This window comes from Gallinula chloropus, assembly GCF_964237585.1.
Source record: "Gallinula chloropus genome assembly, chromosome: 1".
NCBI lineage: Eukaryota > Metazoa > Chordata > Aves > Gruiformes > Rallidae > Gallinula > Gallinula chloropus.
In genome coordinates this window covers 5580482-5652570 of record NC_140085.1, presented here as the reverse complement: position 1 = coordinate 5652570, position 72089 = coordinate 5580482, and positions in this window count along the sequence as shown.

Below are 72089 nucleotides of genomic sequence, written 5' to 3'. Positions count from 1 at the left end.
GCAGTCAAAGCCTCTTCCATTTACATTTGCATCCTACATAACCTGTCCTTGTTATGACCTTGTCCTGAAAGGGGAAAGAGAAAATATGGGGCTGTGGCAAGAGTGACCCAGAGCAAGCCCTATACATTCAGTTGGAAGGGAAAGGGTCCATGGAAAGAGGTAATGTCTGCAATCTTTTTGCCATGAGCAACAAACCTCTGTGTAGGCTGCTAGAAGAAAGAATTGTACCATGCCTTCTCTTGGACGATAGCACAGTGACTCATAACAGCCTTGGTGTTGCTCAGCTTGAGATCGAGGAGTGGGAAGGGAAGAGCCCTCACAAATACTGAGTTTACAAATAGCAGTGAATTACTGATTCTGATACTTGCTGTTGCGAACTCAGAGAATGTCACTTTTTCTCTGTGTACAGTCCAATTTCTTCCCCTGGAAACCCCTTATAGGGCAATGCAAGCTCTCTGGATGATGGCAACCTCTTAAATAATGTGCTCTTAATCTATCCAGCTGTAGCCCACTTCTTTCCTAACTACCTAACTTTGATTAAGTGCCTGAATTTAGACCCTATGGACAATCTGTCTCCTGTTTCCCTAAGTTATGCAGGAGAAAGTTGCGGTCAAATTACAAGGGTTAGTTATTTTCAAAGAATATAAAAACACAGTTCTAAGTGATGCTGCTTTAGCAGAGGGCTGGACTAGATGATCTGCAGAGGCCTCTCCCAACCCTTATCATTCTGTGACTCTGATTCTGTGCATTTCAGAAAAAAACATTACTTCTGTTTTACAAGTGAGTCAACAGAAACCTAGAAAGATTTAATGAACTGGGCTTGGCAACAGGGATAGATAGGAAGGGAACCTAATTTTTCTGATGTGAGCCTGCTGTCTCTCTCTGTCACGCCACTGTCGCTAGCAAAGCTATCAGAGAACCACTCTTCCTTCCTCTCTCATGCTCTGCACGTCTTTTGAAATGGCAAAACATCTTCTTGATATAGACATCAGTGAAATAACTCTGTCTAAACATTTCTGTAGGCATCTTTTTTAAATAAGGTGGACCATTTAGCTTGATATGTTTGGGTTTTGACACCTTATGCACACACTTAAATATTCTAGGCCTTGGAGGGACCAATTAAAAAGGAATTTCCCAATGTGGGTTTTAACACAAAATTGGATGAGCAGCAGCCAAGCTTCAGATTTCCTTTCATTGGCTCTCTGTCTGCTACATCTGCATGCAAACTTATTTTATGAGCTGAAAGGAATGAACTGAAGACCAGACAAAGATCATAGCCAGGAGCTAATCTGCATGTGTTAAAAACATTTGATAATTAAACTTTGTTACAGCAGCAAGGATGATTCTGACCTGAATTTAGGCAGGGTATCCTGCACCTTACTCCTCCTGTCCGGTAGAGGAAGCACCAGCACCGTTTTGCTCTGCAGGGGATGCATGATGGACTGGCAGAGCCTACACCAATCTCGTGGGGTGTCCAGGGAGACCTGGGGTCTCCCAGGCCTGGAAAATACTCACACATAGGACAAAAGATCATCTTCTCTCTTGAAGAACTTAGCAAAATAGGAGTTCTCAGGGAATGTGTCTCTTTGCAAGCAATGGGCAAGGTAAAATATTACAAATATTACCACCTTGTATGACCAAACTCCTGCAGCTTCAGGAGTGGAAGCATTTGTACAGCACCTGCAAGGCTTGAAAGATGGGCTTGGATTAATCAGTCTTCTGTCTCAGTTTCCTTTCCTGTACAGCAGAATAAAAATGCTGATCTGTTTACTGATATAACTTTGTTTGGAAAAGAAACACTATATACAATTTTATGAACATGAAGACTCGTTTCAGGATGCAGTTGACTGATGCAGCTACAGGGCATCGAGTGGAAGGTCCTGGACTTCACCAAGCTGCTGAGCACTCCTCTGGTTGTATCACATCTGGACTAAGGATTGGATCCTCTGGGCTACTGCAGGGCAGCAGTGTTCAGTGTTCACTTGTGTGAGATATTGCCATGTTTTCTAGTTCTCCTCTCCCTCCTGATATGAACACTGCAGAGAGATAAAGAGCAAAAGAAAGCAAGATGAACTGATGGGCTTCCTCCTCCTCTGTCACAAAAAACCTAAGGTTAATTTACCAGGAGAAACTGCTGAAGCTTTCATGAGATACATAAAGCATTAAGCCCATGTAATCACCATTGCCAAACTAGTCTGCTCAATGGGATAAAATGCCTTCCCTGTGCCCACTGGGTGGGAAATCTGTCAATTAGAGGCATTTGTGGAACCAAAACCCTTTTTTTGCTTGCTGTCTCCATATGACCTTTTGTAAATCCCACCAAATCCTAGCTCACTTCCCACCAAGTTGCTAATAGTTTGATCTGTGGCCTGCTAATGAGGTACATATTGCTTCACCTCCAGTAATGGTATTAGGGTGTCTACTCTGTTCTGCAGCACCACGGAGATTATAGTTGTTTGTGCCAGGAGGAAAAAGGAATTTCCAGGGTATAAGTCATCATTTAGAGTTATTAACTAAGGGATTTATTATGTTGCTCTGTTTCAAACAGTGGTATACATGATGCCTAAAGCATGCCAGAGTACAACTACCTACCACATAATGTCCTAATGAATCACCCCGCGCTGGAGGAGCTGCAGAACCTCAACATTCAATTGCACATTTCTCCCCCACACACCAAATTGACAAATAAGGCCATAATGGCTTTGCACTTTTATCAGGTAAAACTGATCTCAGGAAGATGAGTACACTGAAACCGCGTCGAAAACGATGTGGGGTGGGGGGGAAATCCACCTTTTGTAAGAAAAAAAAACCCAAAAACAACAAAAAAACAACACCCCCAAAAAAGTATTGGTGCAGCAAAACAGCTCTAATGCAAAGTTTAGTGTTAGCCATAACCCCACAGGCGTGGGGTAGGGGGTGGGGTCTGTGCCCAGGAAGTCAATGAGATCTTTAACCATGACTTCAGGGCTTGCAGAGTCAAGTCCTACTGTAAAAAGAACCTTGCTTTCCAGAGTTGTGAAGATGAGTCTGACTAAAGGCTATTGAATCCTGCTTGTCCATGCTTGCCCTCCCTGTAATTCATAGTAATTGAAGGCCAAAGGCTCTCTCCTCTACAACAAGCAGTTTAGAAATAATTCTCCTTTTACTAAACCAGGGTCCGGTGAGGTTTAATTAAACAATGTTTAGAGTACATTTCGAGTTCTCCAGGTGGCAGGAGAGACAAATTATTATTTATTTGCTTTTGCTTATTTTATTTGCATTCTCAGGCTTAAAGGCGAAAATGACTATGTTTTGTTCTGATTTTGCTTTCGGAAAAGGTGTCATAAATTTTCTTCTTTCTTCCATATAGAGGCAGACTCAATTAATATTTATTTGTCCTTGGTTAATAGCTAAAATAATCTCTGAAACACCACAGCCCTCTCCAGTTGTGTTCTGGGAGAAGTGAAAAAAAAATCCTAATATATAATTCAGCCCTATTCGATAACTGAAGAAATTTGGGCATTTTTCAACACTTTGTTTTAATTTCAAATTCTCACTAATGATTTTTTAGGGACAGTTTTCCTTTGGCAAAACCTTCTTTCACCCTCATGAAAGAGTTGATTTATCTTGGAGGAGAACCAGCCTCTAAATGTACTGAGAAACGTGTTCATCTCCCTCCCTGTAGTCCTCTGTCCTCTTCTTCCCTCTGTCCTCTTTCCCATAACCATGCTCTTTGTTAAGAAGTGGGGTTGAAGTGAGTCTTATAGTCAATCCCTTTGGCAGACAGCACTATTTCTCCTGCCTCCATTTGTTTATCCTTCTAGCTGATGAGCCTTAGGCATGTGGATTTTACCTTTTTGGTAAATTATTGATTCCTTTTGATAGCTTATGGGGAAGGAGGCTGATGGCATCACAAGCAATGATTTTTCAGACCATTTAGCATCTCAAAGGAAAGAGTTACTAAGAGGGGAGAGCAGTGACAGAGGTAACGGTCGATTTTTAAAGCAAAGCATTGGTCGAATTCTGCTTCCACTGAACTCTGTGGCACAGCTTCCAAAGCCTGTGCTAAGAGGAAGCTTGGGCTCAGGGGATGACGAAGCCAGTGATTATACAGCACATTATGTTAAAGAAAAATTAAATCAAATGCAGCTGCTTTTATATAATTCAAAGACAGAACTCAATGTTTTCTTAAATTATTTTTGGTTCCTATTCCCCTCTCTTTACACTGATTCCTTGCCTACAAAGAAAAGCTTCAAAGAACATAAGCAAATACAACCCTTTTATTTAAGTTTTACTTTTTCACCCTCTTTTTTCCTTTAAAAATTTTTTTTAAAAAAATCTTTTACTTGACTCTGTTGCAAAGAAACCCTGCTTTTCAGCTGCTTCTGTGATGCGGTTGTGGTGTTAGGGACTCAAAAATGCCTTAATGGGGTTCAAGGTGATCTCTCAAACTGAGCTTTGGAAAAACACCGCTGTCCATTTCAATCAAATGAGGCTTGCACTAAGTCACGTTCATTGAGAAAGACGGGTTTTCAGACAAGAATCTACATGCTATTGGTTACGGGAGCCTAACCTGGCTTGGTAGATCAGAAACCCGCAGCTAGTTTGATAAAGGCTACAAGAAGTGAGATCAAAATTCATGTTACAAAGTGGGAAAAAGTCATCAAATATGGAAAAGAGCTTTACTGAAAACAATTGCACTGCAAAGTGCATAATATATCTCATCCTAGATGATGTCATTAGCTGAAAATATTTGACTTTTTATCAAGCCAATAATGTGATTCCATAGTTAAGGGCATTTTCTTCTTAGTGCGCAGGTGCTGATTTAGCACACTTATTAAGCCGCATGAAACCTGAGTGTGGTCAATGGTTCAGTGTCCAAATTGAGACCAGTGGTGAGTGGTGTTCCTCAGGGGTCAGTACTGGGGCCACCACTGTTAAACACCTTTGTCGGTGACCTGCAGAGAGGGATTGGATGTGGACCTGTTGGAACAAATCCAGAAACGTCCCATAAAGATAATCCGAGGGCTAGAGCATCTCTGCTATGGAGACAAGTTGAGAGAGTTGGGGTTGTTCAGCCTGGAGAAGGCTCCTGGGAGACCTTATTGCAGCCTTCCAGTACCTAATGGGACCTGCAAGAAAGATGTAGAGGGACTCTTTAGCAGGGCATGTAGTGCTAGGATATGGGGTAATGGATTGAAACTGAAGCAGGGTAGATTTATATTAGATATTAGGAAGAAATTCTTTACTGTGAGGGTGGCGAGGCACTGGCACAGGATGCTCAGAGAAGCTGTGCATGCCCCTGGATTCATGTCAGGGTTCAAAGCCAGGCTGGATGGGGCTTTGGGCACCCTCGGCCAGTGGAGACTGTCCCTGCCCATGACAGGGGGTTGGAACTAGATGGGGTTTGAGGGCCCTTCGAACCCAGACCAGTCTGTGATTCTATGTTTGTGGTGCCACTGAGCATAACTGGGGCAAAACCACATGAATAAAGTGCGGTATGTGAGTGCCTTTCTGAATCAGGGCCCTGTGCCAACAACAGATCTCCCAATTGTAAAACGTACTATCAGGCAAACTTCTACAAGAAGATTGTTTTCTGTCTTGTTCTACAAAGTCAGTTTTTCTGCAACTGAACACAGGCAGACATTATTTTTTGTAGATTCTTGGCAGCTAGTGTAAAATTGGTGATAATATTATGATAAATGTTAATCTTTGTACACCTATTTGCCTTGTTTTACATCTCTCAAGAAAAAGCAGTGACGATCACATAAGTAAATTCCTCGCACAGATCTTGCAGTACAATGTCACTGATGCAACTGTGCTATTTTTAATTGCATGTGAGTTGCCTAGAGCAGTGCTGAGAGCATCTGGACTTGTGACTAAGTGGATAATTTACCCATCCCATATTAAGATCAAAAATTTAGCACAAATATTGTTTTATTTTTTTCAGGGAGAGGAGGTGAGAGAAAACTGCCAAGGGGAAAAAAAGCAAAAAGCAAAAAAAAAAGCGGAAAAAATAAGAAACAACTTTTTCTGTGGAATTGTTAGGGAAATCACACTATCAGGTTCTGTACATTTACTTTCCACACATAAACTTCTTTGTCCTAGAAGACATGTTCATAAAAGCCTCTCAATTCAGTCATTTGACAGATGAGATCTGTTCTTGATGTCAGTCACTGAGTTACAGGCTTTTTCCTCTATTCTGCTACTGTGATTCCTATTCTGTTTATCTTTGTGCCCACACAGTATATCAGTATAAATTTATACGTGTGTATGCATATTCTATACCTATAGCCTATCTTTATTATGCAGATGATAGCAGTGTTAAGCTTGCTGCAGAGGGCATCTCTTTCATATTTCAGAGGGATGCTATGCAAGGAGATCTATTCTTGAAGCCCACAATATTAAAATAAGAATGAAACAATTTTCATAGCAATGTGGTGGGGGGAACCAGTAAAACTCTGAGAATAATAAATGCGGGGCCTTTTTGTATGAGATGTGGCAAAACAAACCCCAGCATTGAAAACATTTAGATCAACCTCAGCTCTCAGGAATGGAGTTACTAGGGTTGATTCACCGCTGTGCTGTGCTCTGCACAAGCAGAGCAAAGTGGGTGGAAATTGCTATCATCCTCCATCCCAGCACAGGCTTGTTCTACTCCCACCTCACTTGGTGCAAATGAGTACAAAAACAACGCAGTGGAAACATATAGCCCTGGTTCCGTGCAAAACAACAGATTATCCTTTTTTTAAATAGAAAAACCCTAAAAAATAAATCCTCATACTGTTCTTTTTTTTTGTTTTAAAATTTATGTTAGTGCTGCTGTCATTATTGAATTAAATCCTTTAGGTTTAGGTTTCTGTTTTCTACTGCACACATAAATGCCAAATGTATTAAGCAAATTCTGTCACCTGTGAAACTAATGAATTCTGTTTCTGAATACTTTCAGTGTAGGAGTCCCACAGGTTTTGGACATTCAATAACATCTATGTCTTCCATGATCTCCCTGGCACCAAGTGATAACGAGGAGTTATCTCTGAGTAATAAGGAGTTATCACTGGACGAAGCAGTGCTTTCTTATTACTCAGCTGCTTATTTTTAGAGAATTCCTTAGGATTCAATACCTTGTCAACCTACTCTTTTGACTTATCCCTAGTTGCCTAGTAGTTAGATATCTATTTGGAAGCTGTTGTGCAGGACGAATGGACACACATAAAAAGATGGTAGTAAGTACTGCCTAGTCCTGAAATAGATACCACAAGCAAATAACATGACTTGACACTCTGGGGTAATTCTGTTCCTCTCCATTTCCTACCAAGGAAACTCTTAAGTCTGGTTTACAGTAAGTATCTAACTCTTCGATGAGAATGGTTAGGTGGGGTTTATCTGATTCCTGGAGAATACCATAGGAAACCACCATGAGTCATAGCAAGGATATTCTGTATCTCCTTCAATACAGATCTGATGGCTCTTCTGAGCTTCTTTTTCAAGGGTTCAGTGGTACCTTGCTCTTACTTCATCTAACATGAACAGTGGCACTCAATGATCCCCAAAACCAAATTCACTAGCACCTTTGAGATCCCTGTTGCCTTTGCTAAATTGAGTGAGGGCTTCTTAGGTTCTGTATGACTTCATCTTAAACTCTAAAGTCACAGTACAGCTCCCAATTACAGCACAAAATGAAGTGCCCCAAATCAAATCGTCAACTACCAGCTGCTGCATTTGCTCATTCAGTCTACAACTATGCACAAGCAAATGTTTCTGCATTTGACCTCTGAAATAGATAATACTTTCCCTAGAGTCTAGCTTTTGTGATCTCAGTACTTGTGACATTGGAAAAGATTATGATAAAATCTTGAGAATAGATGAAATAGAAACCACAATAGAACTCCTTAGACCTAGATTTTGAGGAGATTCAAACAAGTGCTACTCGCATGCAGTTCATAAATCCAGTGGGATAGTAACTGAAACTAAGCTGGGGTTACCTATTTTGACTTTGTTGTTTTTTTTTTTCTTCTGAAGCGACACAAAAAATGTGTCTGTAAGAAGTCACTTTCATGAGAGGTATCCCACAATACCTAGTGCTTTTTGAAGACTGGGTTCTAATTCGAGCATAAAGAGTGTCTACCCACACTTGCTGAGGCATAGATAGCCTTGGAGTGTACTCACCAATGTCCACAGAAATACTGCAGAAAATTTTCCTTTTCTTGCAAACTATGAGCTCAAACCTCAAATATTAATAACAAGAATTAATAATGATTAAAAATTAAAATATTGCAAACTGTGGTGCTTAACAGAACAGCCTTTGATTTTGATTGCACCTGAAAATGCAAAAAGGGAGTTGGAAAACTAGCCTTCTTAGTTTTTGTGGTGTTTTTGTTAAAAAAATATCTGTAATAAATTAAAAATGCAAGAATTCCAATTTGTGAATGATAATGTACAGAAAAAAGCTGTTGAGAAAGGATTTTAAAAGCTGAGCTACTGTAAATCATTTCAGTGTACTTCTACACAGACAATATATCCCCAAATGCCTTTGAAATTCTGCAATAAGTGAGAGGAATATAAAATGAAGGGTATGAGATACTGTAAGCAAACTGCTTCTTAACGTCTCTATCAAGGCAATACATTTTAACTTGGAGCGTTAAAAATGCAAACAAAACCTTTAACTCCTAAGATCAATTGCAAGCATAGACAGACTCGGGGTTTAGGAAGAGCATTCTGTCTTGTCAAGCCCACCTTATCATCATGGAAGAATAAACAGTGTAATTATTCTCACCTTTTTGTTTGTTTTCTAATTGGATCATTTATTACTTTCAGGAAATTCAAATCAACATCAGATTTATAGTGCAAGGCGTCTGAAATATTGATTTGGTTATAGAAATGTCAAAGCTGGCAGGTAAGCTGTCTTGTTGCCTCAGGAGCCTTTTGCATTAGCAGAAATTATGGAAAAGGCCTTTAGAATTGAGTAAGTTTAACAATTTGTTTCTGTGTTATGCATGGTTAAAAACTCTGTTCTTTTACCGATATTTTAGCTCCATCTATCAGCCTACAGTTTACAGCATTGGTGTGCTTGAATCAAATACACAAAGGATGGGATTGTAACTCTTCTGTTTTGCAGAATGCATTCTACTTCTAGGTTGGCCACAACAGGTTTTTGGATGACGCTTAACACAATTTTTCTGGTTAGTTACCAAATATCTAATAACATAAACCATGGATGATCCCGAAAAGGATAAATTTCTCCTCAGAAAGAGTGGTTGGGCATTGGAACAGGTTGCCCAGGGAGGTGGTGGAGTCACTGTCCCCCAGGGTGTTCAAGAAAAGGATAGGTGAGGTATTTAGGGACATGATGATCCTTACAGGTCCCTTCCAATACAGGAGATTCTATGATTCTGTGATTTAGTAATATAGGTGGTAGGGGGATGGTTGGACTTGTTGATCATGGACGCCTTTTCCAACCTCAATGATTCTGTGATTCTGTGAAATGGCTTCTCTACATTCCTTGTTAGTTCTCAAGTGCTCATCCTCTATCTTATTTACCCCTTAACGAAGGTTGTGGTCCCTGTTGCTCTGCAGTGCATGTTTCTGCTGTTCCTTTCATCAAAAATTCAAAGCAAGACCTAAAACATAATTATCTCAGATGTACATTAGGAAATTCAGTTTAACTCTCTATTTTATGATGATGAGGAAGATTACTCACGGATTCATAACCTCATTTTGTGAGTCAAATTAATCCCACTAGCTAGCATATAGTATCTCTTCCAGTCCTGCATATACTGCCACTTATACATTGTGTGTGTGTATTAAAGGGACTGATTCTATATCTTCAGCAAAAAAACTTGGACAATAAGGAGTTTGATCTAAATCTCACTGTAGTCACTGGAAAAAAAAGAAAGCAGAGTTAAATCAGCACCACACTAATAACCTATCATGACATAAAGAAAAATCTTGCCACAAATTAATGACGGTCCTACTCATGAGAAACTCCCATCGGCACGAAGTGTGGTGGCGCATGGAAGCGGCTTTCCGTTTGATAAGCTTTATCTCTACCCTAGACAGGAAGAAGCTGTTGGGTGGGGGAGGGAGGGGGGTGAACAACAACTGTGTGTGCACATGTACACTGAGCTAAGTCACCCTGGATGCCCTTTACAATCAGCAAAGGGAAATGGTTGCTTTGAGAACTTGCTGTAGCTGACTTCATTTAAAAGTTCACGTTTAAAAACCAAGGTTGACTATGCTGTAGAGGAGCTTATCTTCATAATCTATACTGAAGGAATCATTGAGAACTAGGTAGCCATTGAGAGGATGGTCAGAAGATACTCCCAAGAGCTCCGAAGTATCCCCTAAATCAAAGCAGTATTACATAGTGGGGGCAAAGAAGAATTTCAGAAAGAAGAGGGAAAAAGTAAAATTAAAAAAAATATTATTCTACTCTTTTTTTTTTTTAAGAGTGATGCTTTAGAACTAGTGATAAATCAGGAAGATCAGAACTTTTTCTTTCTCTTCCTTTCTTCATACATACATATGCAATTCTTAAAAGACTCTGAAGTTTTACAAGATAACAAGCAGAGGAACCAAAAGAGAAAGTAATGGTTCATGTATATACTTCTCCTTAGAGCCTCTATTACAATTATATATTTTAAAATAGCGAAATGAAAATGCAATCCAGCCCTTACATATAAATATTAATAAATTTTGCAATTAGTTCTTTCTCCAAAAAAATGTTCAAACTTAGCATTTCCAATGGGAAGAGGAAAACATATAAAACGTTTTACACTTTATTGAATTTAGAAAAAAAACATTTGGTTGTCCTAGTGACTTTTCACTTAGGAAAATTTTCAGAAATTAGTTATTATTCATTAATACGTGAAAATATTTTCGGGGGGCTAATGTGAAAATATATCTCAGGGAAAATATCACATTAGTCAAAGCTATATGGGACCATTTTTAATTAGGACATTAAATGTTATTAGGCATTATGAATGGGAATGTTATCAGCAAGTTTCACTTTAAAAAAACAACTACACCAAAGCAAAAATAATAAACACCCCCATCCCCCGAATTAACAAACAATTACACACAAATAACTATAAGAAAAGGAGCCATAGAGAATACGGTAATAACAAGTAAAGAAATTACAGATTACCCATGAGGGGTTTTTTTGGGGAAATTTAAAAAAAACAGTAATAATTGAGAGTTTGTCATATATTTACACAGATAGTAAGGAAAGACGAGCTGTTCAGAAAAATCATAGATGAAACCATGGGATAACATCCCAAAAAGCCATTGCTTTCATGTGGTAAGAGAAAATGCTGCAATACTCTCTACAAGTATATACATAATTTTTAAACAAAGGATGACAACAGAACCACCCCTGTGTGTCTGGACAGTATTACAAGAAACGGACAAATTTTTTGCTGATGTCCTAAACCTCTGTTGCTACAAACACAAATACATACAACAGTAAGTGTATATAAACAAATTACCATCTCTTTAAATACCAAGATGTGTATGTTTATATATTTGTTCTATTACTTTGACAGATCAAGGCCAGAGTTTTCAGTCCTGGTCAGGAAACAGCATCTAGAATATATCCCAGTACTGAGGAGATTCATTAGGCTTTTATGTCACATTTAGATTCCAGATAAGAAATCCCCCTAAATGTAACAAGAATGAGGACTGATTCTTTGCTTCAGCTTTTATTCAACTACTTGTCTAAATGACAACCAGGAACTCTGAGCAGAGGTGGGACCTGCTGCAGTTTAGTTATTAAAGCCAAAGATTAGTAGTCATATCCCCTTGATATTAATCCTCATTTTTTTTATGATTCACAGTAACCTTAGGCAAAATGTACTCTCTTTCCTTTATTCACCTGCAAAACAAGTTGTAAAAATTCTGAGCTGCCTCCAGGTTGCTGCCTTGTAATTTTTTTCAATTTTTTTTTAAAGTGTAATAAATACTTTAAAAATGCTTTCAGATGATAACTGGAAAGCACAATAGTACAGAGTGCTATCACCATAACGACCTGCAGAGCTTTGTCTACCAACTGAACAAGCCTTTAATCACAAAGAAAGCTTGTATAGTTAATATAATCTCTGACTGGGTATAAATTGATGCTGCTCACCGATACCTACTCTCGGAAGGCAGTTTATCCCAAGTAAGGATGTAGCCCAAATCCTTTTACCCTCAGAAATTTGAGCCTGTGGTGAATCTTTAATAGCCCCAGTGTCTGTCCTGCTTGTTTAACAGCTGCAATACAACTATGAAACTCAGCATCACTGAGCTGCGCCAGAATCGCTCCCCTTTCCAGCACAACCCAGAGGGTTGACACCTCATGAAGGTGCCAGGGCACATCAGGGTGTGGACACGGACTTTTCAGAACCCACACATTGATCAATTCATGCTCTGAAACGCCAAAATAGCTATGTACAGCACAAAAAGAGCGACCGATTTGTGGCCTGCATCTGGCAATCACGTTCTTTCCCTATGCAAATCAAACCACGTACAGGGCAAAGGCTGTTCTGGTCCACTTTGTTACAGGAAGGAAAAACCCACTTTTTACCAGCATTGGTTGGAAAAAAATGAAATATTCAAAAAAGAAAAAAAAAAAAAAGAAGAAATAATCGACACAGTTTTTCACAGAATTTCTTTTCACCTTTTTCCTTTAAATAGATCTTTCCTTTTCTGCACACTTTCCTGTATAATGCTTCTTTCATTCACTATCTTTTTCCATACACGTCTTTTGTTCTAAGCAAAGAGAAAGCATTTATTAAACAAAGCAGACTTGCTATTAATTCCCTTAAAGTCTTGCTCCTTCTTCTCATTACAAGCTAAGTTAAACAACATTATTAAAGCATTTTCTTAATGTTTTTGAACTTACCTTAATTTTTCTTTTTCCCTCCACTAAAAGGTAATGCTGTAACTCATTCACAGGCCATCTGCCTAATAGAAACTAGCTTCTGACAATTAAAGAGCTAGCATGTAAATTCTTGTATGACATGCCCCTATCTGAAGATTAATTTGTGCAATTCACGACTGATGAGATGCATTATTATCTGCAAACTTATCACCTCTGTTACCCAAGTTCCATCTCAATCTGATCTTAAGACTTAATGAGAACAAATGCAGTTCTTAAGAACAATGGAAAAAAGGTGCAAAATGCAATACATTTTGTCTAAATCATTTTTAGAGATACTGTCTGTGGGTGTTAGTATAGTTATGAATCGTTTTGTAACCAAACTTGAAACAAAACAAAACAAATCAAAAGACCAGAAAGACCACTTGTTCTTAGAAAACTAACAGTCTGTCAAAATGTTTCCCACCTTAGCACCAAAGAGGGGAAAAAATGGAGCTGCAAATGATTCGAAACTGTAAAATTATAATTAGGGAACATCAAGTCAAGCAAACAATCACTGACATTTGGAGAGGGGTTCTTTTCAATTTAAAGAAAATTCAGTCAATCTCATTTGGGGATTGTAATGAAAGCCTTTCACAGAAAACACCTTATCTTCAACAGTTTCTTGTAAGAAAGCAAGAAAGGATGCTTTATTAGCAAAACTGATACCTTACTGGATGTTGGTGTTTGAATGACTTGCTAAGGCTGCTTGGTTCTGGGGGCGCAGATGCTCATACAGAGCTGACAAGAAGGCTGGTCCTCTGCTACTGTTGCAACACAACAGGTTTGACCATGGTCAGGCAGAGCAACAGAGTCAAGATCAACAGTCTGGCTTTGGTTGTCATGTTCTATGGTCAGCCTTACAGTCCAAGCAACACACAGAACACCAGTCAGTATTTGGTGCTTTCTGTTGCATCCCTTGGAGCTGGGGAGTGTTGTGTGAATACAGTGGCAGCTAAGAGATCTGAATGACGCTTCCATATCAATGAACTTCCCTTACAGGGTTATTATTTCATCTCTTTCTGTTACTATTTTCCCTCCCATCCATCATCTGCCTTGTCAATTTAGGCTGCAACCTCTATGTTTTTTCACTGCGAGGCGCTGGTTTGTTAGAGACCTTCTCTGTATTATCACAATAGAACCAAATCACTGGGTCTAAGAGACACCAGGGGCTGAAATCGGGTCTCACACACCCTGGTAAACGCCAGCATTATCATCTGTATTGCAGGGACATATCAAACAAGACTTGAGCTTCTCTTATCAAGCACTGTAGTAGGGTGATACTTTCGTCTGTCAAAGAACTGTTCTGGTTTGGGATAGAGCAAAACTTGCAGTTTCTGTGGTACAGACATAGTCTCAGGACACGTGATATCTATAGCTCTTTAACCCAACTGTCTTGACCACAGAAGTGAAGAAGAATGGCTAGAATGAGCAAAACCTTAAAGCAAACAGAAGAAGGAATCTGAAGACTGCTCAGTGGGGGGGGGGGGGGGGTTGATGACAGATCAAGAACTTGCTGGGAAAAAACCCCAACAAAACAAAACAACAAAAAACCTGGAGGCTTTATATAGGTTTCAGGGAGCTTTGGATGAAGCCCTCAAACAACACTGCTTCTTAGTTCTGCTTTAATTTTTGCCTCAATGTGGAGAATTCCTCTGTAACTTGTGAACAGTATTGCCAAGGGCAACAGTTCATGTTTAATATCACAGGGGAGTGAAAGGGCTTGGAGGGGAAGAGAAGCCTAAAACTTCTCAAAGACTCTTGCAATATTTTTCTTTTCTGCATTCTGCATTGATCTCATTTGCTTAGATTAAAACCTCCAGCTTCTGAAAGACACCCACAACTGACACCTATCCCACTAAACTGAAAACCATTTGAAAATGATGCTGCACTGTGGTTTTTTACAGTCATGCAGTGATCAGAGTGGAATAGATTTAAGACAAGGTTATTTACATTAAAAAAAAAATTTGATTGCTTGTCTAACAGCAAAACATTGTTATATGCCATTAAATGATAAGGACTGAATATGGCACAAGGATATCTGTTCATTTCATAACACCGAACACATTTCTTATCCTTCTGACATTACAGTAATTTAACTTTGCAAAGTTATGCTCTGATCCTGCTACTTTTAAATGCTTCTGTACATGCTTATACAATTCATACTATGATGCTCATTCTCAAAATATCTGTCAAGCCCTCCTGCTTTAAAGAAGACATAGTATATTTCCCTGAAATGCTGCATACTGCAGCACTAGACCAAGGAGACTGTAAAGACTTGAAAAAAATGATGATGTGGACTATTACTGCCTTGCATAGGAGAATGATCATTTATCAAAATCTCATTCTCAAACTGCATTTCAAAAGAGACCCTGCACAGCACAGGATTGAGGCTTTAACCAGTTTGGGAAGCGGTGAGTTTTGAAGTATTTTCTTTTTCTTTTTTTCCATATTTCACATCTGGGGCATCAGTAATGTCCCTGGATATCAGAGAAACGAACACTGCATTCAGCCCTGCTTCAGTCGGGTTCAGTGAGAAAATACAGTGCTGAATCCTAAAAAGCAGCATTGTATTCAGAATCTACTTGGTAACCCTCAGGCTGCGATTCGGCTCCATTGGGTTTCAGCAGTCACTGAGTCACCTTGACGGGGATCCTGGTTGCAGATGGCTCCCCCTGTAGTCAATGGGGACAGATAAGCTCTGACGGAGACTGACTCGCATGTAGGAGGCCTGAATCATCAGGGGTGACATCAGTTCTGTGGAAGAACCCATGCCCAAGAGCCATGCCGCTGTGAACCCCCCACCTAGTACCTAAAATTCAGGGAGTGAAATTAATTTTGATAGAGAAATCTTTCCTTCTCCCTCCTTGGGCTTTTTATGAGGAAATATGTTTGTCTTTGAAGGGCAAAACAGAGAAATCGTTGTTGTGCAGCAAGCAAAGACTGGGGAAATGAAGCGGATGCACTTCAGAGAGCTCTTTCATGGCAGGAAAGGGAAATGGGTTTAAGATCTTTCAGCAGTACAGTAGGTTTGCTCACCTTTCACTTCAAAGGTTCACTCATCTAATCTTCTGTTCCTTTTTGGGTAGTAGGATGGATTTATGGGTTATGCCATTTGCTTGACTATATTTAAAATAGCTTTCTTTGCTGACTCTGCTGGCTAACATAAGCCATGGTCTGTAAACCACTTTTGGTAGTATTCTGTGCCAAATTTTCTTGAGATGGTATGAACGTAACCCACGGTACAAAGCATAGGAAACTTCTATGACAGCCTGAGCTGTCAAAAATAAAATAAGCACATTAATACCAAACGTTTTGCTCTCACTGGAAAATGCCATTGCAAAAGTGGTATAGGTCAATGAAGATCTGGATATAGCCTTCAAATACCGCCTCTATTAATTGCCGTGATTGCCTGAAACTTTTGGTGATTATGGAAAACAGACCATGTGCCAAATCCTGTCAGCCATTTAATATTTTTTTTCCTAGTCCTTTTTTGTTGCACACTGACTCAAATATTTATTTGAATTGCTATATTCTGGCATGAATTAGAATTTGATTCATTCATGTTTGGAGCCTGGAAATATTAATTTTTTAATTATTTTCAGCAGGAAGAATGTATCATACTTTTGAGGTCAACTAGCCTTGCCTTCATATCTCTTAAACATGCCAGTGTTGCTCATGTCTAGCTGAAATCCACCTGGAAAACTGAAAAATTTAAAAAAAAGGGGACACCACTGTTTATCCTGGTTTTGTGAAGAACAGCTGAGGAGTCTGAGGAACAATAGCAAATGCTACAGAGTGGTGGGTGATCCCAGTAATAGATCATCAGTTGGTCACATCCTCCAATGAGCCAACAACCATCTGCAAACTGGATCTGTCCTGAATGTTTACATGAGATCGTAGCTTAGTACAGCAATAGGCTCATGAAAGGTGAAAGTTGGGGTGTAGGCATCACTGCAAATCTCTCCTCAGCATGAGGACACTCCATAAACCTTTGGGTTAATTTTAACAAAACTGATCTAAGAAGATCTGTGATATTTTGTTTATTCAATAAACGTGGGCCAAATTTGGGCAGGCACTGTGTATGGACAGCCCTTTTCAGCTAAAGAGAAAAATAATGGGAAATACCAATATTATTGAGGAGAAGTCCTGCATTTCTGTGTAGGCCTTAAAAGTTTGTTTTTCCTGGACATATGCAGAACATAAACCATAATTAATGACAGACCAGAGATACTTCAGGGAGAGATTTTTTCTGGATTCTGCCAGGGATGGGACATGTACACATGCTTGGTTAACATATATACAAAGGACGCATTTTAAAAGTTCTTGTACTTTGAAAGGCTCTAAGATACTTTTCCCATTGTTTAAGAATCTTGATCTGTACTGGATCCATGAACTTCACTGACTAATTTAAAGAGCCAGGAAGAACCCCAAAGAGTCAGGTGGGGGGAAGAAAATAGGACAATTCTGTTTTCAGTGTATGTAGAGATTCTGAAAAATAGAGAAGACTTTGCAAACAACGGTTTTATATGGTTGACTGAAATTGGTTGACTGAAATCTAGGGTACCATCAAGTTTGCTACCCTCTATTTTTCCTGTCTAATGACTGCAATACATTCAGGGGAAAAAGGAAAAGAGATAAACAGATAAAATAGGTCTTTTCCATCTCTCTAAATTCTCTGTTCTTTCAAGTCATGCACACAGCCACGTGGTAATGTCATTTCAATAATGCTAGCTTTTCTGTCAAAATCACTACCTTCATCACTGTTGACCACAAGTGCAGCAGTATGTGGTAGCCTTGTGTTAAATACTGATAATCTACTGGGTTGCCTTCTCATTCCAGGGTGCATCCTCTGTTAGGCAAACAAGACAACATCAAAATGGTTAATAGGAAAACATTTTGCAGAGACCTTAATAAGCAGGGGGTTTGCATGTTGGTTAGAAATGTTCATGGCAGAATTGAGCTGAGCACGAGTCACTAGGCATGGTTGAGGAGTAACACACTGAGCTCTGCCAGCAAGCTGTGCCAGGGTACTGGAGTGTGCACAGTGAATTGTCAAACACATTCTGGGAAATGTAAAAGAAAAAGACTGGATTCTGCCCCATGAAACACCAGGCCAATTAATCAGGGAATGCTTGACAAGTCATGAAAAACAGATTCTGTGACATGGAGGGGAAAAAAATAAAATAATCACAATGTGTCATTGTGCCAAATCAATCAGAATTTGTAGGCTGGATCCTGAAACTCACTTGGCTATATGTTAAAAAAAAAGGGGGGACAAAACTTTGGACTCTGCCAGTATGCTAATGCAGTGGTAGAAACTGATAAAAACCGGGTAAATCATATGAATATAAGTTGTGGCATTCAAATATGGGACTTAAGATTGAAATCTGATACTCTGTAAATCATAAACATTGACATGCTTTAAGGTACACAAGGATTTCTTTCATATTTATCAAACACCAAAAGAATGCATTGTAATGAGCTGCTGTTATCAGACCTATGGCTTCTGAAAATTGCTGATGTTAAGAATTTTGATCAGCGTATCTGCCTCCAGTGCAAAACAGATATATTCCTCTCCTTCTGGTTCTGCACAAAATCATAGAAGGCAGCAATTTCATACCTATTTACTAGACATTAAAAAAAAAAGCTTATTTGTAATTCTGTATCTATCCTGTGGGAAAAAAAAGTTCAAATATAAAGCACAGAGAAGCTAGAAATTCTAGCATTTCAGGTTGAATTTTCAGAATTAACACCATCTCAAGATTCAGTTTCTCTTTTTACCACTTTTTATTATTTGTCAGTTAATACAGTAACAAGAATAACACCTTTTACAAATTCCTGTCAGGGTAACTATTCAAATTGTTGTCATCTTAAACCATCTCAGACTATGTGCAACTATCAGAATGTTTAGGACGCAGTTGTTTAGTTTCTCCTAAACTGGATGGAAATGCTGGGTTCAGGCTTATATGACTTTAGACCTAGTTGTCTGGTTTCCTTCAAACTTGATTTCTTTTGTAAATCTCATTGAGACTGGAGGAAAATTGCTTCAGCAGTTCCAATCTTCCAGCTGCTTAAATTTGCCAAGATAAAGATTAAACTGAGATTAAGTTAATAAAAGAATCACTGTTTTTTTAAAAAAAGGAAATAAAAATTCCTTACATACATTTTAATAAACCTGTCTAGGAAAAATATCTATGCTTTTGATAGTCCTTAAGCATTTTCCTACACATTTTGCTTAATAATTAGTTTACTACATCAAAAAGTAAATAATAGTCTCCATTTTTTAAACAGCTGAGAACATACACAACTTTCTGCATACAGCTGCAGCCACTCGAAGCCTTCAAAAGAAATAGGACTGCTCCCTAATATAAATGCACCTAAGCATGCTCACAGGACTGTGTTTCAAGTTTTGCTTGTTAATCATTTTTTGTCTTAATTACATTTTTAATTGAAACATACAAAAAATGTGTTAGGTTCACTCTTGACTAATTCACACTCAGTCATCATAACTTAAAAAAATATTGAAAACCCCAAGCATTTACCTTTCAGTTGAATCCAAGCATGGATAGTTTCAGCCCCTCAAATGTATTTTGAGAAAGTTATGAGTGTCTGAAAAGAAAGGGGAGGGAATAGGCTGGAACTGACTTATGAATGCCACATTATGTAGCTAAATCCTGTTTCCCTCTGTTATTACAGAATGTTGCTTCTTCCCTGCAGATTAACAAATAAAGAAAAATATATACTAGAAAGATTCCAGTCTTTCCAAACTATGTATTATACACACTGCTTATGATTGCTTTGATCTTTTCAATTTCAAAATTGTAAGTCTATTAAAGGTTTAGTAGACTAAGAATCAGGAGCTAATCTTACATTAAAGTGATTTGACTCACAATAGTGTAAAATGTTGATACAACCATATGTGCAATTTATTTAGATGCCATGCAAAGACCTCTGAAATGGTGGTCTCACTTTAAAATAACTATGTATGTTCCCTAACAGGAACATACCTGAGTCTGATAGCTGCCTTCTGTAAAGAAACCAGACATGGGAAACCTTGGAAAATGGAACTTCAGTGAAATGTCTATGTCTATCACTTTCACCGCAGTTAGCTTGACCTCTTATGTAGGCACTTCTACACAGAAACATAAAAATAATATAATCAACAACCCCTCCTCCCACAATATTAGCATAAGTTTCAAGTTGCTAGTGTCATGTTCTTGGTAAAATGAACCCTGTGTCTGTGTAGAGATATGCTGTCACTTGAATAATGATGAGTCTTCAATGCTGTTTCCACAGTTCCTTGCAAAGGGCTAAGCAACTTTCTTGTGATCCACAAGATGGTATAAAATACCTCAGCTCAGAGACTGACTGAGTGGATGTGCCTGAGATGTATTAACAGGAGTGCAGAAATCACAAAGCTGTGTAATTCACTGAGGGGTAATTCTGCTGCTCAATCAGTCATGTTAACTCGGCAGTGAAATAATTCCTTGAAGAGTACCTGGTTTGGTTTTCCCCAATGAATGGGCAACCTACGTGTTGCATGGCTTCTAGTCCCGAGATTTAGGATTTGATCCCACAAGATGTGGAGCAGTCTAGTTCTTATCCTGTATTGACTTAAAACATACATATAAGTGCTTTTCTGGGTCATTGCCAGATTGTCAGCGCCTTCCAGAACCAAATCTTAAGTGTTATCTGAATAAAAACTTTATCCTTTGCTCTTGCATGCCTCGGGTTCTAAACATGACTGCTAAAATGCAAGCAGTTAATTACATCAGCTCAACTTCCCCTTCTTTCCTCTGGTGAGTTGTATTTATTGGTGTGATAAAAACCAAACATAGGTTTCAGGCTTCCTAAACTCTACCTTCTTGTGCAATTGCAAACATCTGTATAGATGCAGAAACCAAAGCCATTGCAGTGGGCAACTGTTTTTTTTCTCCCTATGAAGCGGTAGCAGTGAGAGAATCCCCAGATGAATTAGTACACCTCTAAGCTCTTAATTCCTTCAGCTTGATTTCACTGAGTAGCACAGAGGAAAGGACTCTTGACAAATACTTGAAAATTTCATAGTGGAGCTGTAAATGTCCTGGCATTGTGTCTTACATTCTCGCATATTTGATAAAGATACCATTTTCTAGGACTGCTTCATTTTAATTCATGATATTAAATATACAGATAAATTTCCTTTTTTACTTTTTTTTAGTTTTAAATGTATCAGACATGCTTTAGTCCTTAGTAAGCCCCTTTACGATAGCCTGCTATGCGATAAACATAGGGTATGTACATCATCACGTCATGAAGAAAGAAGTATTCCTCATTACAAATTTCATGTGTCTATAAAACCAATAATCCATAAGCATAATATAGGGTCTAGATATTTCTGAAATTCAGTGAATTATCATTTTTCATAAATTATAGAATCACTACTAAATAACTTGACAATGGCCTCTGCTTTAAAAATGTCAGTTTCAAATTGTGCAGGAAAAACAACTCCTTTGCATTTTGCCTGTGTAAATAAAACTCACACTCTACCTGGCTTTGTCAGTACTCCTTCAGTCTGAGAAATTCATAAATAACAACTTCATGCCACTCTGAAGGGGTACAAAATGGCATGTTAGATGTTGTTTCTCAGCTCTCAGGATTATAATGGTAGAAGTGTTGCTTTGAACCCAAACCTGAACTCCTAAGTCAAAACAAATATTGATCATAGTGATGATGTTGTGTTAGAACAACTTACTAATTTATTTCATGTCAAGAGCTGCATGACTTCTATGTTTCTCAAATGAAAAATGCAAAGTTAATTTCTCCAGTATGTATTACTACTAAAATATCAGTGTCTGAGAATCAAATACAGAGAAAAAGCTTAAGACAAATCCCCCAGAGGCAGAGCTGTGTAATAAACATTAGTATCAAACTGGGAACATATATGTATATATTTTAACCTGATCCTTTTCAAACAACTAAAAGAGGCAATGACACTGTATTCAGATGGTCTGGATGTGTGTTCTTACACAGAACATGAGGGTACTAGATTCATGCAGAAGGTTCTGAAGGAGGAAACAGTAGTAGAGGAACTAGAATCATAGAAAAACATAGAATGGTTTGGGTTGGAAGGGCTCATCAAGACCATCCAGTTCCAACCCCCTGCCATGGGCAGGGACACCCTCCACTAGCCCAGGGTGCCCAAAGTCCCATCCAGCCTGGTCTTGAACCCTGCCAGGGACCCAGAGGCAGCCACAGCTTCTTTGGGTAGCCTGTGCCTGGGCCTCACTGCCCTCACAGGGAAGAATTTCCTTCAAATATCTAATCTCAACACCCTCCTTCAGTTTAAAGGTCTTTCCCCTTTGTCCTACACTTTCTGATAAACAGTCCCTCTCCAGCCTTCTTGTAGGCCCCTTCAGGTACTGGAAGGCTGCTTAAAGGTCTCCCCAGAGCCGCCTCTTCTCCAGACTGAACAATCCCAATTCTCTTAGCCTGTCCTCATTTTACTTCAGGATCATTAAGAAATAGCAGAAGCATTTATGTAACAGCAAAATCTCCTTCCTCCAGCTGCCACATATGCAAATTGCAGATCCTTCCAAGGTCTCACTGCAACAAAGGCATGACACCATGACGTTGTTCTTTCCATGACCTAATGTAATTTTATAGAAAATTATTGGAAAATAAAGATGGATTTGAGAACAGAAATACTTTATTCTTACGTGTTTCCAATCCATAAATTTTTTTAAAGATTAGTTTTCCCCTTTCTGTTTTTTTTTTTTTTACAGTAGGTGATATTTTAATGGGTTTTTTTAAATTATTTAATGAAAACCTTGAGCCAAACCATTTTAGATCCCTTCCTTATTACCAAAAATATATTTTATGTTTAATGCAACACAAGTTGAAAAATTCATTCCAGTTTGAAAATAACTAAGAAAAGAATCCTAAGTTAAAATTTGATTAACTTTGTCAGAGAGCAAAAAAAAGAAGGAAGTGTTGATGTGGACTATCAAGATAAAATCTTGTGAATAATCTGTTCTTGGCTGTTGGGCTGTTGCAGAGGTGAGAGGGTCTTAGACCACATGTGAGATGCCAGTACTTGATTGTATTTAGGTGATGTACAGGAGCCTTTGGTGTTGTGTCTGTGAATAGAAAGTTTTTTCTTCATCTTGTTTTTCTCCAGGGGGAATAAAGGCCAAAGTCCAACCCATTGGTGAGGCCACACATCAAATAATGTTTTCCATTCTGGGCCCATCACTACAAAAAGGACATTGAAGTGCTGGAGCATGTCCAAAAAAGGGCAATGAAGCTGGTGAAGGGTGGAGAGCACAAGTTGTGTGAGGAGTGGCTGAGGAAACTGGAGGCTGAGGGTGAGACTTTACCATTCTTTACAAGTACCAGATAGGAGATTGTTACCAGGTGGGTGTTGGCCTCCTCCCAAGTACAAGTGATAGGACAAGACGAAATGGCCTAAAGTTGCACAGGTTTAGACTGGATATTGGGAAAAATTTCTTCACTGAAGCAGTTATCATTGGCCCAAGCTGCCCAGGGAAGTTGTCAAGTCACCATCCCTAAAGGTATATAAAATACATGTAGATGTGGTGCTTAGGGACATGGCTTAGTAGTGGATTTTTCAGTGCTAGGTTTACAGTTGGACTCAGTGACCTTCAGTATTTTCCAACTTGAATGATTCTATGTTTAAACATTCCTATTCCACTGTCCTGTCAAACAGTGGTCTCACAATCACGTAGTTTTGTGCCTTGCTTGCCTGTTGACATCATCAGCCACTGGGGTAGTAATTGATTAAACAGACTTTCAAATCTCAGCTATTTTAAAACTTTCCCATGAGATTATCCTTTTCTGCAAAACACATAAGGAAGAAGTGACTCTTAACTTTCCTGAGACCTTTGAAACCTGTTGAAATGGCTAAAGAGAAAATACAGAGCAAGTAAAATTTTGTGAGAAACGTGTTTCTATGAGAGTGTCAACAAGCAGAAATAGATATTTTGTCACTTTCTGACTTCTGATTTGGAAAGTGGATTAATCTAAACAGTGACTGAAAAGGTGTTTGACTGTTTGTTTCAGAACCACTCTGCCTTATTGAGGACCCCTAGAGAATTAGAAGTATCTGAGATGCTTTGAATTAGGGCTTAAGATAGAAAACTCCAATTCTTCATAGCCAGAAAACACAGAAATATCTTTTAGAGCTGGTATTTAACTAAAGAGTTTGGTTTGGTCTTCTTAATTCTAATAAAAATGAGAATTCTGAAGAAAAGAAAGCTAGAGACAGAAGTGGAACATAGCTTTGGTTCTGTAAAATGAGCCTCTCCTCAATAGACAGTATCTTACAGATACCCACTTTTTCTTCCTGAGCTTTTCTCAGAACTGGAGTGGGGAAAACACTCTGAGCCATGTCAGATCTCTAAACAGTTCTGCCTTATCTGCCCCTATGCCCAAGACAGCACGTTTCAGAGAGAAATAAAGCTAATTTTTTCTCTAGAATGCACCTTACTAGTCTACTATATTGATTCTGGACCCCAAAGCCCCTCTCCTGGTTTTACCAGTTTGGATTATCACCAGTTTGGGGACTTTTAAATTTTTCCTCATTTAAGGCAAAGAAGCAACAACATTATGACCTCTCTTCAGAGGGTAGGAGATAAACATGCAGTGCTTTCGTGAGTTAAGTTGTAGGCAATCACTGAAATCTATCAAAATGCAGCATTCACAATGTCCTGAAGAGGATGGAAACAGGATATTAAGAAGAACATAATTTTGCAGACCTGGCTCAGGTCTGAAAGCCATCTAAGTTCACTTTCCTACTCCTGACAGAAGATAGATCGGGTATGTCAGAAAGAGGAGATCCCTCACCTTGGGGCTAATGAATTCCCACATAAAAATTGATTAAAGCCTCAGCTCCTGAGGATTACTTCTGAATTCTTACAGTAGGACTCCCAGCTACAAAAATATGTATGCACATTCAAGCTAAGATTGTAAATAAGTTAACAAGATATATTTTAAATAATAATTTCTGCAAGTGCAATACAGATTCAAAATATTCTCTACTCAGTACGTGTGATGAGTGATTTGAATTTTCCTTTTGGAGACAAATGTAGTTGGCATTGAAGGTGGGTTTCTGCAGTCAGGCTCGGCATGTGTCTGCAGTTCTTTGCAAAAAGACTGGTCCTTAGGATTCTGTTGAGTCAGTCATCAAGTCCAATGAACTCTATACAGTACCAGGAGTACACAATTCCTCTTCCAAGTTTAAGCTATCTACGCATTCAAATACAAAACTTGCTGATATGATTGCTAAAAACAACAGGTTATGACCTAAATATTCCACTTCTTATAGAATGAAAAAGAAAACAACCCAGAAACAGCTGTTGTTAACAAGTTTCAGATGCCCAGCTTGCAACTCCTCAAGGGAATGGATCTGATTTAGGCTAATGGCAGCAGGTTTTCTTATAAAACAACTACATCAACAAAACTTTTCTCAGAGCCCCAGTGGGTTTGCACAGTCCAGTGCCCTTGATCCAACGATATATTATCTTGCTGGTTCTTTGGTTTTGTTTTTTTTTTTTCTTTTCTCAAAGCTTAACTACAGTTAAATTTCATCAAAGAACAGATGTAATTCCAAAGAAGCTGTCCTGGTTTATATATGAAATTCAGTAACTACTGAATAATGGGAGTGTCATAAAGCTCAACACAAGAGGCTGAAGGTTATGGATGAGTGAAATGATCAGGAAAAAACAGAGATGTCTGTTTGAGGTCAAAAATTTCTGACCAGATTTATTTGCCAGGCAGAACTGTGGTCTAATCCTAAGTGAAGTAGTCTTTGTCATGTTACTGCTTTCTCCCTATCAGCAGAAACCAATCCCATGAGAAGACCTAAATTTGTCCAGAGGTGAATCTGCTCCCATGTCTTCTTTAAATGAATAGTGTGATGAAGCTTTCAAATTCTAAAGGTAGGTTTTGTTACCACTCAAAGTAGAACCAAGTAAGAAAATCCAGTTCTGCTGTGCAACAAAGATAAAATAGTTTAGGAACAAACCTTTCAACTTCTCATTTCTTTCCATGCCAAAAACCTTTCTCCTTGCTGCCCAGCTGCAGACTCTTTATTGTGGTACCTTCACCATAGGCATTACTGCCCAGGGAAACCATGAAAAAAGTAACCAAATATCCTATGCTATTATAAACAGGTTTGAATTCTCTCAGTGATGAAACTTTATGTGTCTGGATGTATATAGTATATTTTTAACACAGTAATGGCTGTACAAAAGAGCTTCACACAGGACCTCAACAAAGACTTTGTTCTCCAGTCTGTGGCATCTCGTTACTTGCAGTGTGAAGTATCTGAGTTCACATTCTGGTGATTCAGGACAAGAATGTGGACCACAAATTTTCAGCGAGCCTGGGAAGGTAGAGGTGACTGTCTTTATGAGCTTATGATAAATCTGTTGCATTTTATATATCCTCTTTAAGTATAACTAAACCAGAGAAAGCACAGAAAAAAAGGTGCCAAATTGACCTCAAAAATGCAGGTTTTAGTCAGAGGACAGGCTTTACAGGAGAGGAACTGTGAGAACAGGGTACATAGTATGATTGTTACGGCATCTGCTTAAAATGTGGAAGCTTTTAGGTTAAATCTTTTCCTTAAAACCAGAGTAAAACAATTTGCTTCTCAACATCATGTTTCAGATGGAAGTACATCACAGTTTATAAATCAGATACCATCTCCTTATTTCTGTTGTTGTGGATGTTGCTTTTGAATGTTGTCTGGAAAAAAAAAAGGAATTCATTATGGGAAAGACAAAACAAACCATAGTGGTGAGGAACAAAAATAATCCTTGGTTTATCTGGTTAGAAGAATTCCTTATGGTTGACCTGGATTTGCAAGTACTTCCAAATCAACTTACTCTCGTTCGAAAGAAAACTGTTGTAGGTATTTTTTTCTTCCATTTCTACATACTTTTTCTGAACTAACTGATTGCATTATTATTAAAATGTTTAAGACTACTTAATATTTGGATGTGGAATATGTAGTCTGCACTGGTGAAGCCACACCTGGAGTACTGTTTTCAGTTTTTATTCCCTCACCAGTAGCAAGACACTGAAGTGCTACAGCATGTCCAAAAAGCAGCAGTGAAGCTGATGAAGCATCTAGAGGATGAATCTTAAAAGAAGAATCTGAGGGAACTGGTGTTGTTTAACCTGGAGATGAGCAATACATTCATCATTTTTTTAACAATTTTTTAAATAACAAACCTATGTGTTTTAAATAACAAACCTATGTGTTCTCACAGTTATTAAATCACACACAACACGTTTTCTCACACATAAAAGTGTGTATCTATCCAAAAGTAAATTATAATTTTCTGGTAGGTATTACAAATAGTCTTCCTAATTCTTCCCTAGGACAAATACTGATGAGTTTCATCCAGGCAACATCGAATTCTTTAGACATTAATACAGAATTCTTATATTTAACTAGGGTACTCCACTGATTATGAATTGGATCGTGATAAAGCACTCATGGTTTTATTTATATCTCGTTGATTTTAGATACACAGAAATATTAGGGACTAAGGTGTAAATTGTAGAATAATATAATTCAGTGAAAGTCAGTCACTAGAATTTTTTACTTTTCTACCCAGTCTTAAGCTACATAGTGGAGTTCTTCATACCCACTGTTTGGTGAATGAAGACATTTCTGAAGGACTGAGTCACTTCCATGCTGTGTAATGTCTGGGGGTGGCTCACAGGCCACCACTTCGCATGTATTGCTCAGTTCAGATCAGCACCACTGAACTTGTCCCAGATAGTTTCAAAATCATTCAGAATCCCAAATCTTCAAAGCTTGAACAGTGAATGAAAGTTGAACTCATTCAAGCACAGCCATGAAAGGGAAAGTTTCATGACAATTTAGCATTTATTATTTTTCCAAGGAAAGGATGAAGCTTTCTTCTCTCCACCCCACCTGAGATCAACATGCTAAATATATAAATTCACTCTCTGTGCATGTGTGCTAAACCAAACTCCCTGTTTGGACCTTCTCCCTTTCTTTTGAGCAGTTGTTTGTGCCAAAACATGAAATAGGCTCTCCATGTTTTAACATTACTTATTCTTATTTAAACAATTTCTAGTATCTAACACACTTATTCATGGCAACATAATACCAGCCCTGTTAATGAGCCACTGGGATTTACTTTAATCGCTGTGACCTCACCCTAAGTTACCCATCCATGATCCCTAGAGGCACAAGATAGGTATCTCCAGAGTACAATTCCTCCCAATCAGAAAAATTGTCAAAAATGGGTAGGTTGACATGTCTCTGGAAAAGTCTGTGCTTGTGCAACAGCAATCAAATATCTTTCCTGGGGTTAAACCATTTTAACTCAGAAATCATTACTCTGCTTCGCTTCACAAGACTGTCACAGATTGTTCACAAACTCCTTTGAAAGCGGAAGGTGTTGAGTTATGACTCAGAAAGTGTGATTGTGGCCTCCCTCTAATGACAATGGATACCAGTTTTGGTTGATGTGCTAAATTGGAAATAAATATGTAAACAAAAAACACAATGTGTTTGTTAGGCTGTGAAAACTGAAGTGAAAGCATCCTCCATGATTCAAATGGAGAAGTGTTTCTTTACCTCTGTGTCAAACTGCAAATATTTGTACCTGAAAATGATGAACCATTTTAGCAGTGAACTCAAATGAGATAGCTGCAATGACTGATTTATATAAGCTTTAGATTTTAAGAATAAAATTTACTTACATCTTTATCAAAAATTAATTTATAATCTTGGTCTTTAAACTGTAAGAAAACACTTTCCTATTGAGAATTAAACTGTCTATTGAATTGTTTCCCCTTTTCAACTGTTAAAGAATATTTTTAGCTCAAATTTAGAATTATCTCAATAAAAGAACAGTTCTTTGGGGAAATAGTTGCTTTCAAACCAGATGTAATGAAATTGGATGTTTTAATAACTGTATCCAGTGCTGGAAACAAAGTACAAAGGATATATATATATATATATATCATCCTATACAGAACCAGAAGGAAAAAATGGACTATGAAAGAAATAAAGAGAAAGAAAAAGAATAAGGAAGAAGTACATTGCTACCTCATTAAAAACAACAACCACCAAAAAAAAATCCAACCCAAAGGTCTATATTTTGTTCAGTATTTTTTGTTCTTCAATTTATAATTTTTTTCTCTTGATGAAAGAGGGAGAGTTTGGGGGAGGGTTGGGGGAGGGTGGGGAGGGTGGGAAATGAACCAAAGAAATCCGAAATCATATAACCATAGAATCATGGATTGGTTTGGTTTGGAAGGGACCTCAAAGCTCATCTACCACCATGAGCAGGGACACCCTTCACTAGCCCGGTATGCCCAAAGCCCCATCATACAACCTGGCCTTGAACCCTGCCGGGGATTCAGGGGCAGACACAGCTTCTCTGGGCACCTTGTGCCAGGGCCTCACCACCCTCATAGTGAAGAATTTCTTCTTTATGTCTAATCTAAATCTCCCTGACTTCATCTTAAGATCATTCTCCCTTGTCCTGTCACAACAGGCCTTGGTAAAAAATCTCTCTGTGTCATTCTTATAAGCCCCTTGAACATACTGAACGCCTGCAATAAGGTCTCCCTGGAGCCTTCTTTTCTGAACAATTGATAACAATCACAACTAAATTTGGTTTTGATCAAATATAATGAAAACCTGAAGAGCAAAGGAAATTGAATTCAGTATTTTTGAGAGTTTCTTTGGGGAAATTTATATCTGTCACACACTCACATAAACACTCCTCCTCATTTTTAGTTTTTGCTTAAAGACAGGCTAAGGTGACATTATTTGCCTGTCTTTATTTCTGTATAAATGATTCATAATAATGTGTATACATAGCAAATTCAGAATATGTAGGAATGAAAATGCATGCACTTACATAAAAGGGTGAGAAAATCAATTGTGTTTGGCATTAGCATTTGTAGAGAGGAGTACAGTAAGAAACAGGTGGGCGGCTTTGTGGTAATACTAGGGGGAAAAATAAATTCTAAGAAATAAGAGGGGGTTAGTAGCTATCTGGAAAAAGGTGGGTTATTTTTAGACCTAAGGAACATGCTGTGCTAATATAAGTGTTTAAGACTTAAACACTGTCCTGGTGCAAAAGATCAAGTTCTCAAATCCCATTTTTTGGACTGGCATCTTATGTGCATAAAAAGGGGTAGTAATATTAAAAAGACAATATTGATAGTTTAATTTGGTACATAGGATTAAATTACATTTTATTTATTATAGTAACGCCATTAATTTCACATTAATGAGAAGTATTGGATTTTAAGGTCTGTGATAAATAAAAGACAGGGCCTACAACAAACCTATTCTTCACTCTCCATTCTTGATAGGGATGATTTTCAGGTGTCCCTAATGTTAATATATCATTGCACATTATCCACCCCTTTTTTCCTGTCCAGCAGATTGGGGTGTGCCAACCATTAATGACATGGAGTGACTCTCATTTGGACAATCAGCTGCTACAATGGAACCTCAAATACAGTGCTCAAAACATTTAGAAATACCAGCAGAGCGAAGGGGCAGGGTGGGGATAAAGAAGAAAAAGAAGAAGAAAAACCTCAGTAGGCCCAGTTATAAACTGTCTACTCTTTCAGGCCAGATGTCTGATTTCCGAAAGTGTGTCTGTATCAGATGGACAGTCATTGGTTCAGTTGAACCATAAAGAGCTCTCCAACAATCTGAAGGACAGTCACTGCGTCATCTTTTCATGGTCACAGTGTAACAGGCACTCTGGGAAAACATACCAGGGAACTGAGAACCCTCAGTGGTGGGAAAAAAAAATATGAAAAACCATCCCCACAAACAGGTACAGTTTGGGTAATAATCTCACTGCATAAGTATCCCAGTTGTAAGAGTACCTACATTCAGTGCCACAATCACAAGTAGGGGGCTTGTATTCTTGAGAGGATAAAAACACTAAGATGCCCAGTTGGTTGTTTTTTGCTGACCCCAAGTTCTTCATGAAATACCACACAGACTGTATGAACCTAATTGTAGGACCCATGTTGTGTTGGCATGTCTACTGAGATGGAGGCACCTAGTGTACTGCATAACATGGGAAAGTAAAAATCACTGACTACAGATCATTGAGTCGTAGGTAATATCAGTATGAACTAGATGACACTGTTTTTCTCACCTCCTTTAATTCTTACCACAGTACTACAATGTTTCTGTTTCGTGTTCTGGGGACACATGAACAATTCTTTTCCTATGAAATGGCATGAAGAGAGGCGTGGGTGATCTAGTTGACCAAGGAGAGCTGAGGTCTTCTATTCTAACTTCAGTCATATTTGCTGTTAAGGTTAAGTGAGAGTCCTAGAGATATTTTATCTCATCCAAACCCAGCAAAATTGAACATATTGTTAAAATGCCATTTCCTGTCCTTTAGATTGTCTATACCATTAACTTACTTTCACTAGATGCCTAATTTTTGAACATCCAAAAAAAATTAAATGTTTCCCAACTAGAATGAAAATGAGCCAATAAAGTGATTTGGCCATGACAAAAAACAATTATCAGTTTAAGAGTAAAGCATCAGTTGTTCCTCACAGAGATGAGGAAGACAGTGTCATTTACAAGCACACCTCAGCCTTTGTCTGGAGTAATATGGACAAGGCTGAGTGTGCATTTACAAGAAAATTAGTTTAAAATAGGAGAGAAAATCTGGAAGGGGGCATAAGTCCAGGAATAAGTACGGAGGTCTACAAATACATTTGAGAGTTGAATGCAAAAGAGAAAAATCTAAACCACGTTTTGATGAATGAAGATGATATAAATTGTCCATTAGTACATTTGTGCTGGAAATAGGGATATGATCATATGTTTTAGCAAGAGGCTGACCTATATAAAGCAGGATTCACCATCCAATTCCATGTGCCTATGATACAGGCTGTGCAATCTCCTTAGCTATTCACATCTCATTATACATGACACATCCTTCTTGATTCACATTAGCCACAGAATGCTGATTTCTGCTGACTGCATCTTTCTCTTAAAAGACATTAAAAGGGGTGAGGGAAGTGAGAAGAAAACCCTTAACTGTGAAAGTAGGAAAAGAAAAAAAGCAGCTTAATGCAATGTGTGCATGTGTGTTCTCATTTGCAGATGTCCCTAACACTAAACACAGTGTAAAACGTTTAGTCAGAAATGGATTAAGACATCAGACTGGAACTGAAATTCATTTTTTTATCTGTCTCACAGTTCTTAATGGATTTGAGATTTCTTAGCTTATAAAGTATCTCAGAAAATGTACTGAATGCTAAGACAAAACTTTTAGTTGACCACCTCACCTTATAACCAGCTTGTCAAAGAGCTGTATCCTCAGACATATGCTAAAAGTAATTTTCCTGTTTAAACACAGAACAGGTAGGTGCTGGGCAAGGTCTCAGAAAGAGTTCATTTGTTAGGCTCAACGGTTCCAGTTTGGGACAAGGTATTGAATTTCTAGGCCACAAAGACCAAGCACTTAGTCTTTGACCTAGTGACTAATCCAGTTACTCCTTGGAAGAACATCCCACCCAGAGGCATATCTTGAAAGGCAGAGTCCATGCTAATCAGTGCAATAGCATGACCTACATCCTACCGCAAAAATCCATGTATGTGAAATATCCCTGTGAGGCCTGGGGCACTCCAGAGGTTAAAATAAGAAACATATTTACTTAATAGTTAGCTAAAGCCCTAAGAAAAGCTCTTATAATTATAAAAGCTCCCAACTTCTTTTCCATCCCCCTTTCTTCCTCCTTCCCCTGAAACTACAAAGAGAACACACACCAAAATACTTAGGTTTAGGGAAGAGAAAAGCATCCCGTTAGATCTTTTGGGATTACATGATGAGATACAATTTACTGTCTCAGAGGTCACAAAATGTGATGAAAGACAAATCAAGAGACCAATAGAAAATCAAAACAAATTTCAGCAGCAGAGAACAGCAGAGCAGAGACACTCACAAATGTGACTAAGGCAAGGTAATGGTACCTTTACAAAGCAGGACAGGAATCCAAAGCCTTTCAAGTTCACCCCAGTGAGAGTAGAGTTGTATACCTGAGTAAGGTCAGCAAGGGTCAGACAAAACATGTATTTCTTGTAGGCAAATGCCACAGAAGATGCTTCTGTTTATAGATACAGCCACCTCTGGTTCTCCTGTAGACCGGCTTTTAGCTGTATTATTTTGCTAAGCAGAAGCCAAGTTTTAGCTGCAGAACCAACATTGCAAGCACACAGAGCACCTTTTGCTCAACAGGGTAGTGTACTTTAAAAACAATATAGTTTAAAAATTATAAAAAATAACTTCTCAAAAATCCCAGCAAGAGAATAAATTTTTGTTGCTGCCCATACATAAAAGATAAAACAGAATTACCTGGAGAAGGTGGATCTCTAGGACTTGCTCCAGATACCAGAGTACTTTTCTATTTCAAAACTGTTCCCAGTATTTCTAGAAAAAAATAGCAACATTCTCCCTCAGTGCATCCATGGAGAGATTTCTCAAAGGCTCCTGTTACACATAATCTATGATATGGTTTTCCTGCCTCCAAATCAGGGCACACTCAGAGCTTTACGCTTTTATCATCCCTGAAAAGCAAGAAGGGCAGTGATGTGGTAGAATTGCAAGTGGGAACCAAAAGTGTGGAGAAACTACATCAAAAAGTTTCCACCAAAGTGGGAAACTGAACCCAACTAGTCCTATAGCTAAGAATAATCTTCCTTGTTCTTTCCATGGTCTTTGGTCTATTGTAATCTCAACGTATAACCTAGTCCTGAAACACAGAACCTGTGTCATCACTACTGCTGATATATTTTCCATATATCTACAGATATAAATACATCATATCAGAGCATGACTTTGGTGTCTGACTGGAAATGAACCCTTCTTGTAGCTCATTATTTTATTCTTGTTTTATTTTCATGTAAAGGACACCTTTCTTCCCTTTGCTCATCTATGGGAAAGTAAATGAAGCTGATGCTGAACAGGGAAGAGTTAAAAACATTGATTACACTGACCCTGAGAAACTAGAATCACAAGCAGAGGATATCAGCACAGGATTAAGACTGGGTAAATGCAAAACATAAATAATCTGTAGGGAATAATATACATTCTAAACAAAGTCTAATATGGACTGGAATTAAGAAAGGAAGCCAATTCCCTTTAAATCTGGTCTGCATTATGAAGTCAACATTTCAAGAAGGGAAGCAATAAGCAGAGAACCAAGATATCTAGTAAAAAAAGCAGGGGAATGGAGAAGTGAGGAAACCAAAAAACCCCAACAAACACGAAGAAAAACAGATTTTGGATATTTTAAATGTCTCATGGGGCAAAGCAAACAAGTAAGCAAGAAAAGAAGCCAAAAAACCCCAAAAAGAAAACATCAAAAGTTAAACATTAAATTATTGACCTATGTCTTCAACCATCTGGGGACACATGAACAATTCTTTTCCCCTCACTCATTATGTACTCCACACCTTTACCAGTTTTGCAGTGAAAACCTTCTTTCCAGGAGACAGTAAAATTAAAAAAAAATCCCTCAATACAACATCCAGTCTTTCCTTGAACACCCCCCAGGTGACTCCACCACCTCCCTGGGAATAACAAATAATAACAAACCCAACATCAACTTTTCAAATTAGTTTGCTGATTGTGCCTTACAATTTAAACAGCTCACATTTTTTGCCATCAGAAGACAGTATGGAGGAAAAATCATGGGAAAGAAAAGAAAGAGAAAAGATAAGAGAAAAATAATGGGCAGGCAGATGGACATTACACAGCAAAGCCCTCTTATTGAAGTATGCAGGAAGTCTTCCATGGATTCCAATAATTATCAATAAGCCCTACATTTTGACATGCCACATAACAAGAATAGAGAGAAGTAGCTACCCATAAAGATTTTCAGACTTGAAGTCCATCCTGTAGTTCATCCTATAGTTCTTCTATCATTCATAGATGACTCATACATTGAAACTTTAAGGGTATTTCATCCGCACTGATTTCTTTTGCATGCTGCAGTATGAAAGACATCTGAACCTCTCCTTCCTCTTCCTGAGAACAAACACATTATCCTGTGCTGCTAATCCATCTTCTGTCATTTGACATGATTTCGGGTGACTTCTCTGCTATTCAATCATGTGAGATAGCCAGAAAGACAAATGCATATGGGGATAGCAAAAAACAACACAGCAGTATTTTAATCCTCCATGTCCTGAGTTTCTCTCTGTCTTTTTTTTTTTTTAATTTTTATTTTTAATTCTCCCCTTTAAAGTTTACTTGACAACTGCATTTATTTCATGTTGCAGTTGTTATAAGTTAACAATATTGCTTTATCGGGAAACATTGATCTTCCGGAAGAAAGTTATCCTAATGCCTGAGATATCTTATCCAAGGACAAATAGAAAGGGGGACATTTCCAGAGGTTGATGTTAATGTCCCTCATGCTATAAAAATAAATGAAATCTGATTAACGCTACTAGGAAGATGTAAGTCATAGCTTGTACATAAAATATAGTTGTCTCAATTGGGATCATTATTTTTTGGCAGTTTAAGGCAGTGCATTAAAGATGCAATGGCATTAAAACTATGAAAAATCTTAGTGCTTTGGCATTACAAATAGAGCTCGAAATCTGGGAACCTGGAGAGCTTTTAAAGTTAGTTTTTCTGCAGTGGGGAAAGTAACACACTGCACATCCCCGCGTCCTCAGCTTTCTGGGAATGACATGGAAAGTGACTCTTGGACTGTGAGAAAAGTTGGTCTGTACAACAACAGGGACTTTGGGCACCTCTTATTCTTGGATCTTGATTCATCAGAGGACTCCTCCAAAGGCCAATATACTTTAGAGAGGTCTCTGATATTCTCTGAGATGTGTTTATTTTAATTGATAGGTCATTATACAGCTTCTGAGGGGAGTGCAAAGAAGTGATCAGCTTTGCTTGTACCCTTCAGACTCCTCATCTATGTAGAGGGTGGAATGCCCAAAAGTGAATTCTCAGACTATCCAGCACATCATCAAATCAGGATGATCTTCTAACCAGAGACAAACATCTAAGATGTGAAGCCAAGCAGGGATAGCAGGTTTGTCAGAAGAGGTGTAACCTTGGCAAGAGAGACCTATGGGTGTTATCCTGATGAATCCACAGAATCACAGAACATTAGGTTTTGAAGGGGACCTTTAAATATCATCTAGTCCAACCACCCTGCCAGAGCACGATCATCTAGATTAAATCACACAGGAATGCATCCAGGCAGGGTTTGAATGTCTCCAGAGAAGACTCCACAACCTCTCTGGGCAGTCTGTCCCAGTGCTTCATCACTCTCACAGGGAGAATGTTTCTCCTTATATTCACATGGAATTTCCTATGCTCCAGCTTGCATCCTCTGCCCCTTGTCCTATCACTGACCATCACTGAGAAGAACCTGGCTCTGTCCCCCTGACTCTTGCCCTTTATATATTTATAAACATTAATAGGGTGACCCCTCAAATCTCCTCCAGGCTAAAAAGGCCCAGCTCCCTCAGCCTGTCCTCCTAAGGAAGGTGTTCCACTCCCTTAATCATCTTGGTGGCCCTGTGCCAGACTCTTTCAATGTCCTTCTTGAACTGAGGGGCCAGAACTGGACAAAATATTCCAGGTGTGGTCTCAACAGGGCAGAGTAGAGGGGGAGAAGGACCTCTCTTGACCTATTAACCATCCCCTTCTAAAACACCCCAGGATGCCACTGGCCTTCTTTGCCACAAGGGCACATTGCTGGCTCATGGTCATCCTGCTGTCCCCCAGGACCCCAGGGCCCTCTCACCTACACTGCTCTCCAACAGGCCAGTCCCCAACCTTACTGGTACCTGGGGTTGTTGTTCCCTTGCTGCAAGACCCTACACTTGCCCTTGTTAAACCTCATTAAACTTCTCCCGGCCCATCTCTCCAGCCTGTCTGAGTCTCGCTGAATGGCAACACAATCCTCTGGTGTGTCAGCCACCTCTCCCAGTTTTGTGTCATCAGCAGACTTGTTACACTCTATTCCCTCATCCAGGTCATCAATGAATATATTGAAGAGAAGAACTCCACAACCTCTCTGGGCAGATGATGCAAGAATGACAGAAAAAAGGTGTTGAAAGTCACAGAAGAGATGTTGCTGTTCTTAATTAAGCAGATATTTTTCTAACACTTAAAGAAGGTTGCATGAGGATCCTGGTGAGGCAATGCGTGGTGAGGAGATGCCTTTACTATCTGAACATGAAATGACCTTTCTTGTGAGTCCTAGGGCTGTGACAAGTAACAGCAAAAGACTTTTTTTTCAGACTCCACACCATTTATTCTTGTATTCTGGTGAATGCACACAAATTCGTTCATGCCTTGCATGAGAATTCAGGAAGCCACACTATATGGCCTATGTTCAAGAGGCACTGGAGGGTCCTCTGAAGACACCTAAGGCATATGAGGAGGAAACAATGAGGAGAAGAAGAATGAGCATTACCGCATAGACTCCAGCTCTTCCAAGGGGTACTTGAAAGGAAGCCCATGTCCCATGAGTGTTCCTGGAGGCTTCAGAGTAATGGTCACACAAGCAGTTGGATCTGCCTAATTAGTTTGTTACAATTTCATCCACCAAGATAAAATTTCAGAGAGGAAAAAAGGTGTATCCCAAACACTGAATAACAGCCATCGCCAACCAGGAATGCAAACAGTAATTCTTCAGGGCCCTGAGATCACCTGTTTCTTCCTCTCTTCCCTTGCTCTTCTGTTTTATAACAAATTCCAAGGTATATGTAAACTAAGCCACCATCAAGGATCCTGGGCATCAGCCACTTCCAGGGGAAATTCATTAGCCACAGAACTGCAATCCTAGTGTCAGATCCAGATGCAGTTTTCAAATTCAGACAAATTAAGATGAATTTTGCTTATAACACAGTACTATTCCACTTGTCAGCTGGAAGCATAAATGAAATCTTGTCCTTCTATTGTATCTTGATGTTAGTTGATAATCATTAGTATGAAACCTAGGTGGAATCAAACAGAAATAGATACCAAATTCCTGATGTGTCCTGTACATCAATTCCTGATGTGTCCTGTTACATCAGTTTCAAGATACAACATTTTGAAGGACTCCAAAGTTCCTTGCTAAGGAGATTTGCATTGTGTAAATGATATTAAAACAAAAATTCTTCTCCTTCCCCCTCCCCAGCAACAAAGATATTAATAGGCCATATTACCATTATTATTACCATAATACCGAAACACTAATGCAAAGAGAAGGTGGGCTTGGCCTCAGGGAACTAGTCAACAAGTTTGACATCCACTTTGGATCTGAGTTGTAGATGCTAAATAAAGGAAGCTTTCTTACATAACTAAATTTCCTATATGGTCAACAGAAAGAAATAGGGAGTTTTGAAAGCCTTCAGAGTCTTTCTGCCTTCAAAGGCAGGTCTCTGGAAGGATTTTAGGTGCCTAACTTAGATAAATTAGATCTCACTCTGGAGAACTTCAGCGGTTTGTAACTCTCCACCCTGCACATAGGAACATTGTAGTAGGTATCAAAAGTGCTCAGATATGGAAAATATATCATGAGGCAGAGTCCATGAGCATCTGCAGAACAGAAATGGAGAGCTACGTTGTAAAATCAGAATTACAACTGCAGGACATTCTAGTTTCCTGAAAAAGTGCTGAAGATCTCTGAAATTCACGCCATCATTAGAACTGGAAAAGATAGATTTTCATTGGAAAGTGTCACTTAATAGAAACTGAAAATTTCCATGGATGCCTGATCTTAGAAAAGGATGGAATTAAAAATATTTTCCTTCTCCACTAGCCTGGTGTACAGGCAACACTTGCAGTGAAACAAAATTATGGTCCAAGCCCCTGCTATGCATATCTAGACCAGAACACAAATATTCTGTGTGTACTACCCAGTAGATCGGGGTTTTTTGAAACAACAGCCATGAACTTCCAAGGAAATTCTGCATATCTGGAAATTTTGTTAAAAAAAAATTTCATCGATAATTATCATTCTGTTAACACAAGTCATCTGAGTCAATCTGAAAACAAAGGAACCAAAAGAGTTCAGGTCATCTTTCTGTTTCATCTGGTTTCCTACCCTGTATTTCTATATTTTAATTATACTGATAAAGTGATCCCAATCTCTCTTCACAACAACACCTTGAGTGTGAAATAAAATCTTTATATCAAAGATTTTGTACTGTAGACAGGAATGCTATCAATTCCTATATAAAAATGGGAACAACTGTAACAATAATAATAAAGTTCCTTTATTCACATGGCAATCCTTTGCTTTAAGGAATAACAGACTAACTAATGTTAATTGAGAAACAGTTATTCCCCCGTGAAGAGAGGAAAACCCATCTACTGTCTAAGTAAGATATATTGTTTCATCTTTATTTATTGCATTCATATGCACTTAAGCATGGCTTGGGGCTGCAGAACTAAGCTGAAATAAACTTACAAGACCATGGGGTCAACATTTAAGTCCTTGGCTCTGGCTGGATTTTCACAGTGTTGTGAGCCAGTGGCAGACACAGCCTAAATATTAATAGGGAAGGTCTGCAATTGCAAGTCTGCAGTTGGAGTAGTTTGAAGCCTAAACCACACAGAGGGGACTCCCACTGCTGGAAAAAGGCTAGTATATCCCCAGTAAATCCAGACTTGCATGCAGCCAAGAAACTTTGAGAAGACAAGCTGTATTCTGAGATGCTGGAACAGTGTGAGGAGAGAAGGCTGGCTCTTTTCTCACATCCATTCTTGTTGCCACAAAATACATAAGCAAAACTGTTTCCAGGAACAGTAGTGGTCCCAGGCCATGTCATTTCCCACAGGTGAATTGATTATTATAATGAAGAATTAAAATCTTCATATTTTCATTATTTAAAATTTCTGAGTTAGCAAAGCCCGTAAGATTTTGCTATTAAGCTTGTCCATACTTCAACATCTACATTTGCATCTCTTTATCTGGTACATTATTCATTAGCTTATTTATCTATCTTTTTAATTTTTATGCCCATCTGCTTAATTATCTTCTTAGAGAGATTATAAATGCTTCCAATTTTCTTTGATGTCAATTTGAAAAGGGACAATGAGTTTACAGACAACTATCATTTCAGCCATTTTGATGACATGTCTTGCCCTTTGACCAGCCTGGCAATCATCTGACCCTCCCTCCTGACCTTTGTATAATTACCTATCCAATTTCCTTATCACCATTCTCCCTTTCAGTTCCTGAAAGCAATATAGCTGTGGTCACAGTCAAAGTCACTGTGACCTTGCCAGGACTTCTTCTATAGCCCTAACAAGATAACCAATTAATGACTTACTCCTTTATCTCAATGTCAAGTAATTTCTAAAACTCTTGTTATGTCTTCTTTTTTTTCTTTGACTAAGTGTTAATTAACTTGACCAACTTTTCCTCTTTTGTATTCACCCATTATTTAAAACATAATAAAATACATCTAAATAGTTTTATTCCTACATTTCCTCCAAGTATTCAGAAAGTCCAGTTACTTTGCAGCCTAATTTTCTTGCTTTACTATGAACTCCTTAAATAAACACAAAGTCCAAGGAAACTTTGTGGAAGCAAAGTCAGTAAAGTTCTTTTTAGAAATCATTCCCAAGAATACATATCAGGATTTTTTCTAGATGGAATAGTGTCAGCTTCAACATTCTAGGTAAGGTTGGAGAATATACTACCTGCCTTCCTTGCTGATTTTCTAAGTTTTTCAAAACCTCCATGAGAAATACATGGACCACTCCTGCCATTACAGAAAATTATAAACGGAAAAAAAAAAATAACTTCACTTACAGGTTTCCTTATTTGCCACCCTTAACCTCATTCTCTGCATTGAAAACTTGCAGAAATCAGTATGTTGACTCCATATAGAAGTTTCCCCAATTTAAATTAATTAAAAACCAAGGCAAAAATAGAGGCAGGAAAGAAATAATGGACTAAAAATAATTGGATCTGTTAAGTCCAAGTGCAATAACATGAGTTAAGGATATCGTTGTGCCAAGATATTCCAAACTTGCTGTATAGCATCTGTCCAGATATCTATTGCTACAGACATGATTGTGCTGTTTTCAGCTGGAGCTAATAAGCTCTATAAGCACATGCAACTGGCTCAATTAAAGACAGCTCAGCTGTCCCTGGCCTGTATCTCCTTTCAGGTCTTATTCCAGGGGTAACTTGTGAGGATCCAGCTCAGGTGTATGCAGCCACAGGATGCACATGCCTCAGGAGAAGCTGAATTAAGGCTGAGAGTACAAGATCTGGCATGTTGTCTGGGGATATCAGGCAAGCTGGCTTTCAGACAAAAGACGGCCATGGAGTAGAATATCTTCCAGAGGATGTCAGGTGAGACAGGAGTTCTGTAGGCCTTTCATCTGAGTCCCAGGGAAGACATTACAATGAAAAATTGAAGTGAAACTTCAAGATGGATAAATAAATTTTGAGGTCTTAAAGGACTATTTTGATTTTCTACTCTGATATGTGAATAATAGTGCTGTGGGCTCTTACTACTCCCCTGTTAGACTACTTGCTGTCCACGAGTATTTGCCTTGAGAGAGGTAAGGTCTCATCAACAAAACTTCTCTGCAGCAAGTGCTTTTCAGTTTGCCATGAATCCCTCTGAAACTGCTCATAAACAAAGTCAACAGATGTTAAATGTATGATCAATAGGCAAAGGCTGTAACTGAACAGCATTCATCTCTCCTTCAAAACTGACATATTCGTGGAGGGAATCAGTGCCAAAACAAATAGAAGCAAAGCAATAGCCTGGAAATACTTTAAACATATTATTTGAATTCTCAGAAGTATCATTTTTAACTTAAAGTAAACATTGGCATGCAAACCTAACAGTCTGCGTAATCCAGTCTTGAAGTGTAACTTTATTTGTTATGGGGATTTGCTCAAGGAAAGAAGGAGGGAGGGTGAGGTGGGAAAAATAAAATAAAAACACCCCTCCTTCCAAAAAAAACCTCCTCTTCTCCTACTACAAAGAGGAACCAGTTGTTTCTGCAACGCTGCAGACATTTTACAAGGTCATGGAAGTGACTGTCTCAAGCTGCTTTAGCAATTTTGTAGGCAGGAGGGATTGAATTGTTATGCACTTGGATGTTCATTTGGCACACCGGGATGAGTAGTCTTTGTCACTGTTTTAATAGGAGTCAGAGGCTAGGACGTGCCAGCCAGATCTCCACCCTCACAAGCGCAGGCTCTGAGATTTGTGGGACTGCTCTTCTGTGAGGTAGGAAGGTCTATAAACCTCCTTCTTAGTGAGTCTCTTGTGTCATTCTGCGTCCCACCAGCTTTTTCTGCAATAGTGCCGGCTTCTAGCGACCTCCAAACAAAGCCTTCAATTAATAGGGAAACAAAAGCCTCCGAGGGGTCTAGCCAGGATGTGCTATTAAATGGGAGATGTGAGCACCTTTTTCAGCTGTGACAGAAAGGAGAAGAGACATACTGATAATATTTTGACAAGACACTGTTAGTAAAATAGCCCTCCCTTACTGGGGATCAGTTTCATGCACTAGGGAAGAACCAGAAATCCCTTTGACCATATCATCTTCATTGCTAAACTAAACCCATTGAACTTAACAGCACGCTCATTGGTACACTGCGATACGGCACTTACACTTACCACCTGAAAAATAGAGGCTGACATTGTCAAAGTCTAGCAATTTTAGAGGAAAAATAGGTTTCAATTGGCTCAGCTTTATGTATCTAAAACGGAGATGTCCAGTTGAAGCTAAATATCCAAATTTTCTCTCTAGACTGAGAACGAGAAACGAGCTTTCTCTGCTGCTTCATATAGAAAGCTGAGAGGGATTTGTCTCCGCTTAATATTAAATAATGAAATATTAATTGGAACAAAGAGACAACCTGGTTAAGTAGTTAATGCTTTTGTATAGATCATACAGAAGATCCTATTTTAAGTCTCTGTCTTAATGACTGTTCAATTATTTATAGAATGTGGAAGCACTTCAACACAAGTTCTGAGAGTCACCTACCCCTGTACTGTCACTGCCATAATAACTGAGCTAATCCCCTGTGTTTGTAGCACCTACCTGGACTGTGAGAACACGACGCTGAGTCCTGGAATTAACAGAAGGACTTGAAGCTAGATTCTTCCCATTCTTGGTGAGTCCCAGAAGCCATTGCACGTATCAAGATGGACTTTTGTCCCCCCAAATTTAAAACAATTCTCCTAATGTAGAATGGGGGGGGGGTGGAGTGGGAAATCAAAGCCAGAAATTATATGCTTTCACATCATGGGAGCTCCTGGTTTCAACTGAAAGAGACAGCAGAGGTTTTAACCTGAGATTCCCAGTACCACTTTTGAATTGCAGCACATATTCATAGTGGGAATGCAATCTCACAAACTACGGAATGACCATAAATGAATGATTACAAAGAAAATCACAGACAATGTTATTTAAAGTAAAGAAAAAAAAAATTTAAATTCCAATCCTTCTTCTCTTCCACACTTTTCTTTTCTTTTCTTTTTTCTTTTTTTTTTTTTTTTTTGAAATAGGAAGAAAAGACTAAAGAACGAAACTCAACATAACTGAAATCCAACTCACCTCAGGAAAATAATTTGGCATCAGCATTTATCGACAGCTGCACTTCACTTGAGCACCTGTGTGTATCATTTGAAGTGATGAATGACTGGAGAGGCTGTTTTGTATTAATGAAACACGTTGTGGCAAAGCATGTATTTATATTTACAGGATGAGTTTGAGTTGAACCTGTCTTATGAGACTCAGACTTGGTGGTAAAGGTGGGATGTATTGGCTGTGTCTATATTATTAAACTTAGGAGTGCCTCCAAATTCTAAAGTCTGAGCAGATACTTTGGCCATGTCCCAACTTGGTGTTAAGACCATCTCCACCCTATCTCAAAGTCTTGGTCTTCATTCAAAGGTAACACAATTGCATTAGTCAGAAGCAGTGCTGCTCACCAGCTGCTCTGTGATCAAGATGATCATTTAGCTAAAATCCCATGGCATTTCATTCTGCACTCAAACTGCAGAAGCTCACAAGAAGAAAACCAAGATTTAACTGCAGAAACCCACAAAAAGAATTTAGATTCCGATGTGCAAGGGAAGGCAGAAAGGTACCATGTGTAACTGAACCTAATGCAGAAGGAACCAACGTTTTCTAACTTGTGTGAGGTAGCAAGTTAGCCTAAATACTCAAGTGACCTTAAAGCAATGAAGACAATAATATCACTAAACTCTCACGCATGAAGCATGGAAAAATATGTCAAAGAAAAACTTCTCTCAATAACTAACTTCTGCAGAAATCAAAACTATTCACAAAGTTTCATGCAAATTTTCAAATGCTTTCAGTCAGGTTGCAGGTAGGGAGTGGAAAGAGAATGAAAAGAAAAAGTAGTCAAACTAAATCATCTTACTATTGTATTTCAAAATGGCATTTTCACAAAGAGATTAACTTGACTCAGGGAAGAATCTTCAAGCAAGGCTAAATAAACAAGTCAAATATTTCATATGGCATTGGACAAAGCACTTGTCCACTAAAGCTAGAGAATTGTTTCACACACACAAAAAAAGAAAATAAATTGTTTTGGATTAATCCAAGCCGAAAATGCTTTTTCTGGAGATTTTTGTTTTTCTCATTAAATGGAAAGCTCTTTTTATTTTTACTGCTAAAGATATTTATTTCCAGAAGCTTACTTCAAATCCCATTGAGATCAGCAAAAGACTATAAGGTGACATCAGTGAGTATTCATTTGAAGCCCATGAGAGTCGTGAGAGTAAACTTTCGTTTCTTTTTTTTTTTTTTTAACTTTAAAAACATTAGGAAAGTTCTGTGAAAGAATGGTGTGGAAAATCAGGGAATGTTCTTCATCTTCTCTTTTATTAAGACTGTATTTTGGAGAGATTATCTATGTTAATTGGTTAAAGTGCCTTACAAAAAAAGACAAAACAACCCAAAGCTTTCTTCTCTTGTCTCAGTACTTATTTTTGGATATGTTTGGCATAACATTGTCATAATGCTACAATTGTGTATTCTTGGCTAGTGAAAATTGCAACAATGGAAATGATGGATCGACATTAGTTTATAGCTCTTCAAAACCTACCCCACCATTCCTTTCAAGTCAGACAGTCCAGCACACAGAGCAGGCTGTAACAGGATGGAGTAGTGTTTGCCTCATCTAACACACACCAATTCCAGGATACAGGAATACATTTTCTATGCACTGGTTTTGTCACCAGAGCTGTTTGCCTAGATATCAATGTTTAGATAATGCAAGATTTACAGTGGAAAAACGTGATCATTGATTAACAGGTATTTATTTTGTTTCTTCTGTTAATTACTGAGATTTAGGTTCTAAACTATGTATTTGTTCATCAGAACAGGATCAGTACTAACCCTCAATGCCTGCTTTATTTTTTCTCAATTCCTGACTATGATTAAAAATTATCATATATTAGTTATCAAGTCCTAATTAGAAACTCTTAAAATCTGAAGTCCAGAGGGCAATGCAGTCTTTAACATGCACTAAGCTGTCTCAAACACATCTCAGCCTCCACCTATCTTTGTATTTACCCAGTTGAGTCATTCAAATGTAAACTCAGCATGTTTGTGTTAGAGTTTTCCAGTGTGGTCCTTGGCATTTCAAAACTGAAGAACTCTAGCAAACTAACCAACTTTAGATCCCTTCTGTCTTGCTAGAAAGTACCTTTAAACACGAAGCAATTACAGTGCTTGATGACAAGAAGGATCTCAACCTCCTCAAGACTCAGTGGACATAGTCTATCAGTGAAACTTTAGGGCTGTATGTCTTTCAGGCTACAGCACAATCCTGCCTGTGGTAAATAGCCAATATATCAGAATCAGTATAGCTATGAAGAAGGTTTAACTAACTTGGCATAGTAGAGCTAATTTCACTGTTAATACTTTATGCATATAAGGATGTCTTTTCCTATCAGACTAGTTTCTCCATCTTTCTTTTTGCACCACTCAAATGTCCACGTGCACACGCATACGTACACACATGCAGGTATTTTAGCTTGAAGTAGTGAAGACTGATGAAGTTTGTTTAAATAGGGAAGAAATCTCTTTATCTGAACTGGAAAGACAAAACCTCTGGAAAAAAAAAATTATTTTGAGCTGATCAAAATTTTAGTTTTACACTTTATATTATACTTCAGACTTATAGTACATATAATGACAAGAAATTAAAAATTAAAAGCCATTTCAAAATGGGGGGGAGAGTCTTTTATTCAGGAATGGTAAAATCCAACCGTTTATATAGTTAGAAAAATGTTTATTTAAAAAATAAATTTCTGGTGAACTTTATTTTTAGTCTATGAAACAATTTTTAGTTCAAAGAACTGCTCAAGATGGGGTTAGTATTATCAAGTGCAGTTGTATCCACTGACCTAAAATTTATCTTCCTGAATAATATAGTCTAATCATAATTTTTTCATTGTACTTTAAGCTCATATTTGAAAATTAAAACAGAATACATTCTCACTAATTATAGCAACTACACAATTATTTTTACAAATGGTCTTTCATTTTGTCCATTTTTCAAGGTAATTCCATGTGTTACCCAAATAATTCCGTAGGAGAATGAGATGCATTTGCCTAATTACTACAGGTGTGATATTCCCAAATGAAATGATTGCTTTAAAATGAGTCTGATGTATGCCATTGGTGTCAAGGGGATTATCTATTTGCCTAGATCTAATTATGCTGAAGGGAATCTCAAATGCAATTAGCTGCTTCCCACTCTTTCATATGGCAAGAGAAAATTAGCTGCTTAATTAATAATGAAAGCTTCTTGATTTTACCAATGGAAATTAAAAGTGTGTGTTGATATTTTAAATAACAATGATATTTCATGTTTGGTTGAAGCTTGCTACCTTGCAGAATGCTGCACCTGTTAAAAATGTACATGTAATATTTAGATGGAAGATCACCTTGTCTAACCTTTAACAGTTTAGTTCAAACTACCTATCAGACATAGTTCTTTGGAGTCAAGGAAGGCACATTATTTTCACAGGTTTGAACTTAGGTTACAGCTATTTAGGGCAGCTCTGCACAGTCAAACCTGAAGGACCAATGTGTCCAAACACTGCGGTACCTGAGCCCCTTCTGGCCACCAAGAAGTACATCAGCAGGGTACAGAACTGTTGTGATTTCCACTTTATTAGAAGTTGGGAAACTCAGATTCACATGACCTCAGTTATGTAAAACCTGCTCTGAAACAGACATTGAAACATGACAACACACATCCCAGAACAGGTTCAGAGGGAACCATTAAACTCTCCTTCTTCAATGACATTAAGCATGCAGGGTCTGAAATGCAGCATCCGATTCTGCAGCAAGTGATTGTGGTTGCTATCTGCTATCTACATGTTTACTCACAACATCTTCCTCCCTCTTTGAGAAAGTACAATGGTAGTGGTGTTAATGTAACTTTGCACCAGTTTGACAGGATTTTCCTTCTCAGGATTGTCTGCTACAGCCCATCTCTGTCCATTATCCTAAGAGCTTTCTCTCTGTTTTCTTCTGCATATGCTTTCTTCATGTTATTCTCTTTGGAAATTACACTTATCTATTAAGCATTATTAACTCTTACGTTTTAGGCCACTTCAGAAATTTGCCTTATTTTCAAGCAGTGATTCCAAGTCCTCATGCCACCTTTTAAGTAAAAACCTTGACACATCACCACTGCTTTCAAATCTCACATTAGCAGGGCTTCCTCTGAGCTGCTCTTGATGAAGAGGTCAAAGGCAATAGTGGTTGGTTACTGCCTCTCAGCATGGTTATCAACATATTTTTAATGAAACGTAATATTTTTGTCTTTTTGAAGGGTTCAGTGGAGCAGTGGAAGTCACAGAACTTCCACTGAGATCAAGTCCTGTTTTCTCATTACAGGCTTTAAGCATTAGAAAGTCAAGGATCAGTGTAGACTTTCAAGGACACAGTGTACATCTTTTTTGGAAAGGGTCCACCTTATTTCTCTAAGGTATGTCCATACAAACAGAACCCCTTCTCTCCTGCTCTACTTCTATCAGATAACTCTGAGATAATTTTGATGCATGCCTATGAAATGAGAGCTATTATAGAAAAAGTGCCTGTGTGTTGTCTTATTGTACATTTTACCTACAAGGAGGATACAGGAATGAAAGAGTTTCATTACTCTGAATACAGGCTGCACATTATTCCCAGTCTGCCTGTTTTGGAGTGTCCAAGTTTGTGTAATAAGGAACTCATACGTGCACAACACACAGCCTGGAAGGCATACTTTTAATCTTCACAACACTGGAATTCAACCAACCTCTTAAAAAAGCTTTTAACATGCCCAGTGTTAACCAAATTTGTACAGATTTAGTGTATTTTTCTGATTTATGTCTCTCCCACTGTTGACAGGAATGGATTATTGAAAACAAGCACATACCACTATTTAACACAATTACTTTTAATGAAACCAATTCTATGTAAAAGCTACAGAAGAACCAGATGCAAAGAGCCATCTTGATGTACATATACATTATCTGAATAGCTCTCTTACAGGTTTTTGTCTTTTACTTTCTCTGATTCACCATCACTCAATCCCTTTTGTATAACTTTTCAATTTGTTTCACTCTGAGTTACCTCAGGAATTTTTCTCTGTTTCATTTTATTTATTCCCTTTTTAATGTTCTAACTGTGTTCTTCTAGGTGAATATCCAATCCTTTATTAGTTCACCAAATTTTGAAGAAGACAAAACAAGGTTGTTTACTGTCATTACAACACCCTCATTTTCATGTTTATTTTGAGGACATTTACTATGATACATAAAATATTAATCTATTTTTATTTTACTTTATAGTTACATCTTACGTCAAGACTTTTTTCTTACCCAGAAGCCTAGGAAAGCTACAAGTAGGTATGAGCCAAAAGGGTTAAATCAGATGATGTTTTGGGACACTGTAGTTGGTTAAAGAAAACTTTTAAAAAATCCTCCATACCCTGGAGGTAGAATTTGTCAAGATGCTCACGTAATTGAAATTTTCTATGGCTGTTAAGAACCAAGAGAAGAGTAGTTCTTCCCTCCAAATGAAATCTCACTGCCAGATTTGTATGACATTTCATGATCCAAGCTTAATTTGTTATACATTGTTCCCAGAAGGTGAGATGAGATTACATGAAGCCATACATTAGTTAGAAGATTTATTTTACACTTACCACTCAAAGTTCCTTTCTAGTTATTCAAACAGAATAGAGCAATCTTGATTAGTTAATCTCTCTACATCAGCGTTTTTTCCACAGAGCACTTCACAGAAATGTTTTAAAATTTCACCACAATTAAAAAAGCAATTAAAAAGGATTATCAAAATCAAAGTTGATCTTTAATTACTGTCTATATCTAGATCTTTATTCCATGATATACCAGATAAAATACTCTTAAAAATGCTTTGTTAATAGCTTTTTATTATTGAGAACATAAGAAATTTCAGTCTTTTGAGGCACATCCTTTTTTAGATCAATTTCATTTTCAGGTTGTCATCTAAAACTTTATTTCCATCAATCTTGCTTGCCTTGCTATAGCTGAGTAAGTCATTCCTTTATCTTCTGCCCACTGCAAGAATTGGCCACCTTGCAATAACTTGGGTAGTGTGGTCAAAGTACAGCTGTAATTTCTCCAGTGAAAAATTACTCTCTATCTCCATCTTAGTGAGCAAATCTCTTCTGGCATCTGTCCATTCAGGTCTGCCTAGAAATATTAAAGGCTATCACTGCTCTTTTTCTCAAGACCAGCGCTGGCATAACAGTCTAAAGTATTTGCAGTTTTACAGTTCTTGTTGTTAAGCAGAAGCAAGAGCAAAATAGAAGAAGCTTCTCCAAGGATGATTTCAGCCTAAGTAGCTGTAGTATCTGGATGAACAGTACAGAAGAGAAAAAAAAAATTAAAAATGTTTGTACTCAGGACTGTTATGTGCTTGAACAACATATTCACATTTAAGATTGCATTAACAGTAAAATATTCTTCATCTTTTCACTGACTGTATTCACTAGGAAAAATCGTGCAGGATTCATAATTCATGGATTCATGTTAATCCGAGTTGCTGAATCCACAGAAAGCTGGTTTTATCCATATGGCATCAAACTAGTAATGGTACCTACATTACAGGTTTTGTCTTTGAGCTTGACAGTGGGATTGCATCATCAAAGGAAAACTCATGCACATCTACATTTATAGTTAAAGCATGAACATCTGCCTGGCTATGGATGGTGTCAATGTCTTATCCTTTCAGGTATCTGAGTAGAGGATGTCCTAAGCAAACCTTCAAAAAGTCTTAAAAGAGGCTCATGTCAGCTACAGGGAAAAAAGGCCCTCTTCTTTCTAAAACTCCCCAGTGGCCTGACCTTGCAAATCTTCACAGAACTGGCTGTTTTCATTGAAGTAGACTATTCATCTAGAAAAATGCATTGTAGCCTGTATTTCACTGTTTGTATTTTGATCATGAGCAGTGACAGGGAAGAAGAGCACCTGAAACAAAAGACCACTGGGATTTTGTAGTTTTAAAGCATTCTTCCTGAACCTGTAGGAGATACTTAGGCACGTGAAAAATAACAAAGATATTTTACTTATTAGGTATTCCTTTATTGACCCCTTTTTTAGAACAGAAGAGTCAACTGACAGCAAAGAAGGATTTTCCATCGGATTATCCATACCTCCCCAGTTAAGCAGAATTCAGATGCAAATAATCTAGATCTTACTATTTCAACAAGTTTCTGATAACTGGCATCATTACAGGACTGGTGAAATCTAGGAATGGGATAGAAAAGAGAAACATAAAACTAATTATCTTACTATTTACACTTCAGTAAAGGCTGGAGAACCCAAGTACTATACAGTATATGACCCTGAACACAGAGAAGTGAAAATTATTTTGCCCAAGTCAATGCTAAACTCAGCTATAATGTCACCAAATCTCTCTCAATCCTGCCCAAAAAATGAATTCTATCTATCCTTCAGCCCTGAAAAGACATCTGGGTTCAATTCAGTTCCTCTATGTTGGTGCATAGTTCTGTTTGAGATGCACTGAGTTATTGCACCAGGTCATTCTATTCTATTGCTACCTAGAAAGACATCAGTCCACCATAGGTCCTGTATGACATCTACTATCCTACATTAATGTCTGAAACATTCCTGAGTGTTTCAAATTACACTGGATATCTTTGTGTGCTGAACTGGACCAAACCTTCTTATGTTTAACCTTGTAGCTAAGCTTGTGCTATACCAACTGTACCAATACTCTTGCAGTATATTCATTAATATATGTAACTTCAAATATTTCCATTTGCAAATTTTACAGTGGGTAAATATTTTAAGTTGCCTTTCTTTTCCCCCTTTCTGTGAAGCTTGATTAAAACTGATTAGTGGCTTCGAAGTCTATTGGAGTGGACAGACAGATATGTGCATAACCCACTGGAGTTCATTTCATGAACAAACAAAAGTCAATAAGAATGTATTAACATGATTTCTAATGTTACAGTGTTTGTGCACAAGGTCTTAAAAAGTTTATCAGGTCACATTGGCACTTTTTAATTACAATTCTTTGAATATATGGGTATATCTAGATAAATGTGGCTCCAGCCTCATGGGAATCTCTAAACCCACCTTCATGGAATCACACAGTGCCTCTCAGATTGATAGTAATCATGGATTTCCTGGTAAATCTGTGCTAGGTGCATCTAAGACTGTTTTAAAAGGTGTACCTTGAAATGTACTCTCTTATCAAAGTCACTAAGTATTCAACCAACAAAATCTGAAAGAAATCGGAATTACTTCTAATGAGAACCTATGAGAAATAGCAAGTAATTCAAACCACTAGAATGCTAAACAGAGGAAATTTATTCTGGCTGTAGGGGTAAAACTTCATGTTATCTGTATTGTGATGAGATAGTAGGGAGAAAACTGAAGCTTTCAAGTGTGGAAAAAAAGTTGTGGGTCCTGGTTTGGGATGAGTTAGGTTTAATATTTAGATTTAGATAAATACTTGCTTGCATATTAAAAAATACAGTACACCATCCACAAAAATTACAGCACTCGTTCCTAAGATTTAAAAGAAACCTTTCGTCAGCTAATTTTAAAACAAGGCCTCTAAAAATGTTTGATCTATCATTAGCACTATATTTCTGCCAAATGGTATTGCTCATAAAGTAATACAGTCTTCACATAACACATACTGTTCAATTTTAGTGGGCTTTCAAAGATGGATGCTACTGGAGGCTAATTTTTATTATTTTAGGACAGGTTATTATTTTTTCTATTTTTTCTTCCGCTTTAAAAGTTTGCTCTTCAGCAGAGATTGAGAAAATTGTCTATTCTATATGATTATGTGTAGAATTTCTGCAATGGCTTGGAGTACCCACAGCGCTTGGTAGAATTGGTTTCAAGAAAGGAAGCAATCATCTCACAGTTAATGTTCTGGTTGTCTGGCAGGATGGTTGGCCTCCATGTCATCTGCTTGAACGTTGGCTTCACTCCTATTAGGAGAAAAAGCAAGACAGTCACTTTCAAAGAAGCCTGTCTACAGAGGTAAGAGTATGTCTAGTGTGCAATAAAAATACATGGCTGAGTTAATGGAACCTGACTCTTGAGTTAAATGCTCCATAATTGTGCTTTTTCAACAAATCCAGATTTCTAATTTTGTAATGGGTTCTTTTCTGAATGTGCACCTTCAAGATATTTTATCATAATATTATTTAAGATACTAGAAAACATGTTTTCACTCTAACATGTTCGTTTGCATATAACACTACTATAACCATAGATTATATATTATGTAGAGGTATGCACATACTTAAATAGATATATGTATACATTTAATAATACATGAACATATTAAATACTGTAAGAGCACATATATATTACACCCAGCTTATTTTCTTCTGAATAGTAAAAGAAGGATGTTGTGTAAAACTGGAAACATATAGATAGACACATATCACAGGAGTTAAATTTCTCCTTTGTTCAAGATGGTTATTGCCTGATAATTGCAGATTGTCAGTAAATTCTGATTTCTTAATAAGAATCTCAGATTACACACCTCTTATGTGGAAGACAGTGAAGGTGAAGCTCAGCTAATCAAGTTTTAGCCTTCCATATACTGTGCATTTGCTCTAATCTAGTTATCGAAAGATTTACTCACTTGCCTCAGTGTCAAATGCCATCCAAGGTGTACTTGATAGCTAGTATCTACTTGCTCTCACAATTGTCCCTCAAGAGAGGCATCTCTTGAAGATCCTGTATCCCATCTATCAGCCCCATGTGAATCTCTCAGATTTATGAGGGGCTTCTGGGTGGCACTAGTCACTTATTTCCAAAATGCTCTAGCAAGCTTACACCAAGGATGTAAAGCTGTGAGTTGTTTTATCTAAGAATCTTAATCCACATGCCAAATCCCCATAATTTTATATGTCTATATATGGAAACATGAATGTGAGATGAGTGTCTGAGGTCAGCAAAGAGTTAGACAAATGCCAGGGAAAAGAGCAGAAACGAGGTCACCATATAAGGATAAGAATAATTATAGAATGAAACTTTTCTTAAGTTCTTCAGAGTGGAAAAGACAGAGAGCAATTATTCTCAAATCCCCTCCCATCCATTTTGAGATACTAGAGAAAGCCCTGAGTCATTACATTATACTATATCCTAGTGGATAGAAGATCAAAAGCTCAACTTTTGCCCTTCAGCCCTTGGAGTTTGTGGGACCATGAACTCAACTTGTTTGGACTAGTGCAAATTGATATTTCCAAATCAATAAATCCCTTGTTGGCCCCTTTAACTCCATCTGAACTTATTCAGATCCTAACCACACTGAGTCCTTACCAAGACAGTGCAAGCATGAGGCAAGTAACAAATCTCAGGGCTAGGTGAGGCTTTTCTGAAGTGACAGCTGAGCAAGGACGTTGTCAAGGAAAGAGCTTTATTAAAGTCTCTCTCCTCTCAAGCAAAAGTGCTAGGCCATCGGTCAGTGTTTTTGGATTCTCACACACGTGAATTTTATACTGCAGTGAGACCTAATGTTCTCAAAATCTTTCTTTTTTAATATCTGGATTCTTTCCTAATTATTTTCAGATTAATTTCCAGCTAATACATAAGGATAAAATTTGGCGCGTGACCTATAACCCTAAGCATGTTGTAATTCTGTTACCAATCTCCTGATTTCATGGAGGGCTTAACAAGCACCATATGTGAAGCACCGTGGTCCTCTGCATTAATACAGCCTAAGGATCCAGGGAATCTCTCTGCTACCATCCTGCTTTGCCACGCCATCCTCACATGAACAATGGCAATATCGAGGTCTGATGAAGCCTTTTTTTCTACACCCATGTCCTCAAGGCTGCCAAGGACCCTAAAGCACCATACAGCCATGCATAAAACAGTCCAGAGCATGCTTAAACTGAACTGTGTTGAGCAAGATAGTGTAAGGAGCAGAAAAAGGGCTTGAACTCCATGACTTGGTGTCCTGCAGACTACTACCATCCAACCAAAGCTCTAGATTCATAAAGTGGGATTTTTTTTGTGTTAGTCCTCAACAAATTTCATCTGCCACCACACTTTCTCTCTCTTGCTCTGTGCTCCCACCTCTGGGACACTGTATGACCACACCGTGAAGCCAATCACATTTAAAATGGATTGAGCTTGAACCAGAAAACTGAAATGTTGGGATGTTATTTAAGCTGGAGGCATCTCAAGGTCCATTTCACAGTGTGGTTGTGCTAACAGGGTGGGCTTTGGCCTGTTTTCCTCTAGTTGGTGCCCCTCCTGAGATGATGCACAAGGTAAAAGACATTTTCCCCTAATCCTTATGATCATTATGGCCATGCTGTTCAACTCCTACACAATTATGCAACTACCTGATGGTGTAGACAAAAGTGCCCTGAACTAGGTTAAAATGACTCACGCTGGAGGGTACCAGGGACAGCTCTAGTAGCAAAGTAGAGGCAGGAGCGTCTCAGGTCTCCACTACTGGCTCTAACCTAAAAGAGGCACCAATAATAGCAGTAATGAAGAGGTCAGCATATGATATCAAAAGGAAGAACACATTTGGCATGTTAGCAGTTGAGTCAGAAAAAAGATCAGAGCTGAACTGTCTACTGATCCAGACAAGCCCTGAACACACATTTGGACATGACCCTAAACCCAGAGATGTCCATGGGAGTTATTCTACCAGCTTCAGTGGTGTTTGTGGATCACAAAGCTTTGTGACACATTTCTTGCTGCTGGAAGGAATTTTGATCTCATATGATAAAAATGGCCATTAAATCACATGCTGTTCCCCCTACTGAATGTCAAAGGAAGTGTCCCAGATAAGGTCTGCTATCTTCTGGACCTATTTCCTGCTTCAGGAAGGGCTCCGTTTTCTTTGTTTGTTTCAGAGAAGGACTTTTTCATCCTCTCCTCCTTCCAGATTTGACACTCTGACTACACCATTAATGCTTTCTTAAACCCATATATGTAACAGCTCCTAGAAACCACCATGGATGTAGAATATTGTCTGAAAATGAGCTTCAAATCCAAAGGTTTTCAGACCTGTGAGGGTGAAAAACCATTATACTTGACAGCTCTCTGCAAATGTGGGCAATTACAGACAGAAAAATCCTCCTTAGCACCGCTGAAACTCTCTGTGATCACCTGCATTCATGGTTTCAACCTACAGACTGTGGGACTGAAAAGGCTTCACTAATGATTTCTACATTGGACCAAATGATATCCTTGACAATAATGTAATCCTGAGAATCCCTCACTCACTTCCAGTTGTCACCATTGGGGCCCACAGGCTTGCACAGATCAGCCAACACGCTCCTCCAGACCTGCACTTAATGTTTCAGTAATAAAAGCCCAAACGCAGAACGTTTTTTTCTCCCTCTCCTCCCTCCCAAATGCTACTGATCGTCCTATTACCATGGCAACCAACTCCTGCTGGCATGATCAAGAAAAAACCTGATTTGGGATTTTAATTAATTGCTTGGAAATGGAAATGTAACAGTGACTGGCAGTTCAACTAAGCACGTTTGCAAAGTGAATAAAAATAGAGTTTCTGAAATACTTGAAATTGTTTCACTGGATATAACCCACATTTTTTACAAGACACCTTAATTTATTCCGCTTCATAAAATAAATCTGCCAAATGTACTAAGCCATTTTGTCAACACAAATCATTTTGGCAAATACTTTAATCCTTCTTCTTAACAAAATGTATTGTATTTAAGAAAAAAAATCTAACCCATCAGTATAAACCCACAGGTCTCATCTGAACGTATGCCTTTTTCACCAGTAGGTCATATTTATAAAAGGCTTTCATCTTGTCTTCACAAAAGAGTATGTGCTTCTTTCAATGCACGTGATCTCTCATTAACATTTATGGCAGCTATACCCCCATATTCAGCAGGGAATGGAATAGAAATGGCTTTCAGTTGATTTTTATGACCCTTAGTCTCCCTGTTTTCAAAGACAATAAAGTGGTTATTGTTTGCATATACCACCACCTTCTTCTGGGTGCTGCCAGCACTGCTGGAGTGGGTGTCATAGGTCATGCGTTGCTCAGCCAACAAACAGTTGTACTTCTCTCTTGATTTTTAGGAACAAGAGGATCAGGCAGATGTCCTTGTTGCCTCTATGAAGTTCTGATTGCCCATAGTTTTCAGTATCATGCTAATTTTCTAGGCTTTCTATTTTCACTCTATTGCTTATATCTACACACACACACACACACACACATACGAATAGATCCACACGCTGGTTTTTTGGGTTTTTTTTAAGAAATTGAGAAGTTGCAATGGATAGAAGCCCTGAATCACACAAAAAACTGGAAGGAAACTTCATCATCTGCATCAAGTCCTCCAGGTAGCTTTCTACCTTGAAATGTTGACCTTGTGGGAAAGCTACATACCATAAACATCATTGTACTGTAAACATGGCATAGATGTTTCCCAATGACAGCATGATAACACAGTGGTACATGGAGAAAAAAAATTCCATGGCACTGCTCAGGGACCTCCTTATTCACAAGCAAAGGTCAGTTAGCCTGAGTGGAATCAGAAACCTTCACCACCAACAGCTGCCTTACCTTTCTTCCTTGAGATTTTAACTTTCCACAGCCTTTAATTCTCTACAGGCCAATGAATTCTATGCCAATCAAAGGTAAGAGTGAAAATTTCACTTATTTTCATATATTTACTAATTTCCTCCAAGCACCTTTCATCAGGATTACAGATTTCAAATACCCAGTGGCTCCCATGTGCCTGCTCAACAATTCACATCACAGGATCATATCACTGACCCAGAAGATATTAAACTTCCTTACTCACTGGCTTGCTTACATATGAGAGGGGTGAATGTTCTTGCCAGTTTTCACACTTTTGCAATGTTGCTGTTTAGTGAACCTTACTCTCTCAGCCCCTGAACTGTACTCCAATCCATGATAGACAAGCTCAGTGAGCAGAGATCTGTACTGGATGACCTGAATTGAGGTTAATGAACTATCTTTAAAGATTACACATCACAGGGTTGGAAGAGGCCCTGGAGAGGTCATCTCATTTTCACTCTTAGGCGGTGTTTATTCACCATACCCCACTGCTTTTGCTTTCTCCCATGACATCTTTAAAATGCGGGTAGTAATTTCCATTGCTGGAACATATCTTAGGAGGTAAATAGCATTAAACTAGTAGAATTTGTGACGCAAAATGAAAACACAAGAAATCTGGTGTTTATCTATCTCTTCAACTCTAGCATCTATTGGTATTTCTAAGGCAACTATCGCTGTGTTATCTAAGCGCTGTAATATAATACAATCACTTGCAAGTTGTATCTAAGTGCAGTGGGTTTTACTTATTAATAACATAGCACTTATCTTCAAAGTGCTTCACAAACTAATTAATTCTCACAGCACCTTCTCCCTGTCAGGCAGGTGAGACAACTATTATTCCCATTATACATATCATTACGATTATTACTTGAGGAAACAAGGTTAAGTTGCTCATCCTATCTCCCAAAAGAGACAGAGAGCATTAGAAAGAGCACCTGAACTCAGATACTAAGGAGCAGGGTTTTCTGACCTGCTTTGAGACCACTTCATCATGCCTCATGTCTGTGCAACATCATTGGTAATCGTAATTACGTGCTTCATTAAACAATAGCATGGCAAAGCATTATGGGATTTTTTTTGTCTGAGGTTGACTATTCTTTTCTTAAAGGACCCTAACCAACCAGCCTGTTTGTGCTGTTGCATGAGTCATACGGATTCATCAGACTTGTGAAATGACTTATCGGGTTGGCTGCTTCAGTTTCACGTGCTTCATTATGTTGTCATTATTCCTCGGCCAAACAGTTGCTGCATTCAAGTTTCTGCATCTTCAAGGCACAGAAGACACATGGGAAGGATGTTTAACCACGATGGAAAAGAAAGAAATTACAATAATAGAGCCTGCTTGTTGAACCATTCTGATTCCTTGATAGTACAAAGCCCTTTCTGCCTCATCAGACTATTTACAACTCCTTCTCTTAAGCTTATCTGAAGGTATTAACATCTGATGCCATGTGAATATGCAGTTAAGAACTAATTCTCCTCCCAGCTTCAATGGCTAGCTTGGATTTAGGATTATGCCCAGGATATTGCATAACCATTGGCAATAACTAATGACATTCAACACATGAGATAGGTAGAGGAGGTAAACAAAGATAAAGGCATAACAGTTGCCCAAGTGAAGGAGGTCTTATATTAATTAGCCACGTACTACAAAGTAACCTTATCAAACTGCAGAGTGGCCTATAAGCTACTTAGGCTCGTGCTTGTTGTGCAATAATGATACAGTGGGTAGAAATTCACCAGCTGCCTCTTTGTAGGAGAGTACCTTCTCTGGGGCACCTGCCAACAAAAACATTTTGCAGCAGGATTAAAATGTTTTTAATTATTTGCTGAAGGTCAACTTGACAGTGTAGCCATTAAATATATACATACACACACACACATAACTTTATTCCTATAGAAGTAAAAACATGAGACATTGGATATTGGCACACCTGTATTCTATAAGGATGAGGAGTGAACTTCAAAAGCTTGGTTCGAGTTTCAGGAAAACACTCCAAGCCTTTGAGGTAAAATTCATCTGCCCTAACTTGGACGTCTTAAAACTAAACAACTAAGACTGAGCTCATCACCCCAAGCTCCCTTCATGAAGAGAAATGGGTACCTCCAGAGTGTGATTCACATTATCCCATCATTGGTGTCTGAGATAGATAGGATGACTCACTCCCTGGAGGTGCCCACTTCTCTCTCTTGACTCTAAAATGAGCCTTGCCCAGGTTTAGGTATTTAACTTTTTTGATACATAACACTAGGTGAGATGAATCCCTCCCTTGTATCCTCTTCTCAGACTTGGCAAAGCAGTTTCACAATCAATTGGTGCTGACAGTGAAAAATGTAGAGCAGGGTGCCTGGGTTTTTTCCTACTTTTCTCTCTAGGTATGACAGAGTTTCAGAAGTGCAGGGCTACTAGGAAAAGAAGGAAAAAATACCTTCTTCCTCACAAGATTCAGGTAGATTTTGTGACATTCCATAATTTAATAAAAGAGGCACTTGCTGGCAGGACACTCTCCATTGGATATTTCTTTACTGAACCACAATATACAGACTTCTGTTTTATCAGGTGAGTCTTTGATACTAGGAAGATCACACAGTCAGTGAAAGCTGAGTACATACATAAATGTTTTCAGGATCAGGCACATATAAATTAATTAGAATTACGCATTTAAATACTGTTGTGGATCTTGGCCTTTGTTCATAACCATCATCAGCTGTGGCTTGAGCCTGTAACCTTCACAGAACATGATACCAGACTTACATTTTCCGTTTGGAAGAGTGATGCTGCGGATGGAAGGGAGAGGGAAGCAAGGCAGGTTTGCAGTTTTGGCTGGACAGTGAGATCATGATTTTACTGGCAAGATTTTTAGATTGCTCCTGAGATATTTTTATTTATGTAAAATTGCTGGAGACTATTTCAGAAAAAAAGCCAATAGTCGTATGTATTTGCCAGGGGAGGTCTGAGCTTTGAAAGGAGATGATGGTACTCTGTATTTCTGTGCATTTATTTACATAAATACACAGGAACTGGGAGAATTATGACTTTCCACCTATTTCTCAGGCTGCTAAGTCACTTATAACTCTGCTTTCACTGTAAGACTTTAACTGCATAGAACCAGTGCTGCATAGACTTTTCATGTAATGACTATCTTTCTGCTCTGTCTTTACACAGCACTTAGAACAAAAATAATAAAAACAAGAGCACAGTCACAAAAAAAAAGATCTGTTCCCGTCAACGGAAAGAAGAAAATCCACAATAATTCACCAAGCTTTGTCTCATGGCAAATACTTTTCTTCACATTTCAAAAGAATTAAGTCTTACAAAGGGTCCCCAACTACCACTTTCTTATATCTCACTTCTAAAATGAGAACTTCAAGGTCAGTGGAAAGTAATGACATAAAAGGAGCCAATTCTTGTTAATGTAGCCTGGAATAGTGGGTGGGCCGTTTCTCAGGTGAGAAAAGGCAAGCTGCAAAGCAAATACCTGAGGTGACTTCTGCTTGTTTGAGTCTATTACCCTTAGGGCTGTGTTCTTTTGGCTAGGGATATCTGTTGATCTTACCTCTTAACAGTAATTATGCCAGACAGCTTTTTGGCTTTCAGTACTGCTCCATAAGTAATATAAATCATACAAATTATTACCACAATACTAAACTATAATTACCCACAGACCCTGACATGCCAAAAGGTGTATTAATTTGATAATATAATAAATACTTTACTGCATTAAACTATAATTATTACTTCAAAATTGACACTTATACCAGCTTGATTTTTTTTTTTCCATCAGGCAACTCAATTGTACATTGACCAATACCAGAAGTGCTGTTTAAATTTAGTAAGAGACATTAAAATGTAATTTGGTAGCATGTGGAAAGCCTTTCTTAAAGGAAAAGGTCACTGGAGTTATTTTGCTTTTTGGAGATTATAATTCCATAAAGCAATAAATTATTCAGTCGTTCGAGAGAAAAAACTTATCTGACAAATAGCACAGGAAATGGGAACAATATCAACAAAATATCTGAAATACTACCAATGGTGAAAGTAATTCACAGATCAACATAAAAACACACCATTATTTATGTTGCTTCAGATGCCATTGGGAAAAACAAGTAACTGACAGGATATGAGAAAATCCTACCTTTTTGCATGAAAGGACTGACAAACTATATCTGTGGGAAAGACTGAGGTCCCAATTCTGCAACTGCATGGGTGTGGACAACATCTGGCACAGCTCCCAGTTTTGTTTTATTCAATGACTGCCTAATGCAAAATACATAAACAAGCCTAGGAACTGAGGTCATAATCCAGACCTTATCCTTCTCAGCTAGGCAACATAACTGCTGTAATATCAAGTCAGGCCCCTGTCTCCCATTTTCTTTCCATTTTTCTTCTTCCTCGATGTCAATGTGGTTAATCTTGTTGGTGGACATTGTTGGTGGATGATAAGCTCAACATAACCTGACAATGTGCACTTGTAGCCCAGAAAGCTAACCAGTACCTGAGCTGCATACAAAGAAACATGACAAGCAGATGGAGGGAAGTGATTCTCCCCTCCACTCCCAGGAAACCTCACCTGGACTAATGCATCCAGCTCTGGGGTCCAAGGTACAAGAAGGACATGGAGCTGTTAGAGCCAGTCCAGATGAGGATCATGAAGAAGGAGCAGCTCTCCTATGAAGACAGGCTGAGAGAGTTGGGGTTGTTCAGCCTGGAGAAGGCTCCAGGGAGACCTTAAAGCAGCCTTCCAGTATCTGAAGGGGACTTCCGGAAAGCTGGAGAGGGACTGTTTGCAAGGGCAGGGAGTGACAGGACAAGGTGAAATGGCCTTAAGGTGAAAGAAGGGAGACTGAGATTAGATTTTAGGAAGAAATTCTTCATGATGAGGCTGGTGAGTCATGGGAACAGTTTGCCCAGAGAAGCTGTGGCTGCCCCTGGATCCCTGGCAGGGTTCAAGGCCAGGTTGGATGGGGCTTTGGGCAAACTGGGATAGTGGAGGTTGTCCCTGCCCATGGCAGGGGGTTGTAGCTAGATGATCTTTGAGGGTCCTTCCAACCCAAACCAATCCATGTTTCTATGATTCTGCAATTCTAGTACAAAATTATGGGAATTGAGACATGTCTACAAAGTTTCTTAAAGAAGAAATTATCTCACTTATGCCTCATTTGATTGATGGTTTTAACTGTTGGTTACTGTGAAGAAATTAGAAATACACACTGTGCCATACTGAACATACTGAGAGGTTTTGTGACAGTGTCTATTTTAGTTTGTTGTTATTATCAGTTGTAATATTTTTAAAGTGTATCTAATGATGGAAATCTTCATAAGTCCTTGTTTCTTACTTTTCCTTAACAAGTTGAATGCTAGTGATTTTTCATGTTTTTCCCTCATTTTCTTCCCCATTTGTACTTTGGCTTGCAAAAGGAGGGAAAAAAACTTTCAAAGGAAAAAGGAATATCAAATTTATTTCAAGTTTTCATTCCTGGGTGGTATTGTTATCATTTAATTTAATATATTTACACTTAGATGTTTGCGTATGAACCAGTTGCCATAGGCATACTCTGTATTCAAAGGAGAGCTATAGGCATCTTTTGGAAGAGGTAGCATCTAAATCTGCAGGTGCTTCCACCAGGAATAAAAGGAGACTGGAATGATTAGCTCAACATCAGAGAAAATGAGTCTCATCCAGAGTTTCTGGGCTCTTCTGTTAGCAAAGTAGAAATAAAGGGAGGGGAAGAATTGCTCAGAAGCAAGAATAAAGAGTGGTGGAGAAGGAAAGAGGGTGAAAATATTAAGAAACTGAAAACATAGGGTTTTACTTTTAAAAAAAATAATGTAAATGCATTTGTTGAAAGACCTGCAAATGTGTTCATTAAAGATGCTGTCATTTATTTTGAAAGGGTTGAAAAGAATTAACGATAAAATGTGTATAGAGGTAAGGATAGTTTTGTGTCTAAGACATATGCCAGTGAAGCAAAAAACTCATTCCAATACTTTTGATACAGATTCTATTGAGGAAGGATTTATTGTCTATGTACTTACCTGCAAGACAAGTATATTGTCAAATCTGAGAGATATGAAGGTACATGTTTTGAAGATTCCTCATTATGAGACTTGAGACCTTTCAAAATAGTGAAATGTCCTGATTCTGTTCTATGTAAATATTTATTCAACTTCTCACTAACGAGTATTAACAAGGTGAGTTCCTGTGTTTCCCCTTAACGGTCAGTGAGAAGGGCTGTCATGCAGCTTTTTCATTAGCCTTAGTTGCTGTTGCTCTTCCACTGATCAAATAGGTCAATGCAACTGCTTGGCAAGCACTCTTCATCTGACCTACTGCACACATTACATAAGGCTGTACTGATATGGATATCCTCAACCACCTATTAGGAAGGTATTAATAGCTTTGGCAGGGCTTCTGGTGACTTTTGTCCTAGTGAAACAAAGAGTGAACCATTTCTATATTGGGAGAGCAGGAAAACAAACTTTCTACAAAAGCATTGTTATTTTCAGTGAAACAAGATTTTTAAAAAAATCACTATATTGATGCTCAGATCTGGACTGAATTATCGGTCAAGTCTAAAAAAAAAAAGTGAGAACGAAAAAAAGAAGAAAGAGACATCCAAAGTAAGTGAGAATTTGGTGCAGAAGATGTGAAACAGACTGTTGAAGCACCTTGCCTAACGTGGGAAAAATTAAGACCTAAAAATGGAGGTATGAAGTAACAGGAACCTAGAGGAGAATTTCTGTCCAATAATTTTCCAAACTGTAGGATATATGAATGTGTTGGGTTTTTTAATTGAAATTTTCTTGATCTCGGCAAATAGCTTGTTTGAATGTGCATGCTGGCAGTAAATATGTTACAGAAAGTTTTAACCTATTTACCTATATGTCTTAGGTTTTTCCTAATGATCATTTACATCGGAATCATTTTGATGTATTACGTTGTTTGATGGAAATAACAGCTGACATACACAATTGGAATTTCCTTTTCTTCTTACAGTACTTGGGGGAAGGAGGGAAGAAAATAAAAAGGTAGTTGTGATTACTTAAATCTTTCCTTTTAATGATGTGTTAGACAGTCAGCAATGATGATGTGATTCATTACTTGCCTATAACGCTAATTACACATTATTAGCTGCTTCGCAGTATGATAGCTGGCAATTGGTGATATGATTCATAAAGTGCTATTGTTAAGCAAATCTGAAAATCTGTTTGATTTAGGTTAAAAGAAAGGGCGATAGGTCATAAGAACTGGAAAAAAAAAAGAGAGAGAGAATAAAGAAAAGACACCAACATAATTTGCGGTTCTATTTTTATATGAACAACAAGGTTTACAGCGAAGAGCTGTTGGATACAGTTTCGGTGAGCAAGGATTTTGCAGAGAGATTAGATCAGTTACAAATTGCTAAATCTGATGACTTAGATAAAAATTTAACCAGAGGCTTTGTGAAAGAGGTAGAACGTGTTTCTGTAGAGAAGTGATTGCCCCGTACTTCCGAGGTAGAGCTAATCACACAAGGCCTCACTGACTGTACCCGCAGTAAAAACTGAACACGGAAGAAATCATTCATTTGAGAGAGGAGATCACTTTCTCATGTTGCAGACTGAAAACGACGCTTCACTCTGCAAATGCATCCTATAATTTGAGGAACCTCCCAAAGCCACTCCTGCAAGCATAGCATAATGTTCTCCCTTCCAGTGTAACTCTCTCAGATCTGCATTACCAGCTGAAAAAATTGAATGGAACAATTATTTACTCCTCCACCGTCCGTAAGATTCCACAACCTTTTCCCATTTCCACAAAAAAACCCCACCAACCTTAACCAACCACTTAAAAAACCCAAAGACAACAGATTTTCCCCAGAGATAGCAAATGCTCTCAAGGTTAAACATTCATTCCAGACTGGTTCATATCTGCACTTTATCTGAGCTGGAAAGGGGAATTGAACCTTCATCTTCCCTGCTCCAGCAAGCAGCAGCTCGTTCAGAGTGGACCTCATTCTTTTGCTGATATAAGTCAAATATGAGTTATAGATCTACACTTCTGTTTCCCAATAAGGTTACTGCCCATACAGGCCCATCTTGCAAAGAGATTTCATTTATAGGAGTAAGAATTACCCAAGTAGAACCCTTCTGTTAGAAAAAAAAATAGCAAAACAATTCAAACCAATAGTTTTGCTCTATTAATTTTAATACCATGGAACAAATGAAGTTTGAAGTCACGTCACCTTGTTCTCAAGGGAATTTATGTGTCTCTTCTGCCAGGTAAAGCCCCAAAGAAATAACACAAATGACACCTACCGCACAGCCCTCGCCCTTTTATTTCCTCATATTCTCAGCCCTTCTGTGCAGCAGCAAACATTATCCCAGTTCTTTCAGAGAAAGAAAGAGAAGTGCTGTGCTTTTCAGACCTTCAATTACATTAAAATATATGACCTGGAAATACTTTATGGAAACCTTTCAGATGATTTGCTACTATGTCTTATTTCTTAAGACAATGGCTTTGTGGGACAAAGATAGGCCTGGGAGCTAGGAATTCCTGGGCACTGTCTCCAGCACTAGCTTTACTGTCTATTGCCTACGTATCACAGTAATTGGGTGATTTATTTATAAAACATAGATTAGATTAGCTCAAACAAGATTAAATTAGATAGAACAAGTCACTTAAACTCTCACTGTCTATTTCCTCATCTGTAAAACAGCGATATCTATATTTACCTATTACACATGGTGACTGTGAGGATTACTTAATCTCCCTAAAGAATTATCATGATTATCATTAATCTGGAACACACGAAACAAGTCCCGATAAGGAAACAAGCTTGTGAATCGGCTGAGGTGGAGCAAAGGTACCGAAGTAATTCTTCTGCTGATATGATCATTAGGTACTCTTGATAAAGGTTTTGAGGTGGCTTCATTTATGTTAGGAATCTAAAAATGTGATGTTTAATGTAAGATAGTTTTTTTAATTCCCCCCTGTAGTCCAAATGTGTGTAGATGGACATCACACATTAAACAAGTTGTGATTGCTCCATGATTCTGCGATGAATCACCTTATGGATTCTCTTCCCTATCTGTAGAGGGAGCCTAGACAACTAGGCAAGATGTATTTTGTACATTTAACACTATGTGAGACTAAACTGAAGGAGTTAGTAACTTGCTTGAAAGATGACAGCCAAATGTCATGTTCTGCCCTCACTGGAGCAGAGTAATGCCTGTCTGCTCCCAAATGCTTGTCACCACCTTCCTGCACCCTAAGAACTTACCACCTCTTTTCAATAATCAACAAGACCACATGATAGTTCTGGGAAATGTAATTTGAAAGTTGCTTGTTTGATTGATTTTAATTAAGATACAAAAATATCACAATATCATCAAGTATAACAGCAAGTATTTTGTGCAAGGTTGCCTGTATTTGGCAAGAGGGGAACAGGGCAGGAGGGTTTAGGATATATCTGTGTTTCCTAGCTGATCAGTTCTTTTGGAAAGGAGCAGGACTTGTTCCTGGAAGAAGTCACTCCATTACGGAATCTTTAGCACAACGGGTCATAAGGATCCATAACTTCCCTCTGGAATTTCATTGCCACTCCACGATGAAGTGTCCCCTTTACATGACTTTAAAACCCTCGTGTTCCTTTCTGAAGACTTATGTCAAATCACTTCTCAGAGAACAACGCTGGTTTATTCCACTGTTAATCTTTCCTCTGCCAGGAGGAAGAAGGAACATCTTCCCCCTACTCTCGCTCCTGCTTTAAAAAAGAGGTCACATGGTAAGCAAAGGACATAGGAAAAGAGGTGGAGGATGTGAGGCCATGGTGGGGACAAACAAAGAGTGGGGCTGGGACAAGGCTTTTTTCCCAGGTTGAGTCACAGTTTGGCATGGGTTAGTGTCACACACACTATAATTATATCAGTGCCCAGTTGGTTGTGTGTAGTTTGTTATCACACACGTATAAAGCTGCAGTATGGTCATGGTGCCACTACAACACACAGTCCTAGGCAAAAAGCAAGAAGATATTTCTTCTCCAGAACATACTAACAAAACCTGATGAGGTAGCAGCTGTCCTGACAGCAGGCTTTGTGTACTTTTGGGGTGAGAAGTGAGAAACACCTTCTTAGCACTGCATGGGAGGGAGCTGGAAGAAAAGAGTGAAAATAAGCAGGTGAGAACAGGCTACAGTGTACTACCCCTTAGCAAGGCTCAGCTGCAGAAAGGCTTTTAGGTTAGATCTAAAGCTTTTCTGAGTCAATAGGAAAGCTGCTATTGATGTAAATCAAAATACGTGGGTTAAGATTATTGGAAAGGAAAGTTCATTATGAAGGAAGAAAGGGTAAGAAAAGCCTAAAAATATATATGTACCTTGTGAGAAGCAGTTTAAAAACTACTGCTTCTTCCTAAGAACAATGACAAAAAGAGCAATATGATTGAGAAGGCTTCTAGAAGTTTTAGAAGCCAAAACATGTCTGGCCTTTAGTTTATTATAATCTTAGAACACGGGGAAAAATATAAAAATCTTTCTAATCCTAAATTATCTCTTTGTTTTTCTTAGGAAAAAAGGAAAACTGTTTCAGATAAAACAGAAACCACCCTGAAAAGCCATCTGGAACTTGAAATCAATCCAGACTACCTGAGAGTAAGATCTGCAAAGAAGGGTCTGCCTTCACTTGTGTCTTGCACTGAACTAAGCAAGCTGTCAGCACTTAATAAATAATGTTAATAGTAATCCTTCTTTTAACACACCTCTTCACTTCTTGGTGCTGGCTGGGACTGGAAAGAGCAGAGCATTTCCAAATGGAAACACTAAAAATTACGTTTTAAAAACAAAACCAAAACAAAACAAACCGAGTCTCTGCTGAAGTTTTCAGTCCTTTAGTCCAACTTTGAAAACTCATTAGGGGTAGATAGTTCAGATAAGGTAGGAATCCAGATGTTTCTGTGTTTATCTTCAGCAATACTGAGTCCAAAATTTTACCAAAAAAAGGCTAGGCTCCTAAATCTGAATTTAAACATGCAAGAAAATGCCTTGATGGGTAAGAGCATGAACACATGCAGTTTTTCTTGACCTTAATGAGATGCTCAAGGTACTTAACACTTTTGAAAATCAGGCCACAATTCAGCAAAGCATTTCAACATGTGTTTAACATTAAACACATATTTAATCAGATTAAAGCATATACTTAAGCACATTCCTGAACCAGGATCAATTTAAACATGTGCTTATGATCTTTGCTAAATAATCTTCTCACTTAAGTTTCTAAATAAGGGTTTGGGAGCCTAAATTTAGGTTTTCATTTTATAAAATCTTCAATCTGTTTTGAATGAAAAAAAAAAGTGAAATTGAAAACACTTAAAATCCTTATTTATTTTGCTAATCACATTCATCAGTGCTTGACAACAACCAGATAAATAAAAATTTGAGTTACTTAAGGAAAAGTGAAAATATACATTGTTGAAAAACTTTTACCATGCCATGCAACTTTGATTCCTTAGAAGTGTTTTATGTATATCAGATATTTGGACCAAATATTATTCAAAATTATAGATGCAAATTAAAACTCACTATGCTTTCTCTGATTTTATCCATATTTATTTTTATTTTATTTTATCCATATTATTTTTATTTTATTTTTATCCATATTATTTTTATTGGTAGCATTGGCATAAGAAACGAGGATTTTCTCTCTCTCTCTTCCTTTAATTTTTCTTTTTCTAGTTTTTCTTTTCCTTTAATTTCTCTTTTTCTTTCCTTATTTTTGCTTGTTCTTGTAAAAGAGCAAGCTGCATTCTGTCCCTTTCTGTTAACACCCTTGCATGTATTTGAGTTTCCATCAACCACACATCAATCTACCAGTTGTGCAATTACATGTGTTAAGACAAAAGCAGCATTGAATGCCACCATTTTGATTAGGGTAATAGTGACTCATTGGGACATCAGCAATTCAGAGCGTGTCTATGCACACATTTCCATGGGTGTATGTCAGCCAAAGCAGCACAGAGACACATAAATAAGACTGAACAAGAAGGGTGAATATGCAGTTTATTAGCCATTAGACAAATACTGTCAGGATAGAGCATAACGGCCCTTCCTCCATCTTCTCAGTCATTCCTGTAAGGTAGATGACTGCAGTCCATGGGATAGTCCTTGTCCAAATTTCTTCCCTCTTTTTCCAGTTCACATTGGACATATATCAAGTCCTGGTTGCTCCACAGTATGAAATATGTGCATGCTTTCACTTTGTGTTAAAGCAGGCAGTAATTGGAGGTAGGTTATCTATCTCTTGATGAAAATTAGGGTTTTTGGAGAGGAGGTGCTGAAGGGTAAGTGCACTGGCAGGTACTGCTTAATCATTTTCAAGCTGTAAATTAATTTACTTTCTTATGTCTTGATAATGCATGTACAGATTCATAGCCCTGGTTAAAGTAGAACGAATTCCTATGCAGACACACTAATTTCAGTTTTAGAGTGGCTTATCTCAGTTTATCGTAAACTTGTTCTGAATCAGCTTACGCCAAACTGAAATATGCTTAATTTAAAATTGAAATTAAAAGATTAGGGTAAGTGAAATTGGTGCAAAATCACACCTTTATTTAAGCCAGTACAACTATGCATGCAGATAAAACCCTAGGCTGTGTGTGCTTATTTAAAAATGAGTGTTGCAGAAAACAGAAAAAGACAATGAACGGGGTAAATATGTCCAACCCCTGTTGAGAGGTTATTAGTAACCACAAAGAGTGAAAAATAATGCAATTTTTAAAGAACTATTATAAAATTACCTAATCTCTGTGGTTCAGGGCCTCTTCCATTCAGCCACCAAAGACAGCAAGACCCTACAGGCACTTGATAATACTTTTATATAGTAGCATAATACTTTTATACAGTAGCACTTTACATTTTCATTGTGCTGTAAAAGTATTAATTGATCTTCATAACAACCATCTGAGGTTGAGAAGAAAGGACTTATATATCTTTCTGAAAGATAGAGAAGATAAATTAACAGGCACTTCAAGGGCCCCCATTCCTGAGTATTATGTGCTTTGCAAGTAAGAGCGTCTGTGACATCAAATATGATAAAGTTGATCGCCCAGACCTGGAGCTTCCCTCCCTCCCATATGACAGGATGTTGTTGAAAATTTGATTTTAGAAACTATATTTTGTAGACTCCAAACCAGGTAGGTCCTTAACAACATGCTTAACATGAAATGCAAATATCAGGGGGAAGCCAAGGGTCTCCTATAAAAAATGTGCATGTAGTTTGGTATTTTGGTGGCTCAAGTCCAGAAGCATAGGTTTTTAGAGAGGCTTAAATGCCTCATGCCTACTGAAGAGACAAGTGAAAATCCCAAACCTTGATTTCCAGAGCCTGACTAGAAATTCAGAAGGTTCTGGTTCACGTTTTAGTTCACTGAATTTGGACCCTATGGATTCACATGGAGGGGCAGAGGTATTCATAGAAACTAGCAGGTTCCTGGAAGGCCTGGTCCTCCTAGGCAGTGGAGATGTTCTTAATGACCTTGAAGTATCCTGCCCTGAATCACCCTCTGGAACAAATTAGTCACTCAGCCTGGCCAACACAATCTCTGTAGTATGCAGGGTCTCATAAAACAGTGAATTTTCTTAAGCTAGTGGGTGGCATTTCTTTATTTCTCTATCAAAATGTTTCCCAAAGCTCCCAGGAAGGGCTTATTTCCCTGCTCAAATTTTAATAGGTGATGATTGTGTAGAGACAGAAGTTGGGCTTGATGCTTGTTACCCTTCAAACTCAGTGTCTTCTATGATTATACAATTCTGTGATTGCTAACCACACTTCATTGAGGGTCCCTTAGTTCAGCTTTAAAATTAGGCAAATCAAATCTCTGAGCTATTATGACACTGGCCTTTGGTCACCTACATACTAGATGTTTAGTCAAAACAACTTACTTATGGTTGCTTTCTTGTCCTTAAAAACACATGGCACCTCCAAGACGAAGGCAACAGCTAGACTGCCAACAAGGTGCCTTTCTCAATCCTGCCTACAGAGGCCCTTTGTTCAAACCAAACGTCTAATAAATAGATATTTAGAATAATAGAATATTTAGAATAATAGAATAGGATACTTTAGACACAATATCCAGGTTTAATACAGCTAAACTTAGATGGGTCAAATATGGGCATGAGGTGTATAACACTCTACATTATAGGAAGCTAAAGAAATCACTTCTGATAAACTGACACCATGATGTTGCTTCTGGTGAGGGCAGATGGTCATGTGGTTAAGTAGTTCCCAATGTCAGCTGAAGTAGGACTGGCATGAAGTCTTTCCTTGGAAACAGGTGTGTATCTGAATTATATCACATGGCTCAGTTTAATCTCAGTATATTATTCCAGTAATTGCTCTGTGAACTTTGGAGTATTTTAAAACACATTTCAGACACCAAGGCCTCTTTTTAAATATTAGTTCAATACAACAGGAACATCTTGTCCAGCAAAGTGAAGGTGGCTGAGAAGGAGAGCTCTGATCACGTTCTAGCATGCCAAGTTGAGATTTTGGCTGGCACTAACAAGGGTTGCAACATTTATTAATTCATTACTTGGGAAATTGTCTCACCCAATTTCTTTGGGCAGCACCTCACTCATTGCTACACATTTTGAGAATAAGTTAAAGATGCCTCATGTTATTTCAAAGTCTTAGTCACTGTTGTTTGGGTGTGGGCACTCCTTAGCCTGGCCTTCAGAAATTGAAAATAAATGAGAGGTGGAGGTACAGAAACTGTTCTCATCAAAGCCAGGGGGAAATGCAGCAGGAGAAAGATGAATCCTCAAGTAACTTACAAAAAAAAAAAAAAAAAAAGAAAAATTTTTTTTAAATATTGTCTCCTTAATTCAAAGGGTATAGAAGAACCTATACTGGATACTGAAAATACCAGATATGTGATATACTGGGAGACCATATGTAGTTAATGAAATGTAAAGCAGTACACATATTATCTGAGGTACATCATACCATATAATCTGATATACCACAATATTTCGCATTCTTACCAATGTAGACCTTAGGTGCAGTAGAGATAAATTCCAAGAGAAAATAT